Below are 72,089 nucleotides of genomic sequence, written 5' to 3'. Positions count from 1 at the left end.
CTACTAGTAAAAAGGTTCATGCGATAGAGGAAATTAATGTTTTGAGTGGAAAGATGGATGAACTTATGAAGTTGTTTGCTAATAAGAGTGCTCCCATTGATCCTAATGATATGCCTTTTCTACTTTGATTGAGAATAATAATGATTATATGGATGTGAATTTTGTTGGTAGGAACAATTTTGCTGACAACGCGTATAGAGGAAACTTTAATCCTAGGCCGTTTCCTAGTAATTCCTCTAATAATTATGGTAATTCCTACAACAATTCTTATGGAAATTTTAATAAGTTGCCCTCTGATTTTGAGACTAGTGTTAAAGAGTTTATGAATTCACAAAAGAATTTCAATGCTTTGCTTGAAGAAAAATTGCTTAAGGTTGATGAATTGGCTATGAACGTGGATAGAATTTCTCTTGATGTTGATTCTTTGAAACTTAGATCTATTCCACCTAAGCATGATATCAATGAGTCTCTCAAAGCCATGAGAATTTCCATTGATGAATGCAAAGAAAGAACCGCTAGGATGCGTGCTAAGAAAGATTGCTTTGTAAAAGCGTGTTCTTCTAGTTTTCTTGATAATAGGGATGAAGATCTAAAAGTGATTGATGTGTCTCCTATTAAATCTTTGTTTTCCAATATGAATCTTGATAATGATGGGACTGGAGATGAGTCAACTTTAGTTAAAAGGCGTCCCAATGATTCGGGGTTTTTAGATCTTGATGCAAAAATTGGTAAAAGTGGGATTGAAGAGGTCAAAACTTTACATAGCAATGAACCCACTATTTTGGATTTCAAGGAATTTAATTATGATAATTGTTCTTTAATAGATTGTATTTCCTTGTTGCAATCCGTGCTAAATTCTCCTTATGCTTATAGTCAAAATAAAGCTTTTACCAAACATATCGTTGATGCTTTAATGCAATCTTATGAAGAAAAGCTTGAATTTGAAGTTTCTATCCCTAGAAAACTTTATGATGAGTGGGAACCTACTATTAAAATTGAGATTAAAGATCATGAATGCTTTGCTTTATGTGATCGGGGTGCTAGTGTTTCCACGATTCCAAAAGCTTTGTGTGATGTGTTAGGTTTCTGTGAATTTGATGATTGTTCTTTAAACTTGCACCTTGCGGATTCCACCATTAAGAAACCTATGGGAAGGATTAATGATGTTCTTATTGTTGCAAATAGGAACTATGTGCCCGTAGATTTTATTGTTCTTGATATAGATTGCAATCCTACATGTCCTATTATTCTTGGTAGACCTTTCCTATTGATATGAAGGAAGGGAATATTAGATTCAAATTTCCGTTAAGGAAAGGCATGGAACACTTTCCTAAAAAGAATTAAAATACCTTATGAATATATTATGAGAGCCACTTATGGATTTCATACTAAAGATGATGATACTTAGATCTATCCTTGTTTTATGCCTAGCAAGGGGCGTTAAACGATAGCGCTTGTTGGGAGGCAACCCAATTTTATTTTTATTTGTTTCTTTTCGGTTCTGTTTAGTAATAAATAATTCATCATGCTACTGCTATGATTTTGTTTTTTGTGTTTTAATTAGTGTTTGTGCCAAGTAAAACCTTTAGGATAACCTACGGTGATAGTTATTTGATCTTGCTGTAAAACAACAGAAACTTTGCGCGCACGAGATTTGTTTTCATAATTCACAGAAACGTGCTTTTCAGTTGATTCTTTTTGCAGTAGATTAATAAACAAATTATCTAGGACTTCCTAATTTGGTAGAATTTTTGGGGTTCCAGAAGTTTGCGTTAGATATAGATTGCTACAGACTGTTCTGTTTTTGACAGATTCTGTTTTTCGTGTGTTGTTTGCTTATTTTGATGAATCTACGGCTAGTATTGGAGGTTATGAACCATATAGAAGTTGGAATACATTAGGTTTAACACCAATATAAATAAAGAATTAGTTCATTACAGTACCTTGAAGTGGTGGTTTGTTTTATTTCGCTAGCGGAGCTCATGAGATTTTCTGTTGAGTTCTGTGTTGTGAAGTTTTCAAGTTTTTGGGTAAAGATTTGATGGATTATGGAATAAGGAGTGGCAAGAGCCTAAGCTTGGGGATGCCCAAGGCACCCCAAGGTAAAATTCAAGGACAACCAAAAGCCTAAGCTTGGGATGCCCCGGAAGGCATCCCCTCTTTCGTCTTCGTCCATCGGTAACTTTACTTGATGCTATATTTTTATTCACCACATGATATGTGTTTTGCTTGGAGCGTCTTGTATGATTTGAGTCTTTGATTTTTAGTTTACCACAATCATCCTTGCTGTACACACCTTTTGGGAGAGACACACATGAATCAGAATTTATTAGAATACTCTATGTGCTTCACTTATATCTTTTGAGCTAGATAATTTTGCTCTAGTGCTTCACTTATATCTTTTAGAGCACGGTGGTGGTTTTATTTTATAGAAATTATTGATCTCTCATGCTACACTTAAATTATTTTAAGAGTCTTTTAGAACAGCATGGTAATTTTCTTTGGTTGAAATTAGTCCTAATATAATAGGCATGCAAGATAGGTATAATAAAAACTATCATATTAAGTGCATTGAATACTATGAGAAGTTTGATACTCGATGATTGTTTTGAGATCTGGAGATAGTGATATTAAAGTTGTGCTAGTTGAGTAATTATGAAATTGAGAAATAGTTGTGTTAAAGTATGCAAGTCCCGTAGCATGCACGTATGGTAACCGATGTGTAACAAATTTGAAACATGAAGTGTTCTTTGAGTGTCATCCTTTGTGTGGAGGTCGGGGGCGCGCGATGGTTAACTCCTACCAACCTCCCGCCTAGGAGCATGCGTGTAGTGCTTGGTTTTGATGACTTGTGGATTTTTGCAATAAGTATGTGAGTTCTTTATGACTAATGTTGAGTCCATGGATTATACGCACTCTCACCCTTCCATCATTGCTAGCCTCTTCGGTACCGTGCATTGCCCTTTCTCACCTTGAGAATTGGTGCAAACTTCGCCGGTGCATCCAAACCCCGTGATATGATACGCTCTATCACACATAAACCTCCTTATATCTTCCTCAAAACAGCCACCATACCTACCTATCATGGCATTTCCATAGCCATTCCGAGATATATTGCCATGCAACTTTCCACCGTTTCATTTATTATGACATGCTTCATCATTCTCATATTGCCATTCATGATCATGTAGTTGACATCGTATTTGTGGCAAAGCCACCATGCATATTATTTCATACATGTCACTCTTGATTCATTGCCCATCCCGGTACACCGCCGGAGGCATTCATATAGAGTCATATTTTGTTCTAGTATCGAGTTGTAATCATTGAGTTGTAAATAAATAGAAGTGTGATGATCATCATTCATAGAGCATTGTCCCCAAAAAAAGAGAAAGGCCAAATAAAAAAAAGGAAGGCCCAAAAAAAAGGAAAAGAAATAAAAATGGACAATGCTACTATCTCTTTTTCCACACTTGTTCTTCAAAGTAGCACCATGATCTTTATGATAGAGAGTCTCTTGTTTTGTCACTTTCATATACTAGTGGGAATTTTTCATTATAGAACTTGGCTTGTATATTCCAACAATGGGCTTCCTCAAATGCCCTAGGTCTTCGTGAGCAAGCAAGTTGGATGCACACCCACTTAGTTTCATTTGTTGAGATTTCATACATTTATAGCTCTAGTGCATCCGTTGCATGGCAATCCCTACTCCTTGTGTTGACATCAATTGATGGGCATCTCCATAGCCCGTTGATTAGCCGCATCAACGTGAGACTTTCTCCTTTTTTGTCTTCTTCACACAACCCCCATCATCATATTCTATTCCACCTATAGTGTTATGTCCATGGCTCACGCTCATGTATTGCGTGAAAGTTGAAAAAGTTTGAAAATTCTTAAGTATGAAACAATTGCTTGGCTGAAACCGGGGTTGTGCATGATTTGAATATTTTGTGTGACGAAGATGGGACATAGCCAAACTATATGATTTTGTAGGGATGAACCTACTTTGGCCATGTTATTTTGAGAAGACATAATTGCTTAGTTAGTATGCTTGAAGTATTTTTATTTTTATGTCAATATTAAACTTTTATCTTGAATCTTTCGGATCTGAATATTCATGCCACAATAAGGAAAATTACATTGAGAAATATGCTAGGTAGCATTCCACATCAAAAAATTTGTTTTTATCATTTACCTACTCGAGGACGAGCAGGAATTAAGCTTGGGGATGCTTGATACGTCTCCAACGTATCTATAATTTTTGATTGTTCCAAGCTATTATATTATCTGATTTGGATGTTTAATGGGCTTTATTATACACTTATATATTATTTTTGGGACTAACCTACTAACCGGAGGCCCAGCCCAACTTGCTATTTTTTTCGCCTATTTTAGTGTTTCGCAGAAAAGGAATATCAAACGGAATCCAAACGGAATGAAACCTTCGGGAGAGTGATTTTTGGAACAAACGCAATCCAGGGGACTTGGAGTGGACGTCAAGAAAGAAGCAAGGAGGCCATGAGGCAGGGAGGCGCGCCTGCCCCCCTGGGCGCGCCCCCCACCCTCGTGGGCCCCTCGCAGCTCCACCGACCTACTTCTTCCTCCTATATATACCCATGTACCCCGAAAACATCCGAGAGCACCATGAAACCCTATTTCCACCGCCGCAACCTTCTGTACTCGTGAGGTCCCATCTTGGGGCCTTTTCCCGCGCTCCGCCGGAGGGGGCATGGATCACGGAAGGCTTCTACATCAACACCATAGCCTCTCCGATGATGTGTGAGTAGTTTACCTCAGACCTTCGGGTCCATAGTTATTAGCTAGATGGCTTCTTCTCTCTCTTTGGATCTCAATACAAAGTTCTCCTCGATCTTCTTGGAGATCTATTCGATGTAACTCTTTTTGCGGTGTGTTTGTCGAGATATGATGAATTGTGGGTTTATGATCAAGATTATCTATGAAAAATATTTGAATCTCCTCTGAATTCTTTGATGTATGATTTGTTATCTTTGCAAGTCTCTTCGAATTATCAGTTTGGTTTGGCCTACTAGATTGATCTTTCTTGCAATGGGAGAAGTGCTTAGCTTTGGGTTCAATCTTGCGGTGTTCGATCCCAGTGACAGAAGGGGAACCGATACGTATTGTATTGTTGCCATCGAGGATAAAAAGATGGGGTTTGTATCATATTGCTTGAGTTTATCCCTCTACATCATGTCATCTTGCCTAATGCGTTACTCTGTTCTTATGAACTTAATACTCTAGATGCATGCTGGATAGCGGTCGATGTGTGGAGTAACAATAGTATAATCGTTTCGGTCTACTTGTCGCGGACGTGATGCCTATGTACATGATCATGCCTAGATATTCTCATAACTATGCACTTTTCTATCAATTGCTCGACAGTAATTTTTTCACCCACCGTAATACTTATGTTATCTTGAGAGAAGCCACTAGTGAAACCTATGGCCCCCGGATCTATTTTCATCATATTAATGTTTCATCAACTTGCCAATTTCTGTCGCCGTTTATTTTGCAATCTTTACTTTCCAATCTATAAAAAAAATACCAAAAATATTTATCTTATTATCTCTATCAGATCTCACTTTTGCAAGTGGCCATGAAGGGATCGACAACCCCTTTATCGCGTTGGTTGCAAGGTTCTTATTTGTTTGTGTAGGTACGAGGGACTTGCGTGTGGCCTCCTACTGGATTGATACCTTGGTTCTCAAAAACTGAGGGAAATACTTACGCTACTTTGCTGCATCACCCTTTCCTCTACAAGGGAAAACCAACGCTGTGCTCAAGAGGTAGCAGTGGCCCCGCAGACCTCAACCCTGATACTATAAAATCACATTTTCGGATAAAAGAATCGGGGAGGAAGAATTATCGTGTTTCACGAGACGGAGCCGCTGCCACCTCCTGTTCTTCATCGGGAGGCCAGATCTGGAGTCCGTTTGGGGCTCCGGAGAGGGGGATCTTTGATCTTCGTCATCACCAACCCTTCTCCATCGCCAATTCCATGATGCTCCCCACCGGGAGTGAGTAATTCCTTCGTAGGCTCGTTGGTCTGTGAGGAGTTGGATGAGATTCATCATGTAATCGAGTTAGTTTTGTTAGGGCTTGATCCCTTGTATCCATTATGTTCTGAGATTAATGTTGCTATGACTTGCCATGCTTAATGCTTGTCACTTTGGGCTCGGGTGCCATGATTTCAGATCTGAACCGTTTATGTTATCACCATTATATCTATGTTCTAGATCCGATCTTGCAAGTTATAGTCACCTACTACGTGTTATGATCCGACAACCCCGGAGTGACAGAAGTCGGGACACTTCCCGGTGATGACCGTAGTTTGAGGAGTTCATGTATTGAATATGTGTTAATGCTTTGTTCCGGTTCTCTATTAAAAGGAGTCCTTAATATCCCTTAGTTTCCAATAGGACCCCGCTGCCACGGGAGGGTAGGACTAAAGATGGCATGCAAGTTCTTTCCATAAGCACGTATGACTATTTACGGAATACATGCCTACATTATATTTATGCAAGTTCTCTCATATTGTTCCTACTAAGTTACTACCGCTACTGTTACTATTGCACTTGCTACAAAATCATTGCTATCACTGTTACCCAGGGCCGGCCCTGAGGGGGGGGGGCAGGGGCGGCCGCCCCGGGGCCCCAATTATGTATTGCATTAGGCCTATAATTACATGGGTGCAGTAAAAAATAAGGTCATTAGGGTTGGCCCATAGCCCAAGTAGTAGCAGCTCTCGTGATGCAGCGTGAGGTACATCACCGTAAATTGTCTCAAAAAAAGGTACATCACCGTAACTCACGCATCTACTTGCGGGATCCACCCAGGAACCCACGCATGCATCGCCATCGTGTACACAGGAGCTGTGCCTTTGCTCCTCCTCCTCATTCCCAGATTATGGCAGATGAACCAAAGCTTGATCAAGGAGGAGGCCTAGATCTCAAGGGACGGGGCAACGGGTGCGCGCCAGAGATCACCAGCGGACCGGAGCTATTGTGTGTCGTCTATAGAGGTGAGTATTGCCGGCCGGTCGACATTGTCCCTTGTTTGTAAAGAGTACAGTTAATCATTCTAGTTCTTCATTTTAATACTGATGTTCATGTGGTGGTCCTGGTATAGATCTCATCATCAAATAGATCAAGGGAAGAACCAGGTTCTGGATGCTGCTCATGGTGGTTGGTTTATATATGAGCTGAGCAATGACGGCACAATCCGGTAATTAACTCTTAATTTAATCATGTGCACAACTCGCTAGGTGAGAGTAACTTTGCAATATCGCGGCACCACAGATTTACTATTTAAAAATATGAAGGTATTTAATTTTTGAATATACAAAATAATATTTTTCACATCAGCTGTATGGAGTTTGCTCCTCTATTTAATTTCTCAGATATTCTAATTTGTACTAATAGTCTTGCCATAGTCATTCCAAGAACTAAAAATGTGAAGCCAACTATGCATTTTGGATGCAAATTCTTTTAGGACTATTCGAGAGTTTTCTATTGTTTTGGTACCTAAAATGATATACTCCTGCAGTTGTAGTTCAAGCATGACATAAACATGAGTTCGCATCACGCATCATTTTCTACTTTCTTCATAGCCTATTATTTTGATGCTTTGATTAAGGACCCCCGGAATTTAGTTTCGCCCCGGGCCCCCAAAATCTCAGGACCGGCCCTACTGTTACCGTTACTATTGATGTTGCTACTACTATCAAAACTATCATACTACTTGGCTACTGATCACTTTGCTGCACATAATTAATCTCCAAGTGTGGTTGAATTGACAACTCAGCTGCTAATACTTGCAAATATTCTTTGGCTCCCCTTGTGTCAAATCAATAAATTTGGGTTGAATACTCTACCCTTGGAAACTGTTGTGATCCCCTATACTTGTGGGTTATCACCCAATCCCATGATTAAAATTGCAATAATAATAAAACAAACTCCCCCGGAAAGTTGTTGGTATGGAGGGCACCCGAGGATTCGGCTTGCCATGGCTTATGTTTGTTGGTGGAGGGGGAGTAAACTTTACTTTTACCACTTGGGAACCACCACTAATTTGTTTAGCATGGAAGATATTGAAAACTCTCGGTCATAACGTTGACAGGAAAGGTATACCTCCCAAAATTACATTTATCTCTGATTTAAGCTTCGAGCTCTGACATCTCTACAAATCTCTGCTTCCCTCTGTGAAGGGCCTATCTATTTACTTTTATTGTTGAGTCATCACCTTCTCAAACAAGCACCAGTCCCGAGAGCACTATTGTCATTCTCATGCATTGTGTATAGTTAATGTTGTGTGCATCATGACTGGATCTCTTCTACCATGAATTACAATGTTTAGTCGCTGCTTGAACTTTGGAGATGCTCTGCATTTATGTTTTGCGGTCTCAGAAAGGGCTAGCGACATACGATTATTGTCATATTATATAATGATTGTTTTGACAAAGTGTTGAAATTCAAGATATTTTATTATTGCTCGCTAGTTGATTATGCCATTGATATCAGTGAATATAGTTTCTAAGAGTTATCATTTGCATGGTTAGTTATGATCTTTGCTGCAAACCTGGGTGTTATTTAAGCATATATATAGACACAAGAACAAAAGAGTTCGTAAAAGTTTTTCTTTATCACTTTCAGTTTGTCAACTAAATTGCTTGAGGACAAGCAATGAGTTAAGCTTGGGGAAGTTGATACGTCTCCGTCGTATATGCTTTTCCAAACACTTTTGCTCTTTCTTTGGACTCTAATTTGCATGATTGAATGAAACTAACCCGGACTGACGTTGTTTTTAGCAGAACTACTACCATGGTGTTGTTTTTGTGCGGAAATAAAAGTTCTCGGAATTGGACGAAACTTTTTGGAGATTTTTTATGTAATATAAAAAATATTGGAGCAAGGACCCACTGGAAGGGGTCCACCTAGTGCCCACGAGGCACCAGGGCGCGCCCACCCCCTGGCACGCCCTAGAGGCTTGTGGGGCCCACGTGGCTCCGCTGACCCTAATCTAAAGTCTATAAATTCCTATTTCCCGAGAAAATAATAGGAGAGGAAGCTTCATCGCATTTTACGATACGGAGCCGCCGCCGCCACCTCTTGTTCTTCATCGGGAGGCCAGATCTGGAGTCCGTTCGGGGCTCCGGAGAGGGGCATCTTCCGTCTTCGTCATCATCAACCATCCTCCATCACCAATTTCATGATGCTCACGGCCAACAGTGAGTAATTCCTTTGGAGGCTTGCTGGACGGTGATGGGTTGGATGAGATTCATCATGTAATCGAGTTAGTTTTGTTAGGGCTTGATCCCTAGTATCCACTATGTTATAAGATTGATGTTGCTATGACTTTGCTATGCTTAATGCTTGTCACTAGGGCCGGAGTGCCATGATTTCAGATCTGAACTCTTTATGTTTTCATGAATATATTTGTGTTCCTGATCCAATCTTGCAAGTTATATGCACCTGCTACGTGTTATGATCCGCATACCCTAAGGTGACAATAATTGGGATTCTTTCCGGTGATTACCGTAGTTTGAGGAGTTCATGTATTCACTATGTGTTAATGCTTTGTTCCGGTTCTCTATTAAAAGGAGGCCCTAATATCCCTTAGTTTCCTTATGGACCCCGCTGCCACGGGAGGGTAGGACAAAATATGTCATGGAAGTTCTTACTATAAGCATGTATGACTATATACGGAATACATGCCTACATTACATTGATGAATTGGAGTTATTTCTCTGTCGACCTAGGTTATGATTGTTATGTGATGAATATTATCCAATGTTATCATCGATCCAATGCCTACGAGCTTTCACATAATGATCTTTGCTAAGTTACTACCGTTGCCACTACGGTCACAATTGCTACAAAATTATTGCTGCTAGTATTACTGTTACTACTACTATTACTGCTATCACTATCAAATTACCATAGTACTGAGCTACTGATCACTCTGCTGCAGATATTTAGTCTCCAGGCGTGGTTAAATTGACAACTCAATTGCTAATACTTGCAATATTCCTTGGCTCCCCTTGTGTTGAATCAATAAATTTGGGTTGAATACTCTACCCTCGAAAACTGTTGTGATCCCCTATACTTGTGGGTTATCACCGAACGACGGAGATGTTGCTTCACAGGGTTGGCCTTTGTGTCGAATCGAAAACGGTGCTCAGCCAGTCCCCTGGGTACCCCCGGCATGTCAGATGGCTTCCATGCAAAGATGTCCCAGTTCTCGCGGAGGAACTGGATGAGCTTGGCTTCCTATTTGCTGTCGAGTGTAGTTGATATGTTGGTGGGTGCGGCAGTGGGATCTTCTGGATGAATGTGCACCGGTTTTTTCTCGTCGACCAACTGAAAAGCAAACTCCACAGTTGGTTTTTTTGAACGTAGCAAATCACTCGGATAAGCATTTTTCTTGTGCTCTTCTAGCTTAACAACATCCATCTGTTAGTCTGCAATCTGGGACCCTTGCTGCAAACACTCCTCAGCACATTGCCTACTGCCGGTGACAGTGATCGCCTTTCAGGCTAGGCATCTTGAGCTTGAGGTACACATAACATGGAGGGGCCATGAAGCGTGCATAAGCTGGCCGACCAAGAATGGCATGATAGACACTGCGGAAGACAACTACTTCAAAGGTCAGCTTCTCCTTTCGAATATTCTTTTCATCTCCAAATACCATATCCACGGAAATCTGGCTGAGTGAATTTGCCTTCTTCCCGGGGATTACCCCGTGGAACTGCATGCTGCTCTCACTGAGGCGGGACATCGGGATGCCCATTCCCTTTAGGGTCTCTGCATATAGTATGTTTAGTCCACTTTTGCCGTCCATGAGGACCTTGCGCAGCCAGGTGCCTCCCACAGCCGAATCAACCACTAGCGCTTGCTGCCCAGCGGTGGCGATGTAGGCAGGGTGATCTGACTGATCAAAAGTAATCGGAGTCTTCGACCAATTCAGGAACTTCATTGTTGCTGGCATGGCCATGTTCACCTCTCGATTGATAACTTGTTGTCGACTCTTGCTCTCAACATCAGCAAAGGTCACCAAGGTCGCATTAACATTAGACACGCTTCTGCCTTGTCTCCATCATCGGTGTCGTCTAGACTCTTGTCACTTGACCAACCCTCACGGAACTGTTGCATGAGCAATTTGCACTGCCGACTTGTGTGCTTGGGCAATATAAGATTACGTTGTTCATCTTTCTTAGTGTGAATATGACATGGCTGATCAAGGACGTCGTGACAAAACTGGTCTTTCTTTTTATTTGTGACCCACTTCTCTTTACCCTTTCCTTTGTTCTTGGTCTTCCCGGCCAGAGCCGCAGCCTCATCCTGAGCTGAACCATCAACCTTGCGCTTCTGTTTCCGATTGGGATTATTGCATACAGGAGTGGGTTCACTGGTCTTCCCTTTGTCGTTCTGAAGTCGGTCTTCTTCCTCAGCATTTGCATACCGAGTCACGATCTCCATCATTTGACTTAGGGACAGAGGCTCCGACTAACCAAATTTTAGGATGAGATCTCGACATCTGACTCCTGCGGTCCTGCCTTGAAAGCGCAGATAGCCTGATGCTCGGTGATGTTCTCCACCACATGATGCAGAGTGGTCCAACGTTGAATGTATTCCCTCGAAGTTTCATTCAGTTTCTGAACACAGTGTTGTAGTTCAGTCAAACCAGTGGGCCGCTTGCACGTGCCTTCGAATGTTCTGATGAACACTCGAGCCAGATCTTCCCAACAATAGATGCTGGCGGGGGGAGCTGGTTGAGCCAGGCTCGGGCTGACCTTTCTAGCATCAAAGATAAATGTTTCATCACCACATAATCATTGCCACCCCCAATCAGGATAGCCACTCGGTAATCTTCAAGCCACGTCTCTGGTTTGGACACACCGGTGAACTTGCGTATCCCAGCAGCCAACCTAAAGTTGGGGGTAATCTCTGCAGCTCTGATAGCCCTTTTGAAACACTCGGGGCCGGAAATGAAGGTTCCGCTCCCACTCGGACGATCTCGGTCCAAGTTCTCTCTGTGAGCCCAACCTTTGTCCACCAAGTTCTAAGCGAGAACAAACCTCAGGTTGAATTGCAGATCGTGGGGGTCGAGTGGTTCACTCCGTCGATAATCATCGTCGGGGCGAGGAGGACTGACCCTCCGGTCATCACCGAATGGACGACTGTCGTCATACGGTCGGCGCGCATACGAGCCATCCCATGGAGGGGTGTCGGACGGGGGTGGTAGTCGTCATGACGCCACGGGGGCGTGACTTGATCATGACCTCGCCCCGAGTACTGGTCTCGAAGGCGGTCTCGATCGTCTCGTCGCGGGGGAGACTGCATGTTTCTTCTCGGGACCTCCGAGCTGTGAGCCGACTGGACGGTGTCATCCCGGACGGATCTGCTATGAATCCTGTTGCGCGACTAGGATACAGCCGAATTCTGGATGGGTGTGTGAAATTCCTGATAATTTCGTTGTTGGTCACTCGAAACAACTACCGCTGCCATCGACTGGAACTGGGTTGTTACTGCTGGCGCGCTTGAGCTTCGAATGACTTCTGGAGCTCCTCCAGACGAGTGCGCTCAGCCGAATTGGCTTGGCGCACAGCCTCCAAGGCCTGAGCCTCAAGAGTCGTCCCGACGATGGGCGTCCGAAGGGACAGCTCATTCCTGCGCTGCAACTCCTCTCTCTGTTGTTGAGAGAAGGCTCAGGGTAGTACTCGTAGTTGCGGCGGTTTTTGCCATTGCCAATGTCGTCTTACGACGGGCCATCGACTCCTGCGCTGACGTGGGTATACACAGGGGGGCCGCGACGGGAATCGGCCATCAGCACCGCTGCAGCGGGGTCGCTGCTCTCGCACTCGGACCCATCATTTGGTTCCCCGTGAAGGGAAGCAAACAAGTATAGGATGGGCTCGTTAGCTTGATTGCCGCGATCGCCACGATCTGCAGGGCTGCAACCTGAAGGGCTACCGCAAGCCTGATCCACTGCTGGAGCCACAAGCATCTGGAATGCTTGCGACAATGGCCAGTTGAGTGGAGAGATGTTGACTAGTACGGGACCAATGGCTGTCGAAGGAGAATGCCGAAAGTGCTCGCGCAGAAGTGCACTCGTCGTGGACAGACAGCGCCTCGACATCCAGCGGGGCCTCTTGGAGCCACGTCGAACCATCAGCGACGAAGCTGAGGGCGCCGAAGCGGATCTCACTGCCGAGTGTCAGTCTGCCGCCAGAAACCATGGTGAAGGTGGAAAAATCGCAACTACAGCGGAAGTCGCTACATAATACGTCTCCATCGTATCTACTTTTCCAAACTCTTTTGCCCTTGTTTTGGACTCTAATTTGCATGATTTGAATGGAACTAACCCGGACTGACGTTGTTTTCAGCAGAATTGCCTTGGTGTTATTTTTGTGCAGAAATAAAAGTTCTCGGAATGACCTGAAAATTTATGGAGAATATTTTTGAAATATATAAAAAATACTGGTGCAAGAATTATCCAGAGGGGGGCCACCCAGAGGCCACAAGCCCTGGGAGCACGCCCACCCCCTGGGGCGTGCCCTGCAGGCTTGTGGGCCCCTTGGAGCTCCTCCGACCTCAACTCCAACTCTATATAACCCTATCCGGGGAGGAAAAATCAGAGAGAAGGGTTCATCGCATTTTACGATACGGAGCCGCCGTCGCCTCCTGTTCTTCATCGGGAGGGCTGATCTGGAGTCCTTTGGGCCTCCGAAGAGGGGGATTCGTCATCATCATCATCACCAACCTTCCTCCATCACCAATTTCATGATTCTCACCGTCGTGCGTGAGTAATTCCATCGTAGGCTTGCTGGACGGTGATGGGTTGTATGAGATTTATCATGTAATCGAGTTAGTTTTGTTAGGGTTTGATCCCTAGTATCCACTATGTTCTGAGATTGATGTTGCTACGACTTTGCTATGCTTAATGCTTGTCACTATGGTCCGAGTGCCATGATTTCAGATCTGAACCTATTATGTTTTCATGAATATATTTGTGTTCTTGATCCTATCTTGCAAGTTGTAAACACCTATTATGAGTTATGATCTGCATACCCCCAGGTGACAATAATTGGGAATCTTTCTGGTGATTACCGTAGTTTGAGGAGTTCATGTATTCACTAAGTGCTATTGCTTTGGTCCGGTTCTCTATTAAAAGGAGGCCTTAATATCCCTTAGTTTACATTAGGACCCCGCTACCATGGGAGGGTAGGACAAAAGATGCCATGAAAGTTCTTTTCCATAAGCATGTATGACTATATACGGAATACATGCCTACATTACATTGATGAATTGGAGCTAGTTCTGTGTCACCCTAGGTTATAACTGTTGCATGATGAATGCCATCCGACATAATTATCCATCACTGATCCGTTGCCTACGAGCTTTTCACATATTGATCTTTGCTAAGTTATTTTGCCGTTGTCGCTGTTACAATCACTACAAAACTGCTACTGTTACTTTTGCCACCATTACCGTTACTTCCATATTACTTTGCTGCTAAATACTTTGTTGCAGATATTAAGTCTTTCAGGTATGGTTGAATTGACAACTCATCTGCTAATACTTGAGAATATTCTTTGGCTCCCCTTGTGTAGAATCAATAAATTTGGGTTGAATACTCTACCCTCCAAAACTGTTGCGATCCCCTATACTTGTGGGTTATCAAGACCTTTTTCTGGCGCTGTTGCCGGGGAGCATAGTTCTATTCTCTGAGTCACTTGGGATTTATATATGTTGATCATTATGAATAATTTGAAAGATACCAAAACCAAGTTTTTTTCCGCTAGAGCGATGTGAGGTAAGCAACTACCATCTAGATCTGCACTTGATTCACCTTCTGTTTTGAGTAAGCTTGCGACACCTCCACCTGCTATTGATTCCGATATGTCGCATGTTATTGATGATGCTACTTCTACTATGAATGATGCTTATGATGCTACTACTTTGCTTAATAAAACTGTACCATTGGGTGAATTTCTTGATGAACAACTTGCTACAGCTAGAACTATTGAGTATGCTGAAGATGATGATATTTCTGAAACTGATGAAATTATTGAAACTGAACATTTTGAAACACCTGTTAGACCTAGCTCTCCTAGATATGAATTGTCTGTTATGCCTGAGTGTTATGTTATGGATGGAGAGGTAGCTAGGGACTTTCTTGCTTGTAAGGATAGAGATGATCTTAAGAAATTATTATGCAAGTGGAAAGAAAAATCTTTGAATGCTAGAATGCAATCTGATCCTAAGTTTGCTAGTTCACCTATCTTTCTTACTGATAAGGATTGTGAATTCTCTGTCGATCCTGAGTTAATTACTTTGGTTGAATCTGATCCTTTCCATGGTTATGAATCTGAAACTATGTGGCACATCTTACTAAATTGAATGACATAGCCACCCTATTTGCACATGAGGAAAAATTTGCCTGATCATCCTCTCAAGAAAAATGAAATACTTGATATCTTTTATAATGAGCTAACCGATGCTTCTAGGGACCACCTAGATAGTTGTACTGGTTGTGTTTTCAGGGAACGAACTGTTGAGCAAGCTGAAGTGCTATTGAATAATATATTGAGTAATGATAATGATTGGACTCTTCCTGAACCAACTCCTAACCCAACTCCGAAGAAAGTCCTGAGGATATGCAAGAGGCAAAGAAATCTATGAAATAAAAAGGTATTAAAGCTGAAGATGTTAAGAATTTACCACCTATTGAAGGAATACATGGTCTTGATAACCCGACACAGGTAGTAGAGGTAAATTCTCTCTATAGATTTGATGAAGGTGATATTCCTCATAATAAGTCTGCTAGTCAATGCTTGGATGAATTTGATAACTTTATTGTTAAACAAGAAAACTTCAATGCATATGTTAGTAGACAATTGAAACGTAATGCTTATATGCTTGACTGCTTGGGTGATTATATGTGTAGAACTTTAATGACCTTAAGATTATTAGTAAGCATGCTTCCATGGTGAAAACTCAAGTAGAACAAGTTCTCAAAGCTCAGAATGATTTGTTGAATGAGTTGAATAGTAAGAACAATGATAATGTTGTTAGGGTTATGACTAGAGGTGGTAAAATGACTCAGGAACCTTTGTATCCTGAGGGTCATCCTAAGAGAATTGAGCAAGATTCTGAGAGGATTAATATTGATGCACCTAGTCCTTCAAGGAGGAAAAAGAAAACTGATAGGACTTCGCATGCTTCTAGTGAACCTGATATAGACACACCTGAGAATCCAAATGATATTTCTATTTCTGATGCTGAAACACAATCTGGTGATGAACATGAACCTAGTGCTAATGTTAATAATGATGTACATGTTGATGCTCAACCTAGTAATGATAATGATGTGGAGGTTGAACCTGCTGTTGATCTTGATAACCCACAACCTAAGAATAAACATTATGATAAGAGGGATTTCATTGCTAGAAAAAACGGTAAAGAAAGAGAACCATGGGTTCAGAAACCCATGCCCTTTCCCCCTAAACCATCCAAGAAAAAGGATGATGAGGATTTTGAGCGCTTTGTTGAAATGCTTAGACCTTTCTTTTTGCGTATGCGTTTGACTGATATTTTGAAAATGTCTCCTTATGCTAAGTATATGAAAGAAATTGTTACAAATAAAAGAAAGATACCAGAAGCTGAAATTTCCACCATGCTTGCTAATTACACTTTTAAGGGTGGAATACCAAAGAAACTAGGAGATCCAGGAATACCAACTATACCATGCTCCATTAAAAGAAACTATATTAAAACTGCTTTATGTGATTTGGGAGTCGGTGTTAGTGTTACGCCTTTCTCTTTATATCATAGACTTGATTTGAATAAATTGACACCAACTAAAATCTCTTTGCAAATGGCCGATAAATCAACTGCTATACCCATCAGTATTTGTGAGGATGTACCTATCGTAGTTGCAAACGTTACTATCTTAACAGACTTTGTTATTCTTGATATTCCCGAGGATGACAGTATGTCGATCATCCTTGGTAGACCTTTTTTGAATACTGCAGGGGCTGTTATTGATTGCAACAAGGGCAATGTCACTTTTCATGTTAAACGTAATGAGCATACGGTACACTTTCCGAAGAAACAACCTCAAGTTAATAGCATCAATTCTATTGGAAGAGTCTCAACTATTGATATTGGAGGTTTTGAGTTCCCTATTCCTACTATCAAAAAGAAATATGATATTCTTATTGTTCGGGACATGCATATCCCCATTGAGGTAACCTAGTGTTATACAAAGATTCTCCGGTTTCATGTCATTCGGAAGAAGTTTGTTAATAAGACTTGATCAACCTTGTTAATGGATTCCTTTTGATGAGCATGAGATGGATGAATTTAGTAAACACAACTTTTTGTACCCACTTTTTACTTTCTGTTTTTTAGAATAAATAAATAATACTATTATTCGTCTGTTTTCTGAATTATTCATGCAATAAAGAAATGTCCCGAAAATAAAAGTTCTCCACATGCCCTGAAAATTTAGTATGATTTTTTTATAGAATATTTGAATTTTTTGGCACTGAACACACCAGGGGGTAGCACCAGTGGGCCACAAGCCCACAGGGCGCGCCTAGGTGGCTTGTGGGCCCCACGTGGGTCCCCCTCACTTATTCCAGCACCCATTCACTTCGTCTTCCTCCAGAAAAAATCCCACCATTGCTCAAACCCGTGTTCTAGCTCATTTTGCTGCCATTTTTTATCTCCTAGCTCAAAGCTCCATTCGCAAAACTGTTTTGGGGGATTGTTCTCCGGTATGTGACTCCTCCAATGGTCCAATTAGTTTTTGTTCTAGTGCTTTATATATTGCAAATTTTTGCTGTTGTGGTAACCTTGTTCTTGAGCTTGCATGTCAAATTTATATGGCCCAAAGTAGTTTTTGATGCATGATATAGCCTCTAGACACTTGTGGGAGTGGTTGCTAACAATCTTATTGAGTTTTATTCACTTTTATTTTGAGTCACTAAAAATTTCAGAAATTTTCCGAGAAAAATAAAGAAAGGATGAAGAGATGGTTAAGGGGTTCTTCAAGCCGGAATTCAAATGAAAATGAAAATGAGGAGAAGAAGAAGCCCAAGTACAACCTTCCTCGCACCGCGGAGGTTCGGCCATGTAAATGGCCAAGTGATGCATTCTTGGGAGCGGTCGGAATTTATGATGATTTCTATTATTTCGCGGAGAATGCCGGCCTCACCGCCTTCCTCCAAGATAAGTGTGAACAATACCTTTTGCTCACTAACACCTTTGTGCAAAATTTTCACTTCTATTCTAGGAAGTCACCACCTACGGTAGAGTTTTATTTATATGATGAGCATAAGGAGATGACGCTTTATGATTTTTGCGAGGTTTGGAAATTACCTTATGAGGGCAGCGTCAGTGAACCACGTCATAGAGACGTGGAAGATTTTATTGCATAAACTACTGTAGGGGAAGAGAGAGGGGTGTCAGAAGCGAGTGTGGCTATCTTACATTTTCCTGTTTTACGCTATTACTCATTATTTGCGGGGAGATGTCTGATTGGTCGTGGGGAGAGTGGAGGCCTTAGTGCCCCTAGCCTTGCTATTTTGCGTCATGCTTTACATTGTGATAGAACTTTTAGTTTGGGCGCCATTGTTGCTCGTTGGTTAAACACAAACCGCACGAAGGGTCCCATGTTTGGAGGTATCTATGCCTCCCGCCTTGCTAAATTTTGAGATACCCATTAGGCTAGATGAAAAGGAAGAAATGTTGTTACCCACTAAGTATTTAGACTATGATAGTATGGTAGCACATGATTTCATTACCAAAGACGATGACAAGCGGCTCATCTATAACGTAGTGTTCAATCAGGGTACCTATCAGATTATTACTTTGCCTGCACCTTCTTTGTTCGATATTCATTCAGGCAAGTACATCATTATGTCCGAAGACATTTATGCATATTGGGAGCGGACGCGATCACCGGTCCCTAAGCCAACACTATCACCTGATCCGTACCTGGAGCCTGTTTATCAGTGGGAGCCCCAGGAGCTCACCAACCAGTGGAACCCTTAGGACCCTCCGGAGTATCGAGGAGAGGATTATTTCCAGCCATGGTTATAGGACAACTTAGGCCTAAAGCCTAAGCTTGGGGAGTGTGTATTTCTCACCGACATTACATTCATGTTCACACACTCATTTTAGTTATCGTTGTTCATACTTTTTCATTGTATTATCCTTACTAGTTTATTTTTCTTGCTTTCTTCTTGTGTGTTTGAAACACTTTGAGAAAATAAAAAAGTTAGTTCTCGCTTCTTTTTATATTTTCTCTCTAGTGTAATTTAGTTGTAGTATTAAAAGAAAACCCAAAAAGATTTCTCGTTCTTCTTTTACTTGTTGAGAGCTTTCCCGTGTAAATAGTTTTTCTCGTTCTTGTTTTACTTTCTTCTGAAAAACAAAAACTCAGAAAATATTTTAGTGTGTTTCTTTGAAATTCCTTTTCTTTTCTTTGGGTTGAAAGGAGAAGACCACGATGAAAATGTTGAGTGGCTCTCATTTGCATTATTGTTGATCTAACTGAGAGCCCATCTTACCTTGTCTTCTCCTTTGAATAAATGTTTGCAGATTCCAGCTTAGTCCAATGCACGTGCACTCTTATTATTATCCACACTGTTCAGTCGTGCAAGTGAAAGGCAATAATGACGATATATGATGAAATGATGGAGATGGAGAAAAGCTGGTACGAACTCGACCTATTTTGTTTTTGTAAATATGATTAGTTCATTGTTCTTGATTCATCCCTTTATGAATGGAACATGTTTGCAATGACAATTAGAGATTATAGTTACTCAAGCCATGCTTAATTAGCTAGGAGTTGGTAATGATTTACCTTGTGCGCCGACATCTTTTAAAATGGTTGTGATGTAGTATGATAGGATGGTATCCTCGTTTGAATGATTCAAGTGGCTTGACTTGGCACATGTTCACGCATGTAGTTGAAACAAAAACAACATAGCCTCCACGATATTTGTGTTCATGGTGATTTATATCCTACTCATGCTTGCACTCAATGTTTGTTAATCTCAATGCATGTTTATGACTGTTGTCGCTCTCTAGTTGGTCGCTTCTCAATCTTTTGCTAGCCTTCACTTGTACTAAGCAGGAATACTGCTTGTGCATCCACTTCCTTAAACCCAAAGTTGTTCCATATGAGTCCACCATACCTACCTATATGCGGTATTTACCTGCCGTTCCAAGTAAATTTGCATGTGCCAAATTCTAAACCTTCAAATAATAATCTGTTTTGTATGCTCGAATCGCTCATGTAGCGATTGGGACTGTCAGTATCTTCCATGCTAGGTGGGTTATTCTCACGATGAGTGTTTATTCACTTGTCATTCACGAGAAAGTGGCTGGTAATCGGGATTCCCGGTTCCATGCTCGAAATCAAATCAAAATATAACTTCAAACAAAACTCCCCCAGGATTGTTGTTGGTATGGACGGTACCCGTTGTTTCGGATCAGCCGTGGAGTGTGCTTGATGGTGGAGGGGGAGAAAAAACTTTTCCATTCTGTTTGGGATCCGCCTATAATGTATCTAGCATGGAAGATAGTGAGATCTCTTGGTTGCTATGTTGACAATGAAAGCATACCGCTCAAAATTATTTTCATCTCTGTTTTAAAAGCTCGAGCTCTGGCACCTCTGCAAATCCCTGCTTCCCTCTGCAAAGGGCCTATCTATTTACTTTTATTTTTGAGTCTTCATCCTCTTATGAAAAGCACCAGTTAGAGAGCACCACTGTCATTTGTATGCTTTGCTATTAATTGATATTGAGTATGTGTAACATCCCAAATTTTCAATTTGGAATGTTATACATAGATCATCATTGCATAGCATATTTTCTTGCATTTTGACAAATCCTCGATAAATCCTAAGCAACTCAAGGACCCTCGGAGAGAGTTGGGGATTTTCTCGATTTTTCATATTGATTTTATCAAATAATAAAACGAGGATTTTGGTTTTAATTATTTTCTCTCCGGAAAAATATTTCACAATTAAAATAAATGAGAGGAGAAAATATGACTTCTCCAAAACAATTGAAATATTGGAGGAAAAATATTAAAATCATATATTGGATTTTATTTGGATTTTATTTGCAATTTTAATTGCATTAAAAAAATTGCATGTTTTCAAAACTGCTTTTTTGTGTAAAAAAATGTTCACCCTGTTCTAATTATTTTAACTAGACGGGGAAAATTTGTTTTATCTTTTTTGGATTTTTATTTATTTTTCTATGAATTTTTCGGCGGAATGTTTAAAAAAACGCAACGCGCCGCGCCCGACCGGGCCGAGGCCCAGCCGAGCGGCCGGCCCATCCCGCCGCATCTCCTCCGCGCGTACGCCGCCCGCCGCCGCCGTGTCCAACTCGGACTCCGACGGAGCCGTCGCCGCCTTGCCCCCTCCTCCAAGCAGGCGACCCCCCCCCCTCTTATAAGCCGTCGCCACCCCCCCCCCTCACCCCGTACCCGCACCCCGAGCCCCGCCCATGCCGCCGCCACCGGGAGCCCGCAGCGCCGCCACCCCGCTCGCCGTTCGCCGCCGCCGGAGCCGCCCCGAGCCGCCGCCCCGAGCCGCCGCCCCTCGCCGAGCCCCGCCGGACCCCGCCGACCCCGCCGGAGTTCCGTTCCGACGAGGTACCGATCCGATGCCGTTTGCCGGTTTTCTGAAGAAAAAAACCATTTGTTTTTAAAAAAAAAACCTAGATCGGTTTATTTCTTCGGTTTTATTATTTAGTGAACGTTCACCGACCCGTTCGTTTTAACGAACGCGTTCGTCGGATTTTCTCTGTTAACGAACGTCCGTTCTTTAACCGTTCGTCAGTTTTTCTTTTTCGTTGGATTTTTCACGATTATTTCAGATCTCGATTTCTGATCGGATCTTCGTTTTCGTTTAACTTTTCGCTCGTTTATCGGAATCAGGCGATTCAAGCGCCTAGAGTTTCGTCTCAAAATTCTCTTTCCGTTTAACCTACTCAAACAAGTTTTTGCTACTGTAAAATTTGACTTAGATCCAGAATAGTAAACGAAGCTTGTTTCTTTCACCGTTTGACTTTCGTTGCTTCGTTCGAGTTGATTCTTTTTGCAAAACGGAGTTCTTAAGTTGAACTTTCTGGTTGGATCTTTCATTCGAGTTTTAACTGTGCATTAGATGAGTACTTATTGTTTGCTTGTTTGTTTGCGATAGAGTCCCCGGAGTGCGCCGCCTGTTACTTCGAATCGCTAGGTTTCGCGGATCATCAGCAAGGCAAGTAACACTTTGATCATACCTTTTCCATACCCAGTTTTTATTGCATTAGATCAATCCTCAAACATTGCATGATTAGGATCTAATTAAATTGTGGGTATTGGGAAGTAGTTGAGGTAGTACCTATTACCTGTTTTATTTATCAAACCCTTGGGAGTTACTTCTACGTTGCTATTATATTGCCATGCTATGCTCGTAGACGTGGATTGGGTTTGAGAGATTTTCATGACAGATGTGAGATTGTTAATTAATGGTTTACTTAAGGTGGCAACTAAAACTCACATCTGGGTGGATTGAGGTACCTGGGTATTCCAGGATTGCCTGTTTTTCTTTTGGACCGCCACCCAGGCTCAAAGGGATCATAAGATTATTCATGCTAGAAACTTCCGTGTGCAGCCACAAGCTATTATGGGCTCTAGCATAGTTGATTAAGTTGTGTGAACTCTTACAGTGGTAGACTAGCAGATGTAGGGGAAAGTAGGTGTAACTGTCTACCCATACGTAAGGTGCAAACACTTCTGAAAGACTGTGTCTCGGTCATCCGTTACTCAAACACCATGTAGTGCGAGTAATCCAACGGAGGAGATCGAGTCTTGTGGGGAAAAGTGCGCAAACCTCTGCAGAGTGTACAAACTAATCATGGTTAGCCGTGTCCCCGGTTATGGACAACTTGAGTATCTAGTACTTGGATTATCATGTGAATCTCATCACCATGTTACTTTTAATTAATTTTGCTGGGTTAATGATGACACTTAATTGGGATTGAGATGCTGTCAACCATCTCAATGTTCAACAACCACCATGATAGTTAAATAAAATTTATTCCGTTGTAGTAGGGAAAAATTGGCTTTTCGCAAAAACTTTAACCATAGAGCTTTCCACCAGCCATATTTGCATGTAGTATAGCATTATCATGTTCATTATTCTCTATGTGTTATTTTGCCAGCATATTCCATGTGCTGACCCGTTTTCGGGCTGCAACGTTTCATGTTGCAGACTTTTCAGACGACGAGTAAGGTGCTTTAGGTCGTGGTCTTATACTCAGTGATGCCGCTGGAGTTGATGGACTCACTTATCTTCCAAGTCTTCCGCTGTTATCGTTTTTAGATGGCCTTAAGCCATATTTATCATACTTATTCTCTTTGGAGATATTCGATGTAATAAGTGTGTGATTGCTACTCTGTTATAAATCCTCCATTTGTACTGTGCGTGTCAGCATTACTGATCCAGGGATAACACTGGTGCACAGCAGCACAGACCATTTGAGGTCTGGTCGCTACAGTATGAGTGTGAATGAATATCTTTTGCCATGAATTATAATGTCTTGTCAGTCCTTGATCTTCAGGGGTGCTCTGCATTTATGTTTTGCGGTCTCAGAAAGGGCTAGCGAGATACCATTTTTTCATATCATATCATGATTGTTTTGAGAAAGTGTTGTCATCCGAGATTTATTATTATTGCTCGCTAGTTGATTATGCCATTGATATGAGTAAATGTGAGACCTAAATGTTATTGTGAATATAGTTAGTTCATAATATTTATTGAAAACCTGAATACTGGCTATACATATTTGCAACAACAAGGTCAAACACAGTTTGTAAAAGTTTTTCGTTATCACATTCAGTTTATCAACTGAATTGCTTGAGGACAAGCAATGGGTTAAGCTTGGGGGAGTTGATATGTCTCCATCGTATCTACTTTTCCAAACTCTTTTTCCCTTGTTTTGGACTCTAATTTGCATGATTTGAATGGAACTAACCCGGACTGACGATGTTTTCAGCAGAATTGCCTTGGTGTTATCTTTGTGCAGAAATAAAAGTTCTCGGAATGACTTGAAAATTTACGGAGAATATTTTTGGAATATATAAATAATACTGGCGCAAGAATTATCCAGAGGGGGGCCACCCAGAGGCCACAAGCCCTGGGGGCGCCCCCCCCCCCCCCGGGGGGCGCGCCCTGCAGGCTTGTGGGCCCCCTGGAGCTCCTCCGACCTCAACTCCAACTCTATATAACCCTATCCAGGGAGGAAAAAATTAGAGAGAAGGGTTCATCGCGTTTTACGATACAGAGCCTCCGCCGCCTCCTGTTCTTCATCGGGAGGGCTGATCTGGAGTCCGTTTGGGGCTCCAGAGAGGGGGATTCGTCGTCATCATCAGCACCAACCTTTCTCCATCACCAATTTCATGATGCTCACCGCCGTGCGTGAGTAATTCCATCGTAGGCTTGATGGACGGTGATGGGTTGGATGAGATTTATCATGTAATCGAGTTAGTTCTGTTAGGGTTTGATCCCTAGTATCCACTATGTTCTGAGATTGATGTTGCTACGACTTTGCTATGCTTAATGCTTGTCACTACGGCCGAGTGCCATGATTTCAGATCTGAACCTATTATGTTTTCATGAATATATTTGTGTTCTTGATCCTATCTTGCAAGATGTAGACACCTATTATGATTTATGATCCGCATACCCCAAGGTGACAATAATTGGGATTCTTTCCGCTGATTACCGTAGTTTGAGGAGTTCATGTATTCAGTAAGTGCTAATGCTTTGGTCCGGTTCTCTATTAAAAGGAGGCCTTAATATCCCTTAGTTTCCATTAGGACCCCGCTGCCACGGGAGGGTAGGACAAAAGATGGCATGCAAGTTCTTTTCCATAAGCACGTATGACTATATACGGAATACATGCCTACATTATATTGATGAATTGGAGCTAGTTCAGTGTCGCCCTAGGTTATAACTGTTGCATGATGAATGCCATCCGACATAATTATCCATCACTAATTCGTTGCCTACGAGCTTTTCACATATTGATGTTTACTAAGTTATTTTGTCATTGCCGCTATTACAATCACTACAAAACTTCTACTATTACTTTTGCCACCGTTATCGTTACTTCCATATTACTTTGCTACTAAATACTTTGCTGTAGATATTAAGTCTTTCAGGTGTGGTTGAATTGACAACTCAGCTGCTAATACTTGAGAATATTCTTTGGCTCCCCCTTTGTCGAATCTATAAATTTGGGTTGAATACTCTACCCTCGAAAACTGTTGCGATCCCCTATACTTGTGGGTTATCACTAGACGCCTGCCCCGTGGTGGGTGCCAACTGTCGTGGGTGTAAGTCTGACAATAGTGTATAGGGGTACGAATTAGAGGGCAGAGCCTAACTACAATTGTTGCACTTGAATTTCGAGTTCAGGTTCGTCGTGGTGGAGGTAATAGGCCTACGTCTCGGTGCTTGGGAGCTGGATTGACTTGAGTGTATGGATTACAAAGGATTGCGAACCCCCGTCACGGAGTAGAGGGGAGGCTTATATAGAGTGTGCCTCGCCCCATGAATGCTGCCGTTACCAAGGGTTTAAAGGGGGGTTAAGGACGGCCGTTACTGGTAACGGGCGTAATAATTATACTTGATAAGGGTGGACGCATGTTCTGACCGTTGCGGTTCTAAGGAGACCTCTGGTCTTCTTCATTCGATTCTTGATAGGTTTGGCCGAGTGAAGGAGACTGTTCGAGTGGGATTCTACGAGTGATTAGTATACTTCGAGTGATCAATACCCTCCGAGTGGATTATCTGGCTGCAGAGCATCTGAATGTTGGCTTGGCCTAGGCCCAGTATAGGGTGTATGGTGTCCTAGGTTAGGGTTTGTAGGTCAGGCATGTTACCCTACCCTTAGTCCATGTCCCCATCAACTTCTTCTTCTATTCTTTTCTCGGGAAATAGGAATTTATAGACTTGAGATTAGGGTCAGTGGAGCCACGTGGGCCCCCACAAGGCACCAGGGCGCGCCCAGGTCGCTTGTGGGCCACTGGTGCCTCCCCTCGTGTGGGTCTTCGCTCTAGTATTTTTTTTATTCCATAAAAAATCTCCTAAAAGTTTTGTCCAATTCTGACAACTTTTATTTCTGCACAAAAACAACACCATGGTAGTTCTGCTGAAAACAGTGTCACTCCAGATTAGTTTCATTCAAATCATGCAAAATAGAGTCCAAAATAAGAGCAAAAGTGTTTGAAAAGTAGATACGACGGAGAAGTATCAATCATCTTCGTATCATCAGTATTGCACGTGTTGGCCATGAGATTGTTTTTGTGATTATGCAGATGTGTATGACCCTTTGAGCAACTCTAGCAGACCCCGTAAAAAGCTCCGACCCGCAAAATAACCGCCAAAATGTGGGTCACCGCGGAAAATCCCGCCCGAACAGACCCCACAAACGCGTCCGGCTCGTAAAAATTTTTGAGGGGCGCGGCAAAATCTCGGCCCCAACCCACGAATACGCACGTTTCCGCCTCGCCCCTACGGTGCCCCGTATCGCAGGGAAGCGGTTGGCAGGAGGGACACTTTAGCCCGCACCCTTTCCCCACCTCCTTCCACCGCTGCCCGCCATTGGTTCCGCCCGTCCGCCGCCGGCGATTCTGGCCAAATCTGCGGGCGGAATCGCGCCGCGGGGGCGTCCCCCACCCTCCACCTCCGATACGCTGCACCGCCCTCCCCCCTCCCGGATCCGGTGAGACGAGTCGCCCCTGGTCGTCGTCGCCGCCGGGGATCGACCATCCCCGAGCCACCCCTAGTCGCCGCTCAGGATCACCCGCCCCATGAGCCGCCGGTGAGTGTTTGCTTGTGCTTTGTGCCGAGCGCTATGCATAGTTGGTTGACGCGGCATGCGATTTTTGTTCATGTAGATGGAATTGAGCCCGTGCGAGAAGTTTTTGCTCGACGATTCGTCCGATTTGGACGACTCGGATGTTGAGATGCTGCTTGCAAACTATCGGCAGCAGACGTTGGTGATGGCTCTTGCCGTGAAGGAGCAAGAAGACGAGAACCGAAGGAGGCGGCGAGGATCGACCGTCGGGCGTCTTTGCATTCCTCGAAATCGCCATCTCGAGAACGAGATGTTGATGCAAGACTACTTCGCGGAGAATCCAACATATCCACCACACCTCTTCCGGAGAAGGTACCGAATGCGCCGATCCCTCTTTATAAATATTGTTCAAGCTTGCGAGGCAAATTGTCGGTATTTTACTCAAAGAAGATATGTCGCGGGCTCGAAGGGATTTAGTGCATATCATAAAAGCTCGGCAGCTATGCGGGTGATTGCATATGGCGTTCTGGCTAACTATGCCGATGAGTACCTTCGCATTGGTGAAGATACCACAATTGAGTCAATGCGTAGGTTTGCCAAAGTGATCATCCGTGTCTTTGGTCCTGAATATCTTCGGGCACCCAACGAGGATGACACAAAAAAATTGATGGCATTTAATGAGAGGAGAGGTTGGCCTGGCATGCTAGGTAGCATTGATTGTATGCATTGGACTTGAAAAAAATTCCCGAAGGCATGGCAGGGAATGTATTGTGGCAAGTCTCGTGATGCAACAATTGTGCTAGAGGCCGTAGCATCCGAGGATTTATAGATTTGGCATTGCTTTTTTGGTATGCCGGGCACTCTCAATGATATCAATGTGTTGCAACTGTCTCCTTTGTTTGCTAAGCTTGCTAGTGGTGATGCTCCTACTTGCAACTACACTATCAATGGGCATGAATACACAAAAGGGTACTATCTTGCAGATGGTATATATCCTCCTTGGTGCACATTTGTCAAGAGCATCAAAGAACCCAAAACTAGAAAACAATGTGAATTCGCAAGGGTGCAAGAGGCAGCCCGAGAAGACATTGAAAGAGCATTCGGGGTTTTGCAATCTAGGTTTGTCATTGTTTGTGGTCCTGCTCATTTTTGGGACAAGCGGACCTTGAAAAACATCATGACATGCTATGTTATCTTTCACAATATGATTCTTGAAGATGAGAGAGGCATGAACTTGGAGTTCTTCTACGATAATGTGGGTAGCCGTGTCAAAGTAGCTAGAGACCCTAACCGCATTAGAGCTTTTCTTCAGACATACAAGGAGATTGAAAATGCAAACACCCACTTTCAGTTTCAGGAGGATCTCATTGAACACCATTGGCAAAGGGTTGGACAGTAACAAACTCATTTTTCTATTCATTTTCATTTAATTCATGTGTTATTTGTATTCGGGACAAGTTGCATATTGCATCATTTAGTTTGCTTCGGTGATTTGAATAATTATTTGTAATGTGGATGATTATTGTATTGTGTTGGTATTGATATTTTTTCTAAATTATTTTGTAGTGTGGATGATTGTTTATTTTTGTGGTCTGGTATTGATATTTGCGGACCGGCGGCAGCGGCGCAAGAGCAGACCCTGCAAAGCTGGCCCGTAAAAGAGTATATTCTGGGAATATCCTTTTATACGGGTCCATTTTGCGGGGTCTGCATCTACGGCCGTCCGCGCCGGCCCGCAAAGCCGTTTTTCCGCGAACTGCAAACGCGTTTTGGGGGTCGGCGAGATGCGGGGTCTGCTAGAGATGCTCTTATGCAAGGGACCTAAGACGCCCTTTGTATATGTATGGACCATGTCTCAATGCATTCGTCGGATATTGTTTCATATATCTTCCTTACCCTTTTAGTTGCAGTTTGACTTTGCACTCCTTCGAATGATCATTGGTAGAAACAAAATGTGAACGTTGGGCTTATTTTGCTTGTGCTCTGTTAGGCGTCTTGTCAGACCATGTCGTGTCTTCTCGCCGCTGCGTCCCCTTGATTGGAAGGCGTGTTTTGGCATCTGGGTGCGTTTTTTGACCCTTGTCCGGACCTTAAGACCCTTGCAGCTGAACGTATCACCTATTGTGTTGTCCAATGTTGGACCACAGTGGCTGGCCGGATGGCGTGTTCTGCCATCTCTCCCGGCCTTTTACCCCTGCTGTCTGGCTGACAAACGTATATGCTTTACGTGCTCGTTGGCGTCGCACTCTTTGCTTGACCGTCTGGTCGGTTCGTTTGGTTTCCTTCTGCTCATGTGTTCCCTGGTGGGGTTCTCGGTTCGAATGTTTCAGGACATTTCCCGTGGGATATGCGTTTGGGTTTTCTATTAACCCGGCTGGAGCATGAAAGAATAAAAAGGCACAATCAATTCACCTTCTCAATCACCTTTTGGGATGATTTATTGAAGGAGTGTCTGCTATACGTGTCGTTCAGTATTTGCTTAACTTCTGGTTGTAGTATGTTTAGAAAAAAAACTTCTCGTTGTAGTTGGTCTTTACGCTGTTGCTGACAGTTGAAAAAAAAAATCATCACGAACAAAGCTTCATGTCATCAAAAACAAATCGCCGAAGAAAAATTATGGGCAATGATCATTGTCAAGACAAATAAAAACGTAGTATGAACATAATCATTTGCAAACAGTTGAGGAAAAAAATCTTAATAGTTCACTTAACTTCCGGGCTGCAGTTGGTCATCTAATATATAGTATAAAAGAATAATGCTATCATGATTGTCAAAATATAATAATTGAACATTTCCTTGAATTCCCATGTTTTAAAAATATAACAACTAAGAAAAAAATAAAGAACTTAGAAATGTAATAAAAAAACCAAGTTCCCATAATTAAAATTATAATAATTAAGGAATATAATAATTAAAATAAGAAAGTATTAGACAAGCCACTCGGAATATCAAAGATTAAGCAATACATATTAGAAAACAACGCTAAGATATAGTAAAGAAACATACTACAACCCTTGGTTTTATCCGCTGTACAAATCGCTAGGGATGCCAAAGATTTCAAAGATAATGTAAATGAATAATGCTAAGACACAATAAAGATACATCAGACGAGGGCCCTCGGTGCCATCCGCGATATTAATTGTGCATAATGCTGATGATTTTTGAAATATATTTTTTGCGGGAAATATAATACGAGTAATTTGAAATTGCCCTCCCGCAAAAAGAAAGAAAATTGCCCTGTATTCGCATGTTTTAAAATATAATAATTTAGGAGGAACAGGAAGTACATAGAAATATAATAATAAAAATAAAAATTTCCTAAAGTCCTATGCTGTAAAAATATAACAGTTAGGAAAAAAAGTCCTAGACAAGCTGCAGGAGCGGTACGTGGATGTACCAGTCCGCTTGCTTAAATCCAGTTATTAGGTAAATGCAAAAAAGTCACGACAGTCATGTCTAAGTATTGGTGGGCTGGGTCACTCAGATAAGAAAAAAATGCACTGGGAATCTTGGTCGAAGATGGCTATTCCGAAGTCTAAGGGAGGACTAGATTTCAGAGACCTGGAGCTGTTTAATGATGCAATGCTTGCAAAACAAGCTTGGAGCCTGCTGGTTAATCAAGATAGCCTTTGCGCCAGGGTTCTTAAAGGGAGATACTACCCGGAAGGAGATATTTTACAAGCCGGGTGCCCGGCAAACTCATCTACCACCTGGCGAGCCATCATACAAGGGAGAGAGGCCCTTAAACAGGGTCTGATTCGGCGTGTGGTGGATGAAAGATCTACAGAAATCCAGAAAAACGAGACGCGGCCAAACCCGTGGCTCCTCAGCGATTTGGGCATTTCAGCCGTCCGATCGAAATCTCCTCGCGATACCGGCTGTCCGATCTCGTGCGTGATCGCCGTGAGCCATCCGATTTTGACCCCGATCGACCTGGGCCGTCGGATAAAATTCCAATGGCAACAAATTGTAAATACCGTGCCCCCACCAGGGCATTTCGGTCATTTCGCTTACGGGGGGTATAAAGGGGGCCGCTGCCGTGGGAGACCTAGCCGCCTCCTCCTCCCGCACCTCCTCCCCCACACGCCCACTCTCATCTCTTCCCCGATCCCCTCCCAACCCTAGCAGCCGCCGTCGCACTCTCGTCCTCCTCTCCTCCCGTCCCTCCCCCCGATCTGAATCCTCCCCCAGAACCCGACCCATGGCGCCGCCCAGCTCGACGCCCTCGGTCGTCGCCCAGCTCGCCGCCTCGCGCAGTCCCGCCCATGCCCCCGCCCCGCCCTCTTCGTCGCCGCCGGCAGCGCTCCCTCGTCGCGCTCGCTGCCCCGTCCACCATTCGCCTCCCACTCCCGCCCGTCCCCGTGCACCATCCTCCCCCAACGTCGTCTGCAGGATGCACTCAGCCGTCAGAGCTGGATCGCACGGCCTCCGCCTAGGCCGCGCCCGAGGCCGACGAGGAGGCCACGGCCATCAGGAGCCCGCTCAAGGGCACCGCATTCGGGAAGATGAAGTTGGCTCCCAAGGCGGCGACGGGCAAGAAGCAGCAGAAGTGGTGAGAGGCTAGGGTTTGTCTTCGTCCAGGGAACTGCAGGTCGACCCCTTATCTCTCTCCTTTCTCTGTTCTTGTTTGTTTGTAGCATGGGCTTGTAGCTTTTTTGTCTTCTCTGCCTAGAGATCCTGTTGGATTCGGGCTATATTCCAAAGACTAGATTCCAAGTGGCCTTTTGTGCTCTCTGGATTGGCTAGATTCCAAGTATTAGGAATTTGTTGGCTCGATGGTCTGGCTAGGTTCCAAAGATGGCCACTTTTTTGGGGCCTTTTGTGCTACCTTGCTTGGAATCGATGGGAGAGAGAAGGGTTTAGGTAGGTTCCAAATATTGGGATCTTTTGGATCGGTGGTTTGACTAGGTTCGAAAAAAAGGGCTTTTGTTGCTGCCTTGTTAGCAAGGACCAATGAATCGATGGGAGACCAGCGAAAGGGATGCATTTCAAGGACTATATTGTTTTAGTTACTGCTGTAGATTTTCATTTTGTTGAATATGGGAGAATAGCGAAAGGGATGCATTTCAGTTTTAATATTCTTACAGATGTTTTGATGGGAGTCTTTCAGATAATATCCAATTCATCTCTACATCCTCAATGGTTCAACAATCTTCGGGTTATGTGGCAGCGTTGGGAAACTGGTGCTGCAAGATTTGCAATCTGTACAAAACAATAAGCTTTCATATTGATAGGTACTTGAAAGATGCAAACGATGGCTCTGCTTATTTGAAATTTCAGTACTATCATGTTCTAATATGTTTGTGCAAAAGATTTGAGAGTTAAAGCAAGGCTTGCTCTTTCTGATAAATCATGTTTCATTTTTATAACCAGGTCATCAGTGTTCCCTATATATCATTGATTGCGATCAATTGAGAGGTGAAGACATCATGTTTGGCAATAACTCTCGCTTAGACAAAGGTATATGCTCAATTCTTATGAATTAGGAAACTAGGCAGTACTACTGTCGATCTTTCTCTAGCAAGTTCAGGCCATGTGTCATCCAGAGTTATTTACGTGTTAATATTTGGTTCATTTGGATGCTAGATTCTTGGTTTTGGAGCTAGATTAGTGATGCCTCACCAATCTGGATGCTACCGCCGAGCCTGAGGATTTGGGCCTTATCGGACCACTCTGATGCCAGTTTAGATGTTTTTGATTATTTGCTCCTTATCGGACCACTCAAGTGGGTTCAGCCTCAAGGTTTGTTCCCTTTTATTCAGTCTTTGCTTCTAGTTGTATATCTGTTTTGACCCGACATGATTTAGAAGAGGAAATGGAAAATATGAGTGGGTTTGTTTAGGAGTGCTATGATGCTTACATGATTGTATAAATAGATTTTTCGCTGACCTCCAGTGCGGGTGGGTTATTGCATATCTGGCATCCTCTTAAATTTATACGCCTTGGTGGCATTCAGTTGTTTATCTAACTCTTTATATGTTTATTTGGTTAATACTTGCTTCATTGGAGCCATTTTGTTTTTGTTCTGTATAGTTCCACCTGAGTCTAAATTATTATGCATTTGCTCACAAGAAAAGCAGTCAGGACTAGAAAGCTGCATTGTTATTCATTTTCCCTGGTTTAGACTGTAGTGTCAGGTTCAGAGATGATTGTAGCAAGGTCAAGTTCCTTTTTTACTGCACATGGATGTTTTGAATATGTTCTACCAAAACATTTTCTAACTAACATGTTGATTTCATATTGTTGTTTTCTGTGACCTTTGATAGAAGGATCTGCTCATGTATTTTTCCTGTGTATATCTTTGTGCTACAAAATGCATTTCTGTTAAATATTAATTCCTAAATAATTGTTTCTGATAAACAACGATGCCTTTTTTACACAGGTTGTTTGATGCATTCGTGCTCGTCGGCGGGACGGTGCAAGGCGCAACTCCGATGCGGTTCCTTGCCGGTTGGACGGTGTTCAGGCGCAACCCTGGCGCGCACTGAGTACTGCCTCGGCTACAACCTCCCTCGGTGAGGTCCATCTTCCTCCCACTCCTCTGCTTCGGCTACTGTATGGGACATTGCCATGGCTATATTGATGTGGTGCTCGTCTGGTTGATGCTCTATGCCCTACTCATGCATCGCTTCCTACTTGAGCTCTGTAGTTGTGGATCCATGCCATTTTAGGGTTTGCAGGCTGTTGTTCATGTTTAGTTGCTATCATAGGAGCTCATGTGATGCTCTGGTTTACATGTGGATGCCCTGGTCCTATAGCTATGCTCCTGGATTTGCTAGATTGATCAGTGGCGTTCGTGCTAGGGCGATGATGATTAATCGTGGCTGAAATAAGTGTGCCTTTGAGCAATCGTGGTACCTGTGTGTATCAGGTTGGATCCTCCCTCTTGTCTCTAGAATCCTATTTGATCCTGTGATACTTGTTGTTGTCCTTGGATGGTCATTCTTGTTGAGTGATAACCAGGGCAGCTCCATTGTATGAACATATTGATCTGGTGATAAGAGATGACGGGGGTAGGTTATATGATCGAGGAAAGGTGAATCTGAGCCCGCTATGCAATGAACCCTGAATCCAGAAAAACGAGACCGATCAGAATCCCTCGCTCCTCAGCGATTTGGGTATTCTGGCCGTCCGATCAGAATCTCCTCGCAATACTGGCCGTCCGATCTCGTGCCTGATCGCCGTGAGCCATCTGATTTTGACCCCGATCGACCTGGGTCGTCGGATAAAATTCCAATGGCAACAAATTGTAAATACCGTGCCCCCACCAGGGCATTTCGGTCATTTCGCTTGGGGGGGTATAAAGGGGGCCGCTGCCGTGGGAGACCTAGCCTCCGCCTCCTCTCTCACTCGCTCCTGCAGCTGTCTCCCTCCCTCCCACGCAGGTGGCTCCCACCAACCACGACGGCGGCGGCAACGGCCACGGAGGAGGGCGGCATATCAGCGGCGCCGGTGATGGCGTCCGTGGCGGCTATGCAATGAACCCTGAACCATTTTTATTTGTATTTAAAGGTGTTGCTTATTTATGCTCAAGTGGTGTTCGTGCTAGGGCGATGATGATTACCTTGGCTGGAGTTAGTGTGCCTTTGAGCAATCGAGGCACTAGTGGGTATCAAGTTGGATCCTCCCTCTTGTCTCTAGAATCCTTTTTGATCCTGTGATACTTGTTGTTGTCCTTGGATGGTCATTCTTGTTGAGTGATAACCAGGGCAGCTCTACTGTATAAACAGATCGATCTGGTGATAAGAGATGATGGGGGTAGGTTATATGATCGAGGAAAGGCAAATCTGAGCCCACTATGCAATAAAACTGCAGCTACCTCCCCTAATGTGTGTAATATTGAAGGCAAAAAAGAATTTTTCATGTCTTGCTACTTTAAAATTCCAAAAGGTTCATTCTTCCTTTGCTGGTTACTTAACCATGTTTTTTGTTTTGCTTTGGTTCTGGTTGAGATACTAAGGGTTGTTTATATATGAAAAGAACAGACACTTATAGTTTTGTATGCCTCAACTGTAGCTTAGGATCCAGTGTTGTAGTGCTTTGCCTAATTAAGAAAATCTCTAATCAATAATAGTGGTTCTTTCCTTCTGATTTGAACTGAGAGAGGGCCATTGATTCTTGATCTTAAGGTGACTCCATTTTTCTATGCCTCATGCTCATGCTGCTCTATGTTCCCTTTTAAAAATGCTTGCTTGCATTTTGGGTTGGTTTTCTGCTCTGTGTTCCCTTTTAGCGTTTCTTTCCGTTGTTGCGACACTCCCTTTTTTGTATACTACATGATCTTTTTGTATCTCATTATGCATGTGACATAACTAAATAATAGATCTTCGATCAATATTCACATTGAGATGAAAGGTTATATCTGATATCATCTAGCTCAAGTAGGAACTTTCTGCTCCAATATTTGCTATGCAATACTTGCCTTGCCATGTTTTTTTTACTATTGTGCCCTAAAAATTTATGAATGAAATGATTACCTCTTCCTGTTTGTATGAGGTGGCAAGTCATTTTGTTGCCTGCTCTATAACATAAATTCCTTGCGACGTGCTGATAGGGAGAAAATTGTGTCATTTCTGATTTTTTTCCCCACTTGATATCTGCAAAGTAGAGATATGGAGCTTGGAAGCATTATATTGGATTTGGATCTCACTGATAATCCACCAGATATGCAGTTGTTTTATTGTGAAGTGAGGTCTATGATGTCTTTGATGCCATTTTTGTTTACCTCAATCTTGCCAATCGTGCTTGAATAGAGTCAAGGTTGAGTTCCAAACATAATGATGCATTGTAGGAAATCTAGATTCAGAACCCCATGTAACAGGTTAGCGAAAACACAATTTAGTGTTCACTATTCGGTTGAAATTGGTAGATCATGCAAGGATTTGTAATCAGAAAAAAATAGGAACTAACAAAAATGTAGGCATCACAAATAATTTATTTGCATATTGCTAGACTCCCTTTCTCTGAATTTTCTAACGGTCACGTGTTAGTGTGTCACTGCACTTAATGTGCACACCCACTGTAACTCTTTATTACCATATCTCAGATTTTATATCTTTCTTTCATTAGATGAATTTAGGTTCGATAGTGTTCTCTTTTCCTATGTTTGCATTTAGTTTACTTGTCGTCTAAATGCTAGAATTAGTTACAAAACTGCAGCCTGAAAGTTGAAGGATACCATGCTATCCAGGGTATGTAATAATAGTAGGATAATGGGATTTACATTATATTACTGCAATATTGTCAACACTTGCTATTTTTAGACTTTGCTCTAGGTTTTGTTGATGAAGGGGATCATTGGTCATGACTATTACTCCTCTGTACCATAGGTAATAATTCCCCGGCATGGTATTTGCATGTAGTAGCCTCAAACATCAATTTTCTTCTTAACAAAAGCATACACATTATGTTTCATTTAGACTTGGTTTTATTAGCATTAAGTGGTATGCATTGAATATACCTCTACATGTATAGAGGTCGAGAATGGACATGATGTATATCATTTTTTAGTCCTCAGTGCTTCTAGATAGGTAATGAACTACAATTTATAACCTGCTAATAATATACTTGATATATAAGCATCAAAGGCAGAACATTTATTCAATTATATTAGTTTTGAAGATTATATGTGCTTCTATTCTAATCAGGAGTATTTTTTCTGCTGTTTCATGCCTATGTCGTGAGCCTTTCGCCTTATTTTCGTTATATATTTGTACTGGAATCATTTCTAATATGTTTAGTTTTCAGTATGGGAGCAAGTAGCAAGACTAGATGTGGTGCTCATGTTTCAGTTTTTATTAAACATAAGCCTTAGGATCCAAACAGACGTACCAATACATGATCACCTATTTTGTGATCTCCTCTTTTGTCCAGCTAAATTACCAGAATTGCCAGACCAGCTCTAGAGGAAACTTCTAACAACCTTCTACTTTTTCTTTCAGCAGTTCACTTTGAAAGAAAAAGAGATGGATACAGATTCAGACCCTGAAGTTCAGACCGGGGGTCTCGAGCCAGTCCCCAAGGAAGGTTTAATTGTACCTGCCTAACTACTTCCCCTTACTTATTAATACAAATGTATGGTAATTATTTGTCAAATAATACATGGCCTTTGTTCATCTTATGCGCCAGCGGCGCAATGGGTGGAGTGAATGATAATGTACTCGCCTCTGACACGGTGCTGTGCTTTGGTTCACCATGGAGTCCGCCGGCGAGCAGGCAGCTGCCCTCTGCATGGTTTCGTCGTCATGGAGGACGTCGTATAGCAGCGTCCAAGTATCAAAATATCGGATATCGGGTTCGTATCGGTTTGTCTTCGACATATCGGATATCGGATACCGGGCGATATATAGATATATCGGAGAAACCAAGTCTAGTTTTTTTCATTATTCTTGTTCAAAACATTTACTTTTAGTAAAAGAAAATGTATGATCTCAATGCTTTAACATAACACTTTTAGATTCCTAGTTTAGTAACTTGTTGATAAAGAAACTAATAAGGAAGGACTCACAAAATCCTTACTCTATGATTAAAAACAATACGATATGTATGCATTTGTACAAAACATTGTGCATGACTTTGATAATATATAATGAAGTTGTAAATGCATAATGTTATTTCATTGCTTTCTAATAAAAAATTGTTGTCATCTACGTATCGTTCTATATCGGTGGACATATCGGACTAGATATCGGACATATCAGTCGATATTTCGATCCATATCGGATGATATGTTGGAAAATGATATTTACCAAATGATATGTTATGTTTATATCGGTAGAGCCCCAAAAGTGATATATCGGCCTATATATCGGTCGTATCGGCCTAGATTTAAAAGCTTGGCAGCGTCATCCTCGAGGTACGTCCTGGCGACGTCGACTCGGCTCTCTCCTGCACCTTCTCCTTCCTCGTTTCTCTTACCGTTGCTGTGCTCTTGACACTGTTGTTCCCAACTTAAGCTTCTGCCACTTGGTTCTCAGCAGGAGAGGCACAACCTCCGCCACACCAAAGAGAAGGACGATGGCTTCCATGAAGAGATTTGTTGAAGTGACTATTGATGACCTACAGGTCTCAATCTTGATTTCCTTGTAGACTAAAAGCTGAGATGCCATGTCTTTGTGAGATGCCAATGCGATGATAATTTGATGCCTGTAGCAGTTTTTTATTTTCATTGAAATGATTTTATAGATTCTGTAGTGCCAATTTTCCTTGATTCTGTAGTATCAATTTTCCTAGATAGAGTGTTTTCTGTATTGTTTCAGAAACCCGTCCAGGCCAAAGCATCTGATCATTTTTATCAATTCTTTGATTTTTAGCATTTCATTATACATATTTCAGCTTATAGGTTCTCCCTTCTCCCTCTTTTTGCATGAGTCTGTTGTATTCATTATAATGTCCTGTTCTAATTTATTCACAAATATATTGAAAATGCTAATCTGAAGGCAGAACCTTAGTTAAGCTTGAACTTGTTTGCTGAGTATATTGTAAATCTTTGTCACACATTCTGGAAATGAATGGTTCCATGCAGCTTCTGGGCGCTCTCGGGTTTGGGGACATCTATGGTGAAATTAGATGGCTATGAAGCTTCTGGCAAATGACAAGTCATGCCTGCTACTGCAGTTCATCGCAGCCTGGCACTAACTCATAAAGGTCTTCGAGTCGGAAGACAGGATGGTGCCCATCGGCAACAAGTCCATTAAGCTCCATATCTGGAAATGGTATTTACTCTGGTCTGATCTACTATAACAATTACTACCAGCTGCATATGGAATGATGTGGCGCTTGAAATTACTTCGTGGAATGTGAATTTTGAGTCATATAAGGTTTGTCCTGTGATAGACCGTAGTGTCGCATTCAATATTTCTTTATTTCCTATGAAAAAAGTTACATCATGAATGTAACCAAGTATAACAATAAGGAGAAAAATGGGGGCTCTGCTGCCATGTCTTAGAAGTCAGTATCCTCTTCAAAGGTCGTGCTATTAGATGGCGCCTCTTCAAATTCACAGCTGATCTTATGCCTATCAAGTTGATTTCGTCTTGCCGTACATATATTGCACTTTCAAGATGCTTGGGTGGAGAACTCAATGTGCTCTATGTATCTCCCAATTTGTTTGTATCAGTTTCGTGTGAGGCGGTCACTGTGAAGTAAAATCGATAAGGCAGATGAATTACGCCACTTCTTAGTATGCTTAGCGATTATGGCTTCATAGTTGACTCTTCTTATGTGTTCTTGCTTTTAGTACCGAACTGCGTGTTCAATGCCCGTCTTTTGTGGTCGGATGAACGCACCGAGCTTGATCATGTCTTCTAATTTGATGTTGATCTTGAGATCCATTGTGTTTTACTTCTGTCGCAATTGAATGCTTCTTTACTTAATTATTATCATGTATAAGTACAAATGCTATACTTAGGTTCTTACTTACATGTTGTTACATGCTTCGGTAAAACGTTGAGACCGGTACCCTCGCGCCAGGGCGCGAACCCGATCTAGTTTGGCATGATTAGTGGATAAGTGGCACGAATACTATGAAACCTATTTGCAGATTATCAGACGAACCTGTCCAGCTGGTTGCGGATCTGATAGATGAGCATACAGGTAATTGGAATTCTGGTCTGGTGAGGAGCTTGTTCTTAGCACCAGTCCGCGATACTGAATATCCCAAGACCGAGGTCGACACAAGGGGATTATTGGGCGTGGGCCTGGGACAGATCAGGAGCGTTTGCGATTCGCTCAGCGTATATAGAGAACTTAAGGAACGACAACAAAATTCTCAGGGCGTTCCGGGCAGTTCATCGGGCGGTGAAGAGAGTTGGGGTCGTTATGGAAGCTCAGAGTGCAACCTAAAATACGTGTTTTCTGGTGGCGGGTTCTGAAAGGCTTTCTACCAGCCAACGCAGAATTACAGAGGAGGCATGTAAATGAAGATGCTATATGCTTGTTGTGTGGGCACGAGGAGGAGACGCTGTTACATTCTTTGGTACAGTGTGTCCATGCTACAACATACTGGGCAGAGGCGGAGAAATTTTTTGGTATCACATTACCGCGGCTGTTCCCGGGAACTTGGACTAGAGACTTGCTAGATCCTCAGTTTTTGTCTAGAGACAAAGCAGCAATTGCAATAACAGTGATGTGGGCAGTATGGAATAGTAGGAATAAATACTCGCATGGCGAGGTGCAGTACCAGCCCATGCGCTCAATGGAACTGGTTCAGGAGATGATCAGAGCCCTTGCTGTTCCAGGCAAGGAAAATGATGCAGTACCCAAGCGGGCTGTGTGGCGGCCACCTGCTGTAGGGGTTGTCAAGCTGAATACAGACACAGCGGTGGACAGGGGCGGATCTGGGCCCCAGGCCCCCAGGGCCCAGGCCCGGGGCGTGGCTTTTTTTTTAGTTATTACCTAGGTATGTTTTTGAATTGGGCCCGGGGCTTAGCCCAACTAACAGCCAGGGCCCAGCCCAACACACTCACACAGGACTCCAACTCGCCCGATGCCCAGTTCGCAATCGACCTAGCGAGCAGCAGGCAGCAGCCACGCACGCGCAGGCAGCCAGGCAGGTGAGTCCGCCGCCGCCGCCCGACCCAGTCCGCCCGGCCGCCCGGCCGCCCGCCCCGTCGCCTGCGCCCCCCGGCCTCCGCCCTCCGCCACTCGCCCGCGCCCTCAGCCCTCCGGCGGTCCGGCCTCCGCCGCTCGCCCGTCCGGCCGGTTGCTGCTCCGCGCCTTCGCCGCTCGCCGGCTCGTGCCGCCGCCGTCCCCTTGCTGGCCCTGCTGCTCGCCGGCTCGCCCGCTCTGCTCCGGCCTCTCCTGGCTCCTGGTCTGCTGGATTGGTAAATGGTAATGGCTGCTGGCCTGCTGTTGACTGCCGTTGAATCTTGAATGTTGATAGAAATTTTAGAACATTTTTGATCTGCTGCTGCTTGCTGTATTTGAATGTGAATGTTATTGCTACTGACCTACCGTTAATATCAATTTCATAGCCAGTTCTTTGTGAATGTTGCTGTTGGCCTGTTGCTGTTGGCCTGAACTGAATATCATTTCATTTTGTAGAATAAAAGATGAAGCGGTATTTTTCATCCGTGGCAGCAACAGAAGTGTCTACACCCGGGGTTTTAGCCGGAGGAAATGAAGGGGCTGAGAGGAGTGAAGCAACTCCAGAAAATGAAACCAATGCAGAAATGGGACCACCGCCTTTGACTTCAAACAACCCGCCTTCAATCTCAACTCGAGAAAGTAACATTCCAGATTCTGCTCGTGGTCAACTGAGGGAAGGTGATATTCAACCTGATCCTGGTCTTAGGAAACCTATTGAAAGCTTAGATCCGGACATTAGAGATGTCGCTAGAAGGATGTATGTAAATATGGGTCCATGCCAACCAACTGGGCATAAATTTAAAAAAGAAACTAGAGGAACATCTTTGAAAAAGAGATCCTTTCAAGCTAAATGGTTCGGGATGATACAATACCCGCTTGGGGCCGTTCAAGGGGGCGTGGTGGTCAAATGGTAACTTTCTATCAACGCTTCAGATATGAAATATTCAATGTTCTGCTTGACCAAATAATTACTGAGTTAAATAACCGCTTTGCTGAAAGATCTACTCAATTGTTGAGATGCATTGCTTGTCTTGATCCAAGGAACTCATTTGCTAATTTTGATGAAGACAAACTTGTTCAACTTGCTCAGATGTATGCTGATGACTTCTCCATATATGAGATTTCTTTTGTCCTTAGAAACCAACTTGAAAACTTCATTGCTGATGTGAGAGCTGATTCAAGTTTTGTTAGTTGTAATGACCTTGGTAGTCTTGCTGTGAAGATGGTTCAAACTGATAGACACATAGTCTTTCCTTTGGTATATCGTCTTATTGAGTTGGCATTGATTTTGCCTGTTGCAACCGCATCAGTGGAAAGAGCTTTCTCAGCTATGAGTATTATCAAGACTGAATTGAGGAATAAGATGGGTGATGATTGGTTGAATTATTCCATGGTGTGCAATATTGAGCGAGAAATATTTGCAAAGGTTGATGATGATGCTATTATATATCGCTTTCAAGCCTATAGATTTCGCAAAGGAACTTTACCTCCTCGTAGTAGTAAGTTTTCAACTTTGTATAATGATAATTGTTCCAATTCATGTTTATGTCTTCTCTCATGAAATTTTGCTTCTGATTTCTCTAAGGTGTTGGCTCTTCTTCCACCGTTGATCAAGTTATGGAAGACACTGATGAAGCAAACCATTGATTTGGTACTCTTTTTACTGCACGTACTGTTTGTAGTTCTTGTCATTTTTTATCTATTTTGGGTACAATTGAGCCATATTTGAGGTATTCTTTTGAGGTAGTTGTAGCTTGATGGATTTTAAGTTTTTCTCTCGCGACAAAAAAGAAAAATTTTGGGCCCGGGGCTTGCTCCAATCCTGGATCCGCCACTGGCGATGGATATGTCCAGGGGTGAGGCAGGTGGATCGATGATAGCACGAGATGATCAGGGATCCTTCCTCGCAACCAGATTTAGACACTACCCAGGGACTACTTCTCCGCTGATAGGTGAAGCTTTGGCGTGTCGGGACGCGATGGTATTTGCGATGGAGCAAGGATGGACCAACGTTCAAGTTGAAACAGACTGTCAAGTCTTTGCCAATGAGTGGAAGAATACAAGAGACCTGTCTGATGTGGGTCTCATTATTAGAGAGACGAAGGTCTATCTCTCATCTTTCCAGGGATTCGAGTTGTATCATATTAGTAGAGACGCCAATGGTCTGGCGTGCAAATTAGCTCGGCATGCTCTGCTGTTAGGCATGGGCGATGTTACTTTCAGTTATATCCCTGAGTTCTTGAGTGACGAAATGCACTATGTACGATGGAGGAATGAATAAATGCCTTTAAGGGTCGTACTTCAATAAAAAGGAAATGCTGCACTCACACGGTGCACCATGTGAGGCTTGCATAATTCCCGTCTGCCCCGTTCATCTACGATCATAGGCAAGCGCCACCAAGCCCGGCGATGAGCAGCGGTTGAAGTGCTGTTTTAAAGTGGTCGAAATTCTTCTCGTATAGCTGTGTGGTACTAAAAGATACTCAGAACGGGGATGTATCTGGTGCACCGGTCTCCCGTTACACATTAAAAAATATACTCAGAACAGGAAGTACCCAGCCTCCTTTCAAGAAAAAAAAAGTTTTTTTTTGAGACAAAAAAAATACCCAGCCTCTGGCGCGTTCACGCTGTGACCGGGCCTCTTGGGCTGGGCGTTAGAGTTTTCCCTAGGGCCCGCAGAGACGCAGACCGGTCCACATCCATCCTAAATGGGCCGGGCTGCGAACCTGCGCTGAAACCCTAAGCGCGCAGCCGGCCGTTCCCTGCTGATCATCGCCGCAGACAGAGGTCGGAAGAAGAGGAAGGAAAAGGCTCTATCTCCCGCACGGCGGCGCGGTGTAGCCGGCGGCGATGGCTTTCTGGCAGGCGCGCGACTTCCTGTTCTGCGGCGTGTGCGGCACCCTCCTCGACTTCAACTCCCACCGCTACGCCTCCTGCCCCCTCTGCGGCTTCAAGCGCAAGGCCAAAGGTCTCCCCCCTCCCTTCCTCCCTTCCTTTCTCCACGCCCAAGTTTACTCCTCTCCGCGGATCCCGAATCACACAATTCTTGATCCCAAGCATCCTTGTGACTGGCAATCCCGTGGCTAATGCAAAACTGGCTCCTTGTTTTCTGCAGATATCGAAGGGAAAGAAACTCGGTACGCGGTCACCGCAGAGGTACGTCTCTCTCTCAAAATCAATGAATGGTTCCAGGCGAAGAACTAGGTGTGCAGAACGGCTTGTATGCTGCGCTAGTTAGATTGCAGTGTCGTGTTTCTTGAAGGAAAATACTGGCCCTGCTAAGCTGCTGCTGGACTTGGGAATTTTTTTTCAGAGAAAATTGTTCAATCTTTTGTAAGAATGCATCAATTAGCTTCATAAAATCAATGGAACAAATTACATACTTTAAGAATTGATGATTTTCTAGGTCGGCATGTGTAAGCTTACCCTGGAACTGTTATACTTTGACAATTTTGATCTTGGGGTCTAGTATAACTGTATAAGACACCTGTTGATTTTTAGATCCTGCTAGCTTGGCACGTGCAGATTCCTTTACTAGGCAACACAAGTTTCTATTTCCAGAACACGTGCTTGATTTTGAATTACATATGTCCTGTTGACAGGATATTAGAAGAGAGCTAAAGATAAAAGCGTTTGTGGTTCTTGAATCGGCGCCAAATTTGGACATAGTTGTGCAAAGATCCCTGGTAAGCTAAATTGTTTGCTTTTTCCCCCTGGTTATTACTTTTTGGATGGATGGATACCTTGAGCGTTTCACATATATATCCTGTTCTGCCTCTAGACAGAGCGAGCCTGTCCGGAATGCAACCATCCTGAACTCGAATTTTACACGAAGCAGGTTATTTGCTCACCTTCAGCTTTAGTTATGATTTTCTCTTTCTGGTTCTGAATCCTGCCGACCTTTTTGACGTGCAATTGCAGCTTCGGTCAGCGGATGAGGGGCAGACTATCTTCTACGAGTGCCCGGAGTGCGGCCACGCATTCAATGAGAACACGTAAGAAAGAAGATTCCTACTATCAGTGTATGGATATGGCCAGAAGAAACTACTCCTGCCATTGGTTGACAATCGATGTTCAACGAAATTTCTCCTGCCGTTGGTTGACCATTGATGTTGCATTGTTTTGGCGTGTATTCTAATCTTGAATGTTACCTGGGATATGTTAATACTCGCTTTCTATCTAACGCTTTTTTATGGTACCTGGCTGTCTGATGTATTTGACTGAATGTGGCCATAGAAAGAGCGGGATGTCTTGTTTCTAATGGTGATTGGACTGGTTGCTGCATTTTTGTAGCGCATCGTGATTATTCAAAGTCATACACACTTGTTGTTGACCGATTCATTTTGTGATAGTTAATACAATGCGTATTGGTTTTCTCTCAAGATGAACTTCACTGACTTTGTCTGAGTTTATATAGAAAATTATCTATAGCTACAATACCAAATATATCTTTCAAGATGAACTTCATATATTTTTGTCTGAGTTTATATAGAAACTGCTCCTGCCATTGGTTGACAATTGATATTCACCGAAATTTCTCCTGCCCTGGGTTGACCATTGATGTTCCAGCGTTTTGGCGTGTATTCTACTCCCTCCGTGATTATTGTAGCAGTCTTCAATGTTACCAGCAATCTTAGGTGGTGCATTAGGCATCTTACAAAGTTTGACTTTATAAAAATCTAATACACACTATTTTGGGGCAGAGTGAGTAGATAATCCCGAGGCACATGTACTTTGATCCAATCATTTTGAGCTAAATTTCAGGGCACGGTTCTGTTACAAATACGAACGTCACTATGCCACTATGCCGATATAAAAGAATTATTCTTTGTTTTAGCAAATAATAAAGCCTAAATTTTAATCTTTGTCACATTTAAGTCAACGGATCTCGAGCTAATTAGTTATTAGGTAAAAATATACTGATACTGCCAGCAAGAAATTTGGAGCATTGGCATTGACCAGATTTATACCCAGTGAATGTTACGGCAACAGTTCTGAGTACAGGTAAACCTGCTCCATCCCCAATGACCTGCCACAATTACGACAATTCTTAGACCATCTTCACTTTCAGGGGTTGTATTCTGAACAGTAAACCTTGACCAATCTTGGGCACCCAAGGCCGATGATGGGACCAAAAAAAGAAAAAGAAAAGAAAAAACAGAGCTCCTAGGTGACTCATGCCAACTTATGGTCAAGGATGTTTCACCGACGATGACACCACAATTGTTTCCACCGCAAAACTGCACTCCGCTGGATGTCCATGCCGCACTTTCATCTGCAAAATTGATAGTAGCAATTAGATGGAACATCATCACATATGCGATGTTTAACTGCACATAAAACTGGTGCACTTACATGTACAAGATCCACACCACCCGAGCGCCTTGTAAACTGTTTTGATTACCTCAAATAAATCAAACCTCGGTATAAACAGACAGCTACGTTTCAGGTTTCATTGGAGGCTCGTCCTTCAATCCTTTCGTTAGCAGATCATAGTTGATGGATGCAAGTTGTGAAAGATTCTGCAGCAAGAATTTAGAAGAATGATGTGCAGCATATATGCACGAGAGGGCTAATAACAAAATTTTGCGGATGTATATTTAAGGACTAATATCATATTTGAAACCAGATCACAATCACAATGACAGGCGAAAACTGTTATTTGCAGTGTTGAGTCATTATTAATAACTTTGGGATTGATTCTGTGGCCAGAAGAATTTATAAGGGTGATGTGCGGAATATAGGCACAAAAGGGACTGTGGATGTACATTTTAAGGACTGGTCCCGCATTTAAAACCATACCACAGATGCAGTTACAGGTAAAAACTGTTATTTGCAGTGTTGGGACATTACTAATAACTTGGGATAATCTACGTATGTTTGTACTATGTGTATAATGTGTTACAGTGAAATGATTGTGCCACACTCAATGGGATAGCTGAACTATTGCTTAACCAACTCACCCATAAATACCAGCATTTATAGTAAGTATAGCGCCTCTGGCTAATATGGCAATGATTGTGATATTTGCATCTGGCTCTTAACAGTAGATGATGGTGTTAAATAGTGATATTTAGTGCCAAGCAGTGGACAAGACGTGTAAATTTTGTAAAAATGGTTGGATGTAGAAACTATTACAAGATTGCAGATTTAGGGATCAAAAAACTCTACTACAAAACTACCAAGCTTTAGGATGCATCCAAGTCCCACCCAGGCTCACGTCATACTCACAAAATACTGAACCATTCCCACACGGCACGCCAAATAGGCAATCAGCATGGAACCAATATCGAATTTATTTTAAATATAATGTGTCAGCCAGGGTGGGAATTTTGGTGCACCCTAAGGTTTGTGATAAAATTGACATTTAGATCAATAGTTCTATGAAATTGGTCCTTGAGCTGTCGTTTTCTTGAAATTTCCGTATAAACTTGTAATATTCAAAATTCACTCAAGAAAGAAATGTAAGCTAAGTTTGATATAGTGGAAAGGGAAGGGCTAACACACACTTGGGGAACAGTTAATTCAAGATCATTCAATCCATGTGTTGATATACTTCAATCATCATTGTATATGAATGAAAAATAAGGCCTATGAAGCTATAGGTTTACCTTAAACGAGAAGTTGCTGAAAGAGTAATTGACATTTGGGCCGGATTCAAAGTCAGTGGGGCCACCTCCATGCTCATCCCCCTAATTCACACAATTTTGAAACAGTTTACCAAAGGAACTGAAGAACATAAAGGTAGATTAACAATCCGCAATGAAAACACTTCTTTTTTGGCTTCCTACAGCTACTGAAATTGCATAGTCATGTACTTTTCAATCATCTGAGATAAAAATTATCCATACCATGTCATCTTGGTGATTGCTCACACAACTACTGCTGCCACTAAGGCTTCCATTCTCACTGGAATCCTCAAATTCATAGGCTTCGTATATGTTTTCATCTGATGGATTCCAAGAGTAACGGCTGGTGAAGTAGCTGGTATCACATGCACTATCTGAGGAAGGAACGAAGGCAGCCTGCAAATGATTTTTCTGTTATCCCGTATGTCTGTACAAAAGAAATGCAGTTCGTGTCTTCAGAAAATAATCGTTAACCCTATCTCACCTTCTGTCTAGCAATGGTATCCCAGCTAACGTCCTTAAAGAATGGATGTTGTTTGACCTAAAGGAAATAGGATTAGCAACATCAATCAGGTATATATCGTACTCCATCCGTTCCTAAATATAAGCCCTTTTAGAGATTTCAATATGGGCTACATACGGAGCAAAATGAGTGAATCTACACTCTAAAATACGTCTATATACATCCGTATGTAGTCCGTATTGAAATCTCTAAAAGGGCTTATATTTAGAAACAGAGGGAGTAAAATATTTGAATAGAGTATCGATGAAATAAAGTTCCATGAAAGGCGATTTCTGGCACCATCAAAATACCTCAGAGGCACCATCTGATCCTAGACGTTGATGAGGGTCTTCTGTCAAAAATCTGGAGGAAGTTGTCGTAAGATCACTCGTCTTACTTAAACAATATTCGCAATTAACTAGATCAAACATTTAGAATTTGAGCATGAAGTTGCTAAGCAGTCTTGTAACTGAAATCTGCACCGTCGATGGCATGCCTATACTTAAAGGTTAATATTTACAAAGATTCCAGGCTATATTCCAGTGAGAGCACGGGTGACAAACACAGCATATACAGAACATGCCACTACAGTACTACTATTATCCCATGCACAGAAACTGCAAAACTATAAAGGCTTGGTCTATGTCATTTCAAAGTAGAGAGCAAATGCCAAGCTATCCGGCGAACAACTAAACTGTTTGCAAGGACATGAGCACGGAAGTACTTGTGTCTAGTTTGACTCTAAATCCCACCTGTGTAATACAACCAACAATATGAAATTCTAATTAATAAACTTGACCTGAAGCAACTTGTACGTGATCTAACAGTTAAAATAAGCAAGATCATATATCAGTTTACCCCCAACAGCGTATAAATGAATAATGGATTATACCTTTCAAGCTTCAATTGTTGTCTAGGTGAATCTCATGATAGACCCTTAGCCCCAGTATGATATGTGGTTATTTACTAAAATCCCTTTTTGGGGAGAAGGATGGATAGTGTGTATGATTTAGAAGATATAATTAGTGCACATGTATGGTTAGTTTTCTTTTGTGTATTGCAACAATGATCAAAATGAATGCAGCCTAAACATGCAATAATGTTAGCCCTTTTAACTCCCAGGCCATGTTCAGGATATCGGTAATTGGTAGTTAGGTACCATATCAGTCGGGTGCTGAGTAGGGATAAATAGGCAAATTTTCCAGTTAATCGGCAATTCGATGACCCACCAAGTAGCGATTAACTGGCCATATTTGGAACAGTGCCCAGGTCCCAATTCCCCAAGTACACATATAACAAAGCACAATACCTAAAGCCCTTAATTAACATTTGAACAAGAAGCAATAACATATTATCATGTAACGCTATAAACAATAGTAATTAAGTAAAGTACTCAGATGGTTTGAAAAAATTCTTACTTGTCAATTAGATCTTTCGCTTCAAAACTCATCTCTTCTGGGACATGTGGCCAAGGTATTTTGCGATTAAGAATATTGTCAAAAATTGTCTGCAGAAACAAGTACAACAAGAATGTCAAGTTGCATCAACACATCCAGATAACAGAAACCAGCATTGAGTTCTAGCGACCAACATTTTATACAGAAAATGCGAAGTATGGTACCTGAGGATGCTCTGCATTAAATGGAGGTATTCCAACAAGTAACTCAAAAAGAATTACACCTACAGACCACCAATCTGCACTAGTACCTGCGAAGATAATGCACACAGCAAAAAAGTAATAGTCAAGATCAGAAGAAAACATAGAATTTAAACAGCAATTATGCTCATCAATTTACCATGCCCTGTCCCCAAAAGGATTTCTGGTGCTAAATAATCAGGGGTTCCAACAGCAGAACGCTTTTGTCGCCGTGCTCGGTGATCCATTTCCTCTAATTCATTCATCTGAGGTTCATCATCTCCATACAATGAAGCCCCACTAACAGCAGGGCCAGATAGATCATCTGTGCTATTGATCAGACCAACCTTGGACAACCCAAAATCTGTCAACTGAAGGCAATTAAGATTAATAAACAACCTAAATATTAAGAGGAAATAGACATGGTATTCCAATAACGAAAATGGTATTTTTCCTGCCAGTAAAATGCTTAGAAAATACTACAAAGTTGAGTCACTTATTTTGGGGCGGAGGGAGTAGGATATTGAGTATGGAAGTAGTGGCGAATGAAACAATTTTAGGCTACAAGAAATGAGAATTCAGAAACAAACTTGTGTCACAAATATGTTCTTTAATTATGTATGGCACCTCTTAAATAAGCCAATGGATCTGCACTAAGCTTAAATTTGACAGTGCCTTATGTTTTCAGGAATGTTAAAAATCTGATGTTCAATTTGTAGCGAAATCCATGTTTTTCTCCAAGGAAAAAACTCATGGTTTTTTAACATTACCTAATACACTAACACCAAGCTCAGAGCTTCTGAAATCCAAAAAAATAGACGACATGATGGCATTGTAAAGTTTCTAATCACGCATCATGGACTTGAATATTGATTATACTCAATAGCATGTAAGTTGGCTGGTTATTTTATCTCCTGTTAGAAATCTACTTTTCGTCGAACAAGGTAAATACAAGCAGTACCAAACAGAAAAGAACCACATTTGAAAATTAAGAATGTTATTCTACCGCTATCAAATGTGGAACATACGATGATTCGGAGAGAAAGGTTAACAATCATCTGTGGGCGTTACCTTTACATGCCCATCATGAGCAATCAATAGGTTGTCAGGTTTTAAATCTCTATGAACAATCTGCATGGAGTGCAAATATTCCAAAGCTAGCACCTGCAGGGTATTATTTTTTAATAAATTGACAGGGAGAAAATGGGAAGTATTCAGACACAAACTTGTAAATAAACTTACAACTTCTGCAAGATATACACGAGCAACATCTTCATCCAAGCACCCTAAATTTCTCAGTAAAGAATACAGGTCGCCTCCATTTAAGTACTCCATGACCAGATACAAATTTTCCCGGGAGGTAAACGAATAGAAGAAACGAACCTTCCAAAAGCATAACCATTTTAGAATCAAGTTATATCCTAGTTGATAGTCATATTTGTAGGTTCACTCACCACAAAAGGATTCCTGACCGTGATCAATATATCACGTTCAGCCAATATACTTTCGACGGCATTTTTTCGAATCATGTCTGCCTTCCTAAGTACCTGCTTAAAGTAAAGCAATCCAGCACATGAGTATTATAGAAGAGTATTCTTCACCATGAAACAAATGAAAGCTGTACCAGAGCAAGTTCAAATTTGCTGCTGCACTTCTACATGAACATAAGCTGAGAAGCGTTTAGTAGTAAAATCGGTCCCATGGTATTGATTTACGTGGTGTATCAGCATGCAATCAAGTCCTATAAAAAATCACAATACACACACATTCTTCTGGAAAGTGATCATGTAATATGATCCTTTCAGAAACTACCTGCTAATAGACATGAATAGGCAAACATGGTAGTCCAGATTGAAATGTGAGAACTAACACTAGCTATACCCGACCTTCTCTTTTTCTTGACTTAGCAAGCTGGGAGCCAATACAAAGGGAAAATGAGTAGATGCCCTACCTGTCAGATTTCCCATCCCTGAAAACTAAAATCCCACAAGAACTTCGCTCTGTCAGGACATTCATGTAAGCCCGCTAATGTTTTTCAATCCAATTATTTGCTCCATGTCATTTTTGGTAAATTCACTAAAAAAAGATATACTGACAGATGACATGAGTATCTACAAAAAATACCTTTATAGCAAAGAGGTCTCCTGTAGTTCTTTTCTTGGCCAAGAAAACACGTCCAAATGCTCCGCGGCTGATAGGTTTTATGATTTCAAAGTCATCGATTGAAGTACGATCCTTGACTGGATGAACAGGACTTGCTCGTAAGCTACGAACAACATCATCTTCTTCGTCCATTATGGTACTTGACGAGTCAACCTTGTCCATATCAACAGAGTCACAAAGCTGCAGGTATTTCTCCCTGAAGGATTTATGAAAATGAGAAGGCAGAATCAATTAAAGAGTTTAAAAAGGAAAATAGTAATACTGTTATAAATCAGCAAAAGTGAAGTTGCTGAAAGATTTGTTTGACTCAGCAGATCCTCACCGGTGGAGTTTTTCTATGCGAGTGCCAAATGTTTGCACTGTGAGGGCTTCATGCTTCCTACGATTGACAATTTCTTGCAGATCTTCTATGCAAGTAACCAATTGGGATAAAGCACTTTCTTCATCCAGAGGAGTATTTGCAATACATCGTGCAATATCAGCAAGTTCAACAATCTGCACAGATTGAATGGAACTATTTTAGCAGCTCGAAAACTTGATGATGAAGCCAAAGAAATTTCAAATATGAAATGGTTAGCACTTATTACATTGAAATACATAATTAGATCAATACCAAAGATGCACAATTAGGAAGAACTATCCACATGTCATCCTCAAGTTATGGAGGCGTTTGGCTGGGCCACGGGTAACGTAATGAGGATACACGGTGCTGCGGCTGTGACGAGGCGATTGCTTGTTTTGTTTGGTTACCCCCAGTAACTGTCGCACAGAAAAGGCAATCAATCAACTGAGATGAGAAAAGGCACTGCATTTAGGGGTCTTGCTGCATGATTCTCCTGCTGGACAGAGTTCGCCGGTCGCCGTCCTTGGATGCCTAAAAGCTGAGAGGAGGTCGCACAACTGGAAGAGAGATTAGCGGCTGCAGTGGTGCCAATGGCAGCAGCAGCACATGCAGCGACGAGATCTCGCGATGGCCGGCCGCCGGTGCGGCGGTGCCCGATACTGCGAGGCAGATATTGCAGCAACCAGATCTGGTGATGGCCGGCCACTGGCATGGATGCTGCTCGACGGATGAGTGATGTGTCGAGCTCGGCGTCTATATGAAGGAGATGTCAAGCGAGAAGAAAGATCAGGATGGGATCGTTTAACGGCCAGGGCTGGGCGTAATCGGCTTTGTACAGCGCTGTAATCCGATTCCACAGTATTTAATTCCAGCATAACTCAACCAAACATGAATAATGGGTTTGGATGACACTGTAATCAGATGCCAGGCCAAAAACGGTGAAACAAACACGTCCTATATGGTACTTTCTGATTACATAAGTAACATTGTGCTGGTACTAAGCTAATTAATTCTGCAATATAAGTAATTTCCTAGCAGCAAAAAAACGCTAATGGGGATACAAGAATGATTTCCCTACTATCATGAAAATCTATGAATCCCTTTATGTCGTATTTATGTTATCTATTTTGAGCAGTTAACATTCAGAAGTTGCACAAATGCATTAAATTGTTATAACTCATAAATAAGAGAATAAAATATCAAACATCAGTAGTTCGGTACTCGGTATATATTATCATGGTTACTACTTTGCACATCAAACTCATATAAACAAAGATAGGAGTAGTAGCTAACTTTTCCACAGTCTGGGTAATTTCACAACTACCAACTTTCTAGCAGAATGATCTGTTACTAATGCAAAAACATAGACATACATATAATAACATAAATTGTATGCATGGCTTACCTGTGGAAGATCGTTACTCTCATTAATCGCACTTCTACCAGCTAAAAGCATGTCTATATGATTTGATCTTGGAGTCGTTAGTGGAGATCGAGGAGTCATACTTCCTGCCGATGATGTAGCCATTCCATGATCAGATTTCGGCCCAAAGCGAGTCTTACATGTCATTGAAGGAAGATTTTTTATGTCATCCAACGAAATAGTGTTATCAGCCTCTTGGAGATAGTCGATCATATCAGCAGAACCTCTTCTAGACCAATCAGACAGTTTTGGAGAGGCGCCATCAGATTCTTCATTGATGCTTGGATTTGAAACTTTTGCAGCATCTGGGCTGCTGACAGAATTGATAAGGTCTCTCTGCGTATAAGACTCGACCAACTTTTCAAGTGTTTCTGCAACTCTTACTAAACGTTCATCAACGCTTACACCTTTTTGGTCACACCTGTCAGCGATTGCACAGACTGCCGAATGATTTTCTACGTAATTTGTAGGGATATATTCTTCACATATGCGACACATTATTGAACCCTCTTCAGAAATATTTGGCTGGTCAGACCAGTGTCCCCATGAAGTTTTGTGTTGATGCTTGGGAGGAAGTGGTTGATGTGATACAGATTCTACTGGACTGGTTAACTCAACGCCGCTAGGAATCGTAGCGAGTGTATCTATTTTCTTAGTAGGCGATTCCTCTTTAATAGGGGTAGGTTCTTTTGGGGGCTTTGGAACAGGTGATGGAAAAGGTTTCCAGGAAGAAATCCGTTCTCTGGTTGGAGATTCAACCTCTTTCTTGATATCAGCGTCAAGGGGCAGAATCTTAACAGGTTTTATTTCCTGGCTTCTTCTCCATTTCAGATTATGCTGCTCTTGACTGAATGATTTTCTTGCATCACTTTTGCTACTTCTGCTTGTTGTAGCATGTGGACCTGATTGGGTTAAAATCTTGTTATCAGCAGATTGTATAATCTTATCTCGCTGATCCATAACAATTTCATCCTCAGCAAATCCACTCTCCTTGTGAAACTGGAGCAGCCTTGTACATCTTGTAAGGATAAAGAGCATCCGAGTGTAAAGCTTCTTCAGCACACCCATTGGGAGCTCCTGACGCTGATCATCCAAATCTTGCACTATACCTTCACATTGCAGCCAAAGTTCTCCGGGTGTCATTACAGAGCAGCTGCGTGCAAGTATTAACAAATCCTCCAAAGTTTCTTTCCACTCAGGATGAGAGTCTGCGTACTTCTCCATTACACTAACCAAGTCTCCCGCAAAAACTGCCAAATCTGTATTTACCTCTTCCTTTGCCTTCTCAAACCTCACCTGAATAACTTTTAACACCTCCTGCATAGACAACAAATGACAAGATCATAGTTATTGGGTAGTAGAAGAATCAGGCAAAAATAAAATAGAAGTGTGAAATGTGGATACAGCATTGATCATCATCTCACCCAGAACAATAACTGAGATTACCTTCAAGTTGTATACGCCTCGAGGTTTCAAGAATGGGAATGGTCGGACCCCTTTGGAGTTCAACTCATGTGAAAAACTCTTGATATCTGAAGGGTTTCTCTTCCTTGGTGCACTGGTAGCCTGCATAATGGCCTTGAAGCGTGGAGACTCGGATTCCTTTGGCGTTTCACAGGCATCATATGCAGACTGTCAATTAAGATGTAGATGCAGAGGTGTAAGAAGAAAAAAAGGGAAAGATGGACAACTCGTCGTTTACTTGTAAGTAAGGTGTGGAAAGCATATACAAATACATCATTACCACGGTCGCTGGTATCTGGGGCGGAGTCCTCAAATCTCCCGAATGGTTCCGAAATGAATTAGATTTAGCTGTGTATAAGATAGATTAGATGCCCACGTATCAGATATGGTTGTTAAGACAAAAGGGCACCAGAGCAAAGGATCAGGTCAAATGTAAACATCTATTAGAAGAACAAAGAGAACAAGCCCCACAAAAGAAAGCCACCAGAACACACAAACATGGTATCGAGTTATAGAAGACACACTTGGTTTTAAGTTGCATAGAGAGATCCAGCAGTTGTTAGGTATTGCCCTATGGGCATACAAATGTAGTATAGTAGAATGTACTGCATTTAAGTAATCTTCATATGGGATTCATAAAATAAATCAAACCGTGCACTATAGGATTGTAACCAGACAGCTATAGCAATACAATATGCATCTCGAGAGTATCATTCAGTACGCTACGCTGCACCAAACACTTTAATATTACGAACTAATGAAGCACAAGCGAATTGACGAATACGGATCTCTACCCATCAGCAAGTGTCAACGAAGTGATACTGAGTGACGCCTACCACGCGTCAGAAAAAAGACTATCATACAATGAATTGTTTATATAGAATTAAAAAGGGCGCACAATGCACTTATATTTAGTTGGAGTCGCCTTATGCTCAAGCACTGAAACAGGTAAGCAATAACAAACATTCTCTTGCCGTTTCGATTTGGCAACGACTAGAAAATTCATTTCGTCAGCACCAGCTATCTGGATACGACGTGCATCGAGATGAATTACGCACTCGCGTCACCCGACAACTCAACACATCTAAGGTGGGACTACAGATTCTGTGATGTCATATCGCCAACTTAGTAAGTAATTGAAGAGCATGAATAGCTAGAGCCTACACTCACCTTGATGGCCTATATGAGAGCTCACCACCGCTGGTACTAAGTTCTAAGCCCTAGCTTCCACCAATCAGTAGCCAGCTTACAGGACTATGCAACAAGGCTATGAACAAAACTTGCAAACAGGGTATATGTACACACGCAGGATCACCACTACCTTTTGCAGCGCTCTTCCCTTCCGCTTCCACGGCCGTCCCCACCGCGCCGCGCACGGGTTGCACGGGCTGCTCGGCCGCCTTTCCCTTGCCCCGGTTACTAGCACTGCCAGCACTAGTGGAATCGGCCCACGAGCTGACGGCCTTCTTCCCGGAGGTTGTCCCCGCCTGGGAGTGGCCGCGCGCGAGGTTGCTGCTCCCGAGCGCGGCAGCCATCCGCTGGCCCTCGTGCGGCAGCGGGCCGGATCTCGTCTTGATCTTGTTGAGGCCGAGCGAGGAGGCGAGGATCGGCGAGAGCGCGGCGGCGGGGGCCGCATCCCTGAGGTGGTGCTTGGCGGCGGAGGGGCTGGAGGTGGAGGAGGCCGGGGAGGCCCGGGGGGAGGGCACGGCGACGGCGGCCGAGCCGAAGAGCTTGTCGCGCTTCTTGGGGGTCTCGGATTTGGGCTTCTTCTTGTCGGATCTGGAGGAGGCGGAGGAGGAGGCCGGCGAGGCCGCGGAGGCCGCCCCCGGCGCGGAGGTGGGCGTGCGCGGGCTGTTGCTGCCGTCGGGGCTGGAGGACTCGGACGACTTGTGCCGCGACGAGAAGAAGCGGCCCTTGAAGACCATCGTCGCCCCGCCGGCGGGGAGCGGACTTCCGTCGAACAGGTGGGGGGGGCGAGACGGCACACACTGAGCGGAGCGAGGGGGAGGGCAGCGTGCTGGTGGGGACAGTGCGGAGGAAATGTAGGGAGGGGGGTGGGGGCGCGTGTGGGTCGCGTCCCCTCCCCGTCCGCGCCGGCTCTCGCGGCTGGCTCGCTGGCTCGCGTCGCGTCGCGTGCGTGCGTGACTCACCCTCACCACGCCCAGCAGCAACCGCGACTGGCGTTTGACTGGCCAGGGCGGAAGGAAACTGGTGGTGAATTCGTATGGTGGTGGGCCGTGGCAGCGGGTCGGATGGCCCGGCTTGAGGCGCGAGGCGGGGGGAGGGAAGAAGACCGGGACGGCGGCTTGGATGGGTAGGGCCGGGCTCAGGTTCATTTCGGCATCGAGATGCTGCGAGTGCGTCACGTCAACTCCACCGCGCGACCCCGAACGGACGTCCGGTTTGGCCGGATTTTATCCCTTTGGTAGGGCGATGGGGTCGTGTCCGGGCGTGTCCTGGGATGCGGCGGCGTGCGCCCAGCGCGCGGCCGCAACCGTTTGCCCCGTTCTGTCCGCCAGGGCAAAAAAGCCCATATTTTCATATCAAAACTAGTTTGCACGTCTAAATATTAATTGTCTGAAAATAAAAATAGTTTTACAACCCAATCGAAATTGTCTCTAATAAAATAGTTTTACAACCAAATCGAAATTGTTTTGAATGAACATAAAATGAACCAATACATCTATTGGTTGCCAATGTGATCCCACACGTGTTCAACCAAGTCATTTTGAAGATCCAAGTGAGTGTACCAATCACGCAGCTCGCGATGGAATTGGACAAACTGTTCAAATGTGGCCGGTTCTTGGTCCAGGGGCTCAACATTTTCACCTTGATAATCAAATCCTTGGTCGAAGATACTCTCATCATGCTCGTCCTCGACGATCATGTTGTGCATGATCACACAAGCAGTCATCACCTCCCAAAGCTTCGTTTCATCCCATGACAGTGCAGGGTTTCGAACGATACCCCACCGGGATTGAAGCACACCAAAAGCACGTTCCACATCCTTTCTAGCACTCTCTTGCATTTGGGCAAATCTCTTTCTCTTCTCACCTTGGGGTTTCGAGATTGTCTTCACAAAAGTTGACCACTGAGGATATATACACTCAGCTAGATAATATCCCTTGTTGTACTGGTGGCCGTTGATCTCAAAGTTGACAGGTGGGGGTGGCCTTCTGCAAGCCTTGCGAAGACTGGAGAACGCTGCAGCACGTTGATATCATTGTGAGAACCTGCCATGCCGAAGAAAGAATGCCATATCCAAAGATCCTGCGAAGCCACCGCTTCTAATATGACAATGCACGCTTTGACATGCCCCTTGTACTTGTACTAGCCCTACCAAGCAAATGGACAGTTCTTCCACTCCCAGTGCATACAATCTATGCTGCCAAGTATGCCTGGAAAGCCTCTAGCTGCGTTAGTCGCCAACAATCTCTCTGTATCAGCGGCAGTTGGCTGCCTCAAGTACTCTGGGCCAAACACCTCGATCACAGCCTGGCAGAACTTGTACATTGACATCAGACATGTTGTCTCACTCATACGCACATACTCATCCACCAGATCGCCTGGAATTCCATATGCAAGCATGCAGATGGCCGCGGTGCATTTCTGGTGAGAGGAGAATCCAAGCTTGCCAAGGGCATCCGTCTTGTACTCGAAGTATGGGTCATGAGCAACCACCCCCTCTCGGATGCGATTGAACACATGCCTTGCCATTCGAAAACGGCGATGGAATTTATCCGACTTGAAGAGCGGGGTGTTGGCAAAGTAATCGGCATAGAGCAGGGCGTGGCCTCTCTCCCTGTTGCGGTTCAGATTGGGAGCACGGCCAGGGAGTGACCCCCTGTACCGAGGAAGCTGCCGTTAAATGTGGTCGTGAACGACCAGTGCAGCCATCACAAGATCTTCATCATCCGACGACGAATCATCCGATGAACAAATGAAGTGGTGGAAGAAAAACTCATCTCCACTGTCCATACCTTTGTGGGCAAAGTGTCGAACACCTTGCGGTCGTGGTGGCAAAGAGGCCGTGATGGTCACCACGACGCAGCAGGGGTGGTTGGCGGCCGGCTACTGGCCGCTCTGGAGCTCTTGTCGGAAGCTGCCGCGGCCGCCGTGGTACGTCGCCGGCGGTCGTATCCCCTCTGCCACCGGCTACGACGGCGACGGCCAAACCTCCTCCGATCGACGGCCAAAACTACGGCGAAAGCGCGAGCGTGTTGGCGGCCATGTCGAGACGTGGTTTGGTACGGACGGCTATGGCCTGTGCAGAGAGGAGGCAGCCGGAGAATAGCGGCGGCGGCGGCGAGGGGGGCGGGGAGAGGGGGTGGAGGCGTTGGAAGCGAAGGGACTGCTAGTGTACCCGACAGGCGGGCCACGGGAGGACAAGGGCGTGTTGCGAGCCCGTCCGCGCGATGTCCGTTTCACCCCAAACTCGGCGCAAGTTTGGGTCGGAAATGGGTCGAAAACGGACAGAATCCGGACATTTGTCCGTTTGGGGCCGCGTTATTCGTCCGTTCTACCCCAAACGGACGCACCCGAACAAGATGGGGTCGCGCGGTGGAGTTGGCCTCAGGCAGTGGCAGCGGCTGCCCGCGCTGGCTGCCAGGGCCCGGTCTGGCAGGGTCAAAGATTCCAGGTCCAAGATGGATCCAAATATTTTTTTGTCAAAATCATAATTTCGTATTACTGCGAAGGATTATAACTTTATATGGCGTAGTTAAGCAATGATTACTGCCGAAGATCACAATCACACGAACTAATGGATCGACGCTTAGCCGTTTGACATCCTACACATCAAGATAAGTTCATCAATATGAGTACGATCTCCCCTTGTACCAATTACTAGCAATATACCCGTGCATTGCAATGGATCCAAAATAGAATAATACTTGTTCTTTTTTTTAACACTCTAGTTTTGATATACATATGTCACAAAAAATATATTATATTTCACTCAAAATATATTCCTCGGACTGTTTTGATGAGGTGAGGGAGGGATGTGGTTGGTTTCAAGATACTAAGGGGTTTTCTGCAAATTGGAGCAGAGAAGTGGCATATTGTTGCAAAAAGGCCACAACTTACCTCACAGTCGCTAGATGTAGATCTAATGGTCAGAAATGATGGATGGCAGACACACCTTCATCACCAACTGAGTCTTTTATAGGTGTAGAGATTTCCCCGGTAAAACACCAACTCTATGTTACCATGATTTTTCTTTCAAGTACCATATGCGATTAAACCTAGTCGCTGCTCTTTCTCTTCGCCCACACAAGGCGACAGGTTTCTATTGCGATTTTATAGCCCATGGTGCCGTTTGTTGCTGCCAGAGATTCTGGTGCGGTTTTTGCAACCACTCCTTCCTGGCAACAGTTTCTCCGCCCGTGAGATAGATGAGATTCTTCGCAAACTGGTTAAGAAGATGAAGTTGAAGATTTTGAAGACTACGATTAATTTTGTATTTCTTGTATGGGTCTTTCAGTGTATTGATATGTCCTTCACATTTGTTAGATATAATGAAATTCCGTAAATGTTTCTTCCAAAAAAATGATGTTTACTTGGATTTCCATGAACCCTAATACTTTTTGCATCCTTAGTTTGTTGATTTCTGATGTCCTGCATGTGCACAGGGTTGTTGTAGCACTTTCTTGTGATAAGTAGAGTGTCGAACCCACAGGGAGCAAATAGGAAGACACTACCAACCCCGCAACTACGTTGTCTGCGGAGTTACGTTCGCACCCAAATCGTAGTTTGGAATAGCCTATTCTATCGGTTGCTACCGAAACGATAATAAACGGGGGATTTAACTAGACTACAAATTAGGAGAGAAAATATACTAAACTAGAATACAGAGTAAAAAAAGGGTTGTACTTGTAGGATCGAATAGAGCAAAGGCTTTCGGTCTCACTAGTACTAGAGGAGCGTCTTAGTAGAATGCAAGTATTGCTACCAGTGAAGCGTCTTAGTGCGCCCTGTTGGAAAATATGCCCTAGAGGCAATAATAAAGTTGTTATTATTATATTTCCTTATTCATGATGAAGGTTTATTATTCATGCTAGAATTGTATTGACCGGAAACTTAAATACATGTGTGGACACATAAACAAATACCGTGTCCCTAGTGAGCCTCTACTAGACTAGCTCATTGATCAGAGATGGTTAAGGTTTCCCAACCATAGACATGAGTTGTCATTTGATAACGGGATCACATCATTAGGAGAAATATGTGATGGACAAGACCCAACCGTTAGCATAGCATATGATCGTTCAGTTTATTGCTACTGCTTTCTTAATGTCGAATACATGTTTCTTCGACCATGAGATCATGCAACTCCCGGACTCCAAAGGAATGCCTTGTGTGCCATCAAACGTCACAACATAACTGGGTGATGATAAAGGTGATATACAGGTATCTCCGAAGGTGTCTATTGAGTTGGCATGGATCGAGACTGGGATTTGTCACTCCGTATGACGGAGAGGCATCTCTGGGCCCTCTCGGTAATACAACATCACAAGAAGCTTGCAAGCAAAGTGACTAAGGAGTTAGTTGCGGGATGATGTATTACGGAACGAGTAAAGAGACTTGTCGGTAACGAGACTGAACTAGGTATGGAGATACCGACGATCGAATCTCGGGCAAGTAACATACCGACGGACAAAGGGAACTACGTATGTTGTCATAAAGGTCCGACCGATAAAGATCTTCGTAGAATATGTAGGAACCAATATGGGCATCCAAGTCCCGCTATTGGTTATTGATCGGAGAAGCTTCTCGGTCATGTCTACATCATTCTTGAACCCGTAGGGTCCGCACGCTTAACGTTTGTTGACGATATAGTATTATATGAGTTATGTATGTTGGTGACCAATGTTGTTTGGAGTCCCGGATAAGATCACGAACATGACGAGGAACTCCGAAATAGTCCGGAGGTGATGATTAATATATGGGATAATAGTATTTAGTCTCCGGTAGGGTTCCGGAATTCATCGGAAGGGGTTTCGGATGTTTCCCGGAATGTTCGGGTACGAGAACACTTTATTTGGGCCAAGGGGTAAAGCCCACGAGGCTTAAGGAAGATGCAAAAGGAGTTTTGCGGAGGCTGCGGGGCCAGACGCTAGGGACCCTAGCGTCTGGGGCCAAACGCCAAGGACCCTGGCGTCTAGTCCTGGAGTCCGAGAAGGACTCTTGCCTTGCGGGAAAAACCAACTTTGAGGAGGCTCTTTCTCCAAGAAAAGACCCCAGGGCTCAACATGCAAATAGAGGGGCGGGGCTAGCACCAAAGACACATCAAGATTCACTAAGCCGTGTTCCGGCAACCCCGCCCCCTCTAGTCTATCCTCCGCCATAGTTTCCGTTGTGCTTGGCGAAGCCCTGCAGAGATTGTTCTTCACCACCGTCGTCACCATGTCGTCGTGTTGCCGGAACTCATCTACTACTTCGCCCATCTTGCTGGATCAAGAAGGCGAGAACGTCATCGAGCTGAACGTGTGCTGAACGCGAAGGTGCCCTATGTTCGGTACATCAACCACGTTGATAAACACTTTCGCTTAGCGATCTTCAAGGGTAAGATGCTCTCCCCCTCTCGTAGCTATGCATCTCCATGGATAGATATTGCGTGTGCGTAGAAATTTTTTGTTTTCCATGCAACGTTCCCCAACAGTGGCATCATGAGCCAGGTCTATGTGTAGATGATATGCATGAGTAGAACACAAAGGAGTTGTGGGCGGTGATGTTCATACTGCTTACCACCAGCGTCTTATTTTGATTCCGCGGTATTGTGGGATTAAGCGGCCCGGACCAACCTCACATGTCCACGTACATGCGACTGGTTCCACTGACTGATGAACTTGTTTTGCATAAGGTGGTTGGCGGGTGTCTGTTTCTCTCACTTTCGTTGAATCAAATTTGACTACGGTCGGTCCTTGCAGAGGGTTAAAACAGCAAACTTGGTAATCACCATTGTGGTTTTGCGTAGGTAAGAACGGTTCTTGGTAGTTACCAATAGCAGACACGTAAAACTTGCAACAACAAAGTAGAGGACGTCTAACTTGTTTTTGCAGGGTATGTTGTGATGTGATATGGTCAAGACGTGATGTGATATACGTTGATGTATGAGATGATCATGTTTTGTAATATCGACAACCGGCAGGAGCCTTAGGGTTGTCTTTAAATTATTGTATGACATGCGTGTCAATCATTAAGCGTCATGTAATTGCTTTACTTTATCGCTATGCATTAGTAATAGTTGTAGAAGCAATAGTTGGCGAGACGACCCTGACGCAACGATGGAGATCAAGGTGTCGCATCGGTGACGATGGAGATCATCACATTGCTTTAGAGATGGAGATCAAAAGCACCAGATGATGATGGCCATATCATGTCACATATTTTGATTGCATGTGATGTTTATCCTTTATGCATCTTATTTTGCTTAGAATGACGGTAGCATTATAAGATGATCCCTTCACTTAATTTTAAGATAATTGTGTTCTCCCAGAGTACGCACCGTTGCTAAAGTTCGTCATTTCGAAGCATCTTGTGATGAACGGGTGTGATAGACTCTATGTTCACATACAATGGGTGTAAGCCAGTTTTGCACAAGCAGAATACTTGGGTTAAACTTGACGAGCCTAGCATGTACAGACATGGTCTCAAAACAGACCGAAAGGTCGAACATGAGTCATATAGTAGATATGATCAACATGAAGATGTTCACCATTGAAGACTACTCCATCTCACGTGATGATTGGACATGGTTTAGTTGATATGGATCATGTATCACTTAGACAACTTGAGGGACGTTGATTTAAGTGGAAGTTCATTAGTAATTTGATTAATTGAACTTAATTTATCATGAACTTAGTCTTGATAGTCTTTGCAAATCTATGTTGTAGATAAATGGCTCGTGCTACTGTTCCGTTGAATTTTAATGTGTTCCTAGAGAAAGCTAAGTTGAAAGTGTTGGGAAACGTAGCATGGAAAAAAACACGCACACGCAATGATCTATCCATGGATATGCATAGCAATGAGGGGGAGAGTGTGTCTAGGTACCCTCGTAGACCGTAAGCGGAAGCGTTTAACAACGTGGTTGATGTAGTCGAACTTCTTCTAGCTTTGACCGATCAAGTACCGAACGTACGACACCTCCGAGTTCTGCACACGTTCAGCTCGGTGACGTCCCTCGCCTTCTTGATCCAGCAAGATGTCGAGGTAGTAGATGAGTTCCGTAAGCACGACGGCGTGGTGACGGTGATGGTGAAGTGATCTCCGTAGGGCTTCGCCTAAGCACTAAGAAAATATGACCGGGGGTGTAAACGGTGGAGGGGGCACCGCACACGGCTAGGCAATTGTCTTGGGTGTGCTAGGCGCCCCCCTCCTCATATATATTGGTGGGAGGGAGAGGGGAGAGGCCAAGGGGAGCCCCAAGTAGGTCTGAATCCTACTTGGGCTCCTGCCCTTGGCCGCGCCCCCTGCCATATTTGTCGGAGGGGGAAGGAAAGAGGGGAAGAGGGAAGAAAGGGGGAATCCTATTCGACTCTTTCCTTTCCCTTTCCCTCTTTCCTTCTCCTCCTAGTCCGGCCCATATGGGGGTGCACCAGCCCCTTGTGGCTGGTGCGTTTCCCCTCTTGGCCCATGATACGTCCATTTTGCATCATGCTTTTATATTGATATTTATTGCATTATGGGCTGTTATTACACATTATATCACAATACGTATGCCTATTCTCTCTTATTTTACAAGGTTTACATGAAGAGGGAGAATGCCGGCAACTGGAATTCTGGACTGGAAAAGGAGCAAATATTAGAGACCTATTCTAAACAACTCCAAAAGTCCTGAAACTTCACAGAGATCAGTTTTGGAATTAATAAAAAATATTGGGCAAAGAAAGAACCAGAGGGGGGGCACTAGCCAGCCACAAGGGTGGAGGGCGCGCCCTACCCCCTGGGCGTGCCCCCCGACCTTGTGGGCCCCCTGGCAGGCCTCCGGTGCCCATCTTTGGCTATATGGTGTCTTTCACCATAGAAAAAAATCAGAGAGAAGCTTTCGGGATGAAGCGCCACTACCACGAGGCGGAACCTGGGCGGAAGCAATCTAGGGCTCCGGGAGAGCTGTTCTGTCGGGGAAACATCCCTCCGGGAGGGGCAAATCATCGCCATCGTCATCACCATCGATCCTCTCATCGAGAGGGGGTCAATCTCCATCAACATCTTCACCAGCACCATCTCCTATCAAACCCTAGTTCATCTCTTGTATTCGATCTTGGTCCCAAAACCTCAGATTGGTACCTGTGGGTTGCTAGTAGTGTTGATTACTCCTTGTAGTTGATGCTAGTTGGTTTATCCGGTGGAAGATTATATTTTCAGATCCTTAATGATAATTAATACTCCTCTGGTCTTGAACATGAATATGCTTTGTGAGTAGTTACGTTTGTTCCTGAGGACAGGGGAGAAGTCTTGTTATAAGTAATCATGTGAATTTGGTATTCGTTCGATATTTTGGTGAGACGTATGTTGTCTTTCCTCTAGTGGTGTTATGTGAACGTCGACTACATGACACTTCACCATTGTTTGGGCCTAGGGGAAGGCCTTGGGAAGTAATAAGTAGATGATGGGTTGCTAGAGTGACATAAGCTTAAACCCTAGTTTATGCATTGCTTCGTAAGGGGCTGATTTGGATCCATATGTTTCATGCTATGGTTAGGTTTACCTTAATTCTTCTTTCGTAGTTGCGGATGCTTACGAGAGGGGTTAATCATAAGTGGGAGGCTTGTCCAAGGAAGGACAACACCCAAGCACCGGTGCACCCACATATCAAATTATCAAAGTAACGAACGTGAATCATATGAGCATGATGAAAACTAGCTTGACAATAATTCCCACGTGTCCTCGGGAGCGCTTTGCTTTATATAAGAGTTCGTCCAGGCTTGTCCTTTGCTACAAAAAGGATTGGGCCACCTTGTTGCACTTTATTTACACTTGTTACTTGTTACCCGTTACGAATTATCTTATCACAAAACTATCCATTACCGATAATTTTAGTGCTTGCAGAGAATACCTTGCTGAAAACCACTTGTCATTTCCTTTTGCTCCTCGTTGGGTTCGACACTCTTACTTATCGAAAGGACTACGATAGATCCCCTATACTTGTGGGTCATCAAGACTCTTTTCTGGCGCCGTTGCCGGGGAGTGAAGCGCCTTTGGTAAGTGGAATTTGGTAAGGAAACATTTATATAGTGTGCTGAAATTACTGTCACTTGTTACTATGGAAAATAATCCTTTGAGGGGCTTGTTCGGGGTATCTTCTGTTGGGGAACGTAGCATGCAATTTCAAAATTTTCCTACGATCACACAAGATCTATCTAGGAGATGCATAGAAACAAGAGGGGGAGAGTGTGTCCACGTACCCTCGTAGACCGAAAGCGGAAGCGTTAGGTTAACGCAGTTGATGTAGTCGAACGTCTTCGCGATCCAACCGATCAAGTACCGAACGTACGGCACCTCCGAGTTTAGCACATGTTCGGCTCGATGACGTCCCTCGAACTCTTGATCCAGCAGAAGGTCGAGGGAGAGTTTCGTCAGCACAACGGCGTGGTGACGGTGATGGTGATGTGATCCGTGCAGGGCTTCGCCTAAGCACTACGACGCTATGACCGGAGGAGTAAACTGTGGAGGGGGCACCGCACACAGTTAAGAATAATTGATATGCTTTGGGGTGCCCCCTGCCCCCGTATATAAAGTAGGAGGGGAGGAGGCCAGCCACCAGGGGGGCGCCAAGGAGAGGAGAGTCCTACTAGGACTCCAGTCCTAGTAGGATTCGCCCCCCTTTTTTCCTTCTTTCGGAGGGGGAAAAGGGGAAGGGAGAAGGAAGAGGAGAAGGAAAGGGGGGCGCGCCCCTCCCCTAGTCCAATTCAGACTCCCTATGGGAGGGGGGCACGACCACCCCTTGTGGGCTGCCTCCCCTCTCCCCTATGGCCCATGTAGGCCCAATACTTCCCCCGGGGGTTCCGGTAACCTCCCGGTACTTCGAAAATTACCCGAAACGATCCGGAACTATTCCGGTGTCCGAATATCATCGTCCAATATATCAATCTTTACCTCTCGATCATTTCAAGACTCCTCCTCATGTCCGTGATCTCATCCGGGACTCCGAACAATCTTCGGTCACCAAAAACACATAACTCATAATACAAATCGTCATCGAACATTAAGCGTGCGGACCCTACGGGTTCGAGAACTATGTAGACATGACCGAGACACATCTCCGGTCAATAACCAAAAGCGGAACCTGGATGCTCATATTGGTTCCTACATATTCTACGAAGATCTTTATCGGTCAAACCGCATTGACAACATACGTCATTCCCTTTGTCATCGGTATGTTACTTGCCCGAAATTCGATCGTCGGTATCTTCATACCTAGTTCAATCTCGTTACCAGCAAGTCTCTTTACTCATTCTGTAATGCATCATCCCGGAACTAACTCATTAGTCACATTGCTTGCAAGGCTTATCATGATGTGCATTACCGAGAGGGCCCAGAGATACCTCTCCGATACTCAAAGTGACAAATCTTAATCTCGATCTATGCCAACCCAACAAACACCTTCGGAGACACCTGTAGAGCATATTTATAATCACCCAGTTATGTTGTGATGTTTGATAGCACACAAGGTGTTCCTCCAGTTATTCGGGAGTTGCATAATCTCATAGTCAAAGGAATATGTATAAGTCATGAAGAAAGCAATAGCAATAAAACTTAACGATCATTATGCTAAGCTAACGGATGGGTCTTGTCCATCACATTATTCTCCTAATGATGTGATCCCGTTCATCAAATAACAACACATGTCTATGGTTAGGAAACTTAACCATGTTTGATTAACGAGCTAGTCAGGTAGAGGCATACTAGGGACACTTTGTTTTGTTTATGTATTCACACATGTATCAAGTAACAATTCTAGCATGAATAATAAACATTTATCATGATATAAGGAAATATAAAATAGCAAATTTATTATTGCCTCTAGGGCATATTTCCTTTAGTCTCCCACTTGCACTAGAGTGAATAATATAGTTCACATCGCCGTGTGGTTTAACACCAATAGTTCACATCACCATGTGACTAACACCCAAAGGGTTTACTAGAGTCAATAATCTAGTTCACATCGCTATGTGATTAATACCCAAAGAGTACTAAGGTGTGATCATGTTTTGCTTGTGAGAGAAGTTTTAGTCAACGGGTTTGTCACATTCAAAGCCTTATGTATTTTTCCAATTTTCTATGTCTACAATGCTCTGCATGGAGCTACTCTAGCTAATTGCTCCCACTTTTAATATGTATCTAGATTGAGACTCAGGGTCATCCGGATCGGTGTAAAAGCTTGCATCGACGTAACTCTTTACGATGAACTCTTTATTACCTCCATAACCGAGAAATATTTCCTTAGTCCTCTTAGGTAACTAAGGATAAATTTGACCGTTGTGCAGTGATCCACTCCTGGATCACTATCGTACCCCCTTGCCAAACTCATGGCAAGGTATACAATAGGTCTGGTACACAGCATAGCATACTTTATAGAACCTATGGCTAAGGCATAGTGATGTTGGAGATATGCCCTAGAGGCAATCATGTGATGATGATATTTCCCTATGTATTCATGAGTCCTTTGTATTGTCCTTGAGCATCATCAATGATATGTATCAATAAGTATGTGACTTGTTTGTGGAACTATGTATTGTATGATGATTGTTCTAATGGTCCCTAGTTGATGAGGTTATGCGGACACATATCCTTGACTAGTATACGACTCGTTGATGACTATGTTTCACAAGTCATGCGCATGGAGATGCTAAACCGATAGTATGGACTTGGGGATGGAGATCACCGAGTCGGACAGACCCACTTTGAGACGCACCAAGATATAGTCATCTGTTAGTCTCAAGTACAATGTATATGCCATGTCCTAGACCTGAGGTCCTCGCATGTTCTCGGGATGAGGATCGACTCACTTAGGGTCTATCAAACGCTACTTCGTAACTGGGTAGTTATAAAGGTAGCTTTCGAGTGAGTCGTGAGACATGCTACGAGACATGGTTGACCAAGATGGGATTTGCCCCTCCCATTTGGAGAGATATTCTCTGGGCCCTCTCGAGTGATCAGATTCGGAAAGCATGGCCATGCGACTTGGGTTAAGTGTTAACCCAGTTCGGGAATCTGTATCACGGTTTCGAGAAGAGAGGTCGAGCTATCACAAGGGTGATAAGTACTCGCCTTGAGCTCGACAATAAATATCGTGAGGCAAAAGGAATGTTACATATGACACATTGCCGAGGTTCGTCAAACGACTTTATGCACACATGGGAGTTGGCACGTTCTTCTAGGAGCCACTACCAACTATCGACTCTTGGTCGTGTCCATGCGTACGTGAACCTATAGGGTCGCACACTTAAGGGGCTGCATCCCATTCGGATTGGATCCGAGTGGAAAATGGATGTGGACTCCTAGTGGGCGCAAGTGTTGAGCCTACCTCGGAGGTCTATATAAAGGGGAGTGGGTGCACCACTTAGGGTTGATCTTTCCTCACCCTGGTCAGTCGCCGCCACTCCCCACGCCCATGCTGCGCGACCGGACCTAGCAGTCTGCCGCTCGACGTTGCTCCCCGTACATGTGGATACCTTGGAGGCATCGCATCTGCGGTGCTTGGACGAACTGTTCGAAGGAACCGCGAGGTGCCGTTTGCAGGAGATCACCGTTCGTGGGTCTTCGCTGTTCACGGGAGATCGGCAACACGAGGAGGAGACGGCCTGAGGTATCGACTACACGCATCACCAACTCTACTTCCGCTGCGGTGACTGCGCGTCTAGTGGTAAACTCGATCTCGTAATCTATTTCCAGCAGCATGATCTTGGGTGCGCGGTAGAAAATTTTATTTGGCGCTAGCGTAGCGTACCGCGTGTTCCAACAGTGGTATCAGAGCCTCCGCTGTGTGGTGATAGATTCAATGATATGCATATGAGATATGTAGATCGGTTCAGGTGCGGGTCGATGAGATCGGCCGCGCACGTCAGTGTTGAAGGTTGGTTTCTTGATCTTGTTTCCGTGATTGTGACGCAGAGGTCGTGACACGAGTTACCCCTACCGGTCGGTTTCCACCATCGGGGTAGACAGTGGAATGTAAATCCGGATGCAACACGCGAAGATCAATGAGATTGATCGAATTGGAACATAGATCAACACCGTGGGAATGTGATTTCCGCAGTGCTGAAATCTGTTGGAGCGGTCTCGGTAAAACGGCTGTAACTTTTGCATATGAACTTCGTTTTTGTTCCACGACCTGTCAAACTGAAGCTAACAAAAAGTTGGATTAGCGAAGAAATGTCAAAACAAGATTTTGGCGCTTCTGGCTAGGCCAAAATCCGCTTGGAAAATAGAGTTTCGGGAGGTTTTATCTTCGACGGTAGAACATCTGACTCGTTTTTGCAGGGAATGCTTGTGATTTGGTATAGCCCACGAATGTTGCTTGTGTATTAATTCTTCATGACCTGCGAGTCATGAGTGCGGGCAACCGGCAGGAGCCATATGGTTGTCCCATTATTGTATTAATGACCTGCGTGTCAACATAAGAAGCCATGTAATGTAATTTACTTTCAGTAGCTATTAGTTTGTAATTGCATAGTATCTTATGTAACACTTGGCGGTTGACACCATGGTGTGGAGATGGAGATCACCACAAGGAAAACCATGCATGGAGATGGAGATCGCCATGGGCAGACCGCGCACGTGGAGATGGAGATCACCATGCGCTGTGAAAAGGGGCTATACCATATCACACATATATAAACTGCCTATGAAAGTTTATCCCTTTTATGCACCCTTCTTTTGCATGGTAGATGTTTTAAGTAGGGTGATCCCTCAAAGAATGTCAAGTATAAATGCCTCCCCAATTGCTGCACCTTCACATGTCAAGTATATTTAGCGATGGGCCTATAAAATTAGGGTGCCACTAGATCTCCTTGAAGTGATGGGTATGTGTCGGACACTTACATGTGAAGCATTGGTTGACTTGTCGTGGCTATCAAAACAGTTTTGGGCCACGAGGCATAGGATTTGGCGTGGCATGAGATGTCCCCAACAACAAGAGTCGTATGGAGATACGATTAGCAAGAGTTGCTTACCGAGTGATCTAGTGATGTGAAAGCTCACTAGTTGACATGTTGATCTTGGATCTTGAATCACTAAGTATTCAACCGAGGGATGTTGATTTTAGTGGGAGTGATGATCTTATTAAAATATTTAATATGAATTACTCTTCATGAATACATGTCTTAGTGTTTTGCATATTTCTGTTGTAGATAAATGGCACCACCTGCTCAAGTTACCCCTTTTGCGTTGAAACCAATCCTGGAAAAAGATAAATTGAATGGAACAAACTTTACAACCTGGTATAGAAACCTGAGAATTGTTCTTAGGCATGAGAAAAAGGAACAAGTTCTAGAGAATCCGCTTCTAGAGGAACTTGCCGATAATGGCAATGCCACAACCAGAAATGCCTACCAGAAACTCGTTGATGAATCAAATGAGATCAGCTATCTCATGCTGGCTTCTATGGAGCCCGATCTGCAGCAGCAGTTCGAAAATATTGAGGCTTTTGATATGATCGAGAACCTCAAGAGCATGTTTTAAATGCAGGCTAGGACTTAAAGGTTCAACGTCTGGCGATCCTTGATGGATTGTAAGCTGAAAGAGGGTGATCCACCGAGCCCACATGTGATCAAGATGATCGGGTACATGCAAGCTCTGGATTGGTTGGGCTTCCCACTTGGGGACGAGTTGTCCACACATACAATTCTGGGCTCTCTTCCGGATAGCTATGGGCCATTCATCTCGAACTACCATGGGATGAAAAAAAAAGCTCACTGAATTGCATGGGATGCTCAAAGTGGCAGAGCAGGATATCAAGAAAGGTACGCATCGTCAAGTGTTGATGGTGCAGAACTCGGCTACGTTCAAGAAGAGCTGGTCCAAGAAAAAGGCTAAGGCAAAGGGCAAAGAGAAGGAGGCAACTCCAACTGCCGCTACTGCGCCTAAGTCAGGGACGACCTCGGGGAGTATTTGCTTTCATTGCAAGGAACCCGGACACTGGAAAAGGAAGTGCAGCAAGTGGCTTGCCGAGAAGGGCAAGAAGACTGGAAGTATGACTTCTTCTTCAGGTACACTTGTTGTATATGTTATAGACATTCATCTTGCTGATGTTTCTAGTAGCTCTTGGGTATGTGATACCGGATCGGTTGTTCACATATGCAACTCGATGCAGGGGCTAAGCAGAACTAGGAATGTCACAAGAGGAGAAGTTGACATACGTGTCGGGAATAAAGCAAGAGTTGCTGCATTGGTCGTCGGCACTATGCAACTTAATTTACCTTCAGGATTTGTAATGGAACTT

At 43.5% G+C, this 72,089-nt stretch overlaps 2 protein-coding genes across 2 annotated transcripts; one reads left to right on the top strand and one right to left on the bottom strand.

Moving 5' to 3' along the window:
• The first annotated feature begins 43,225 nt into the window (after positions 1-43,225).
• On the top strand, positions 43,226-44,804 carry LOC123095863 (DNA-directed RNA polymerase I subunit RPA12). Its single transcript, XM_044517434.1, has 5 exons — positions 43,226-43,454; positions 43,602-43,642; positions 44,089-44,172; positions 44,268-44,324; positions 44,408-44,804. The coding sequence occupies exons 1-5, from the start codon at positions 43,337-43,339 to the stop codon at positions 44,483-44,485; spliced, it is 378 nt and encodes a 125-aa protein (XP_044373369.1). The 5' UTR covers positions 43,226-43,336; the 3' UTR covers positions 44,486-44,804.
• Positions 44,805-45,412: 608 nt separating this feature from the next.
• LOC123095862 (probable serine/threonine protein kinase IREH1) lies at positions 45,413-56,702 on the bottom strand. Its single transcript, XM_044517433.1, has 18 exons — positions 55,968-56,702; positions 54,927-54,994; positions 54,629-54,814; positions 53,165-54,499; positions 51,739-51,911; positions 51,378-51,612; positions 50,708-50,800; positions 50,496-50,636; positions 50,325-50,417; positions 49,414-49,624; positions 49,239-49,324; positions 49,036-49,124; positions 47,929-47,980; positions 47,600-47,656; positions 47,338-47,511; positions 47,098-47,178; positions 45,842-46,008; positions 45,413-45,761 (listed from the first exon to the last, which is right to left on the bottom strand). Exons 1-17 carry the CDS (start codon positions 56,569-56,571, stop codon positions 45,925-45,927), a joined length of 3,762 nt encoding a protein of 1,253 aa, XP_044373368.1. The 5' UTR covers positions 56,572-56,702; the 3' UTR covers positions 45,413-45,761; positions 45,842-45,924.
• Positions 56,703-72,089: the final 15,387 nt, after the last annotated feature.

Source organism: Triticum aestivum, chromosome 4D (genome assembly GCF_018294505.1).
Source record: "Triticum aestivum cultivar Chinese Spring chromosome 4D, IWGSC CS RefSeq v2.1, whole genome shotgun sequence".
NCBI lineage: Eukaryota > Viridiplantae > Streptophyta > Magnoliopsida > Poales > Poaceae > Triticum > Triticum aestivum.
The sequence above is the reverse complement of the archived record's forward strand: the minus strand, read 5'-3'. Positions and strand labels throughout refer to the sequence as shown.

Excerpts from the sequence above, each read along its gene's own strand:
- LOC123095862 (XM_044517433.1), bottom strand. The coding sequence starts at position 56,571 with ATGGTCTTCAAGGGCCGCTTCTTCTCGTCGCGGCACAAGTCGTCCGAG. Across the intron at positions 50,801-51,377 it reads GAGACCTCTTTGCTATAAAG|GTACTTAGGAAGGCAGACAT; the intron begins GTATTTTTTGTA and ends TACTTTAAGCAG. Across the intron at positions 47,657-47,928 it reads GATCAGATGGTGCCTCTGAG|GTCAAACAACATCCATTCTT; the intron begins GTATTTTGATGG and ends TATTTCCTTTAG.
- LOC123095863 (XM_044517434.1), top strand. The coding sequence starts at position 43,337 with ATGGCTTTCTGGCAGGCGCGCGACTTCCTGTTCTGCGGCGTGTGCGGC. Across the intron at positions 43,643-44,088 it reads GGTACGCGGTCACCGCAGAG|GATATTAGAAGAGAGCTAAA; the intron begins GTACGTCTCTCT and ends TCCTGTTGACAG. Across the intron at positions 44,173-44,267 it reads TAGTTGTGCAAAGATCCCTG|ACAGAGCGAGCCTGTCCGGA; the intron begins GTAAGCTAAATT and ends TTCTGCCTCTAG.